Consider the following 60,948-nt stretch of genomic DNA (forward strand, 5'->3'; position numbering starts at 1 on the left):
CTCTGGATCTGCCACTGCAGTCTGTTTTTAGCTTTGCATATTACCTGATCAGTAGAAGAAGTAAATCAGACTACGTGTAATTTTTCCTGTTCTTAGTCAGTCTGCACCAAAAACTTTTTCAACTACTAGTCCGAAGACCAATATTCTGACATTTTTCTTATTTGGCCAAACAAAGTTTTGCAAAAACTTACTAGTCCAAATGAAATTTTACTAGTCTGGGGCATCGGACTAGTGGCTAACCGTGCAGACTGCTTAGTTGCATTTTTTTTTTTATAAAATTAGAAGGTAAGTCTAAATAAGTCATTATTTAAGAGTGGGATTGGAGTTGTCCTGATCACGAAATCCTGACATAAAAAACATGAAATCCTGAAGTCCCAAATTAAAAAAATATCAAATCCCTACATCCAGATTGAGAAAATAAAAAAAAAAAAGACACACACCGAAAGGGTCAATAGAACATGAGTTTGAACGCATGAAATCTCTAGTCTAAAAATGCCAGTGATAGAAAGATAAACAGATAAGCAACTGTCGAGGGCCAAATAAGGGAGGGGAAAAAAACAGTATTAGTACTATTTCGCAGGACTATAGACAGATGCATAGACAGACCAAGGGGGTGGGGGAAATTAAGTTGATTATATACACCTAGGAAATCATTGAACCATGACGGGAGAGGGCAACCCTCTGGTCAGTCAGAACCCCCCATCCCTTTATGAAAAGTTCTGGATCCGCCACTGTGATTTGCAGGTTTTCTTGGTAAAGATACCTTTAAATATCACCAACTCTGATTGCATGAGCACACAGTTTGATTCACTTTAGCTCATTAGCTGGGCTCACTTGCTAAAAATGATCTTTGCGGTTCACTGGCAAATATTTTATGATAATCATGTGCAGTAAGCTGATAATTTATACATGTGTGCGAGATAGAATGATAAACAGATAATCAGGTTTTCTTCGTATAGATCCCTTAATATATCCCCCACTGAGGACACAATTTGATTCACATTAGCTCATTAGCTACACTCGCTCGCCATTAAGTTCATTGCGGCTCACTGGCTTATATGAAGAAAAGCTGATAATATGTACATACATGAGGGTGGTAATGCCCTTAAATTTACTGTCAGGTGTCGAACAGTCATTCTCCGCTACCGTTAGCTTCAAATTAGTTTAAATTTAACTCGCTGTGATTAGTGAAAATATTCTGAAGGTGATTTGACAGATTCTCAAATAATTATCATTACTGTTATTTTTGGAAAACATATAGCGTGATTTGTCAAAATTCAGCTGATTTTTAGCTCACCTGACCTGAAAGGTCAAGTGAGCTTTTCTCATCACTTGGCGTCCGTCGTCCGTAAACTTTTACAAAAATCTTCTCCTCTGAAACTACTGGACCAAATTCTACCAAACTTGGCCACAATCATCCTTGGGGTATCTAGTTTAAAAAATGTGTGGCGTGACCTGGCCAACCAACCAAGATGGCCGCCATGGCTATAAATAGAACACAGGGGTAAAATGTATATTTTGGCTTATATCTTTGTAACCAAAGCATTTAGAGCAAATCTGACATGGGGTAAAATTGTTGAACAGGTCAAGATCTATCTGCCCTGAAATTTTCAGACGAATCGGACAACCTGTTGTTGGGTTGCTGCCCCTGAAATGGTTATTTTACGAAAATTTTGCAGTTTTTGGTAATTATCTTGAATACTGTTATAGATAGATATAAACTGTAAACAGCAATAATGTTCAGCAAAGTATGACCTACAAATAAGTCAACATGACCAAAATTGTCAGTCAACCCCTTAAAGAGTTATTGCCCTTTATAGTCAATTTTTAACAACTTTTCGTCATTTTTTGCAACTTTTCTAAAAATCTTCTTCTCTAAAACTAATTTGCCAAATTTAACCAAACTTGGCCACAATTATCATTGTGGTTTATAGTTTAAAAAATGTGTCCGACGACCCAGCCTACCAAACAAAATGGCCGACATGGCTTAAATTAGAACATAGTGGTAAAAAGCAGTTTTTGCTTTATATCTTTGAAACTAAGACATTAAGGGCAAATCTTTCAAGATTTAAATGTCCATCAGAATAAGATATATCCCCTCACAAATTTTCAGATGAATCTGACAACCTGTTGTTGGGTTGCTGCCCTAAAATGGGTAATTTTAAGGAAATTTTGCAGTTTTTGGTTATTATCTTGAATACTATTATAGATAGAGATAAACTATAAACAGCAATAATGTTCAGCAAAGTAAGATCTACAAATAAGTCAGCATGATCAAAATTGTAAGAGGACCCCTTAAGGAGTTATTGCCCTTTATAGTCAATATTGAACAACTTTTTGTCATTTTTGTAACTTATATAAAAATCTTTTCTAAAACTACTTGGCCAAATTTAACCAAACTTGGCCACAATCATAATACTAGGATATCTATTTAAAAAAAGTGTCTAATGACCCAGCCTACCAACGAAGATGGACAGCATCAGTAAACACAGTAACAGGTGAGCGACACAGGCTCTTGAGAGCCTCTAGTTTTATCTTCTGAAAAAAGTGTACATTTTATCGTCATGTCTAAAAATTACCGTTGTTTTCATTTGGCAAGAATACTTCAATATGGTACCCCATTACTACCCTCATACATGTACATGTACATTTGTATATGGTCAGATCATATGTTTTCGTATGTCATTTTTATTTGTACTTCGCCTTTTCAAATGAAATTGTGACGCCAGAATGCATTCTTAATAGCACAATAACTGATGAGAAGAGGACACATATGTCAACCAACATTTTTGCAGCCACGTCAAAATGTGTGAGGACACCTTTTCAAGCTTGCGTTCATGTTGTGTGAAAACTGTAATAGGAAGCTGAAAAATACCAACCATAGAACAATAAATAGATAATCGGTATTGAAAAATAATCAATGCGTTGAAAAGCCAATGATCTACATACACATGATACATGTACAAATGTATATACATAAATATGTCAGCCATAAAATACAACTGATTTAATTTACAACACACCTGTTGGAAAAAACCTGTATGTTTTTTACTGTCTATAACTTATCTCATTCTGCAATGTAGTCCATTCAACTGACAGAATAGGTGTAAATTTCTTTAATATCAAGTATAATCATGGACTATTCTCTATATGTTGTTTTTTTCTATGGTCGGGTTGTTGTCTCTTTGATACATTCCCCATTTCCATTCTCAATTTTATCTATAGCAATTGTATCTGTTAGCCATTTAGGGGTCTTTTTGTAAAGCAATATTATATTTAAAAGTAAAAATTGGTTTAAACTAGATTTTGATGTTGATGACATCATGAATTTTTGAAGATTTATTGCACTAGTACATAACATTAGATAACATTTTTATATAAATGCAGCAGTATATAAATGTATGCAACAAGTATTTAAGGTAGATACATGGTATACCGCCATCTTGGATTGTACAATCACAGTACAAAATCGGTCTAGTTCTTTGCCTAAATCTTCAAATTTGGAGACAGATTTGCAATTAAATGGTTAGACTGTTTTTTTCTATATAAAGAAAACTTGTTAATTAATTGTATTATACAAAATGTGTTAACAAATATCTTTTTTTTTGGTTTTAGAAACATTTTTTTTCAAATGAGTCATTTAAGGGGAGATAACTCTTTTAGTACAAAATTTAAACTGGACTAATAGGGACATTTTTTATTTTTACTTGTAGCAAGAAAACAAGTAGGTGACACCATGTTTTTTTTTTATTTTCTTAAAACATATTAAGAAATCTATCTTCCCACAATTTATTTCAAAATTCTATCTCATAGAATTTTCTTTATGCACACTAATGTGTTTTTTCATGAACAAACTAACCAAATTTTGGCAATTTTCAACGACTCATAGCTTGAAAAATAGCACGGTGACCCATACTTTTTATTAAATTTTTGAAAAAAGCATAGTAAAATCTTCCTTTTAGCAAATTATAAGAAAATTCTGTCTCAAAAAATATATACTTATGATCTACCTTAAAATATTGTGGAAACCATCGTACAACATGTATACCAGTACAGAAAAATTATTCGTTCTATTTATGCGCACAGCTCATAGTTAAAATTAGTAGTTTAATATAAAGTAAATTATGAGGCGGCAAAAGAAGTTTTCAACTTAATGATCGCCGCAATAATCCAGGTAGAATCCAGGTAGTGCAATATTGGAATTCATTGCACGCTAACTTTTGGTTACTTTCTGTGGGAAATATTATATTGCTATACAATAATATATTGGGCCATGATAAATAATAGGTTTGTTTGTCCAAACGCTACCTACCCAGAAAAAAGCTGCCTACTCAAATTCTTTTATTGTCCTGATTTGAAGAAAGTTTTTTTAATCAAATAGGCATGAAGACTAATAAACATCTGATACTTCAATTTCTTTTTTTGAAAAAAGAAAAAGAAAATGCCTACCTACCTACCCACTGTCTCAACCTTTGGGTAGGGTTTGGGCAAACCAAAATATTTTTAAGTGTGGCCTTGTATTATATGTCTCTACTATAACTGGTGAAAACAACATTTTTTCTTCCATTCTTCAATCTTGTAATACTTTAAGCAAATATTATGCTCATCTACACAATATTATGTGATTCAATAATATCAGTTTAAAAAATAAAACACAAACATACATGTAATGTACCCTTGCTAAATATATTAATATATTTGAAAATATCTATTTGATTATTTTTGGAAATGTTTCATTTGTGTGACACATAATTAAACATAAACATGTACTGTACATTTGCTATGCAAAGATCTTTTTTAAAAACACATATGAAACTGTGTCAATTAACTGAACTATCAAAGCAGTCTTTAGTTGTTTAGCGAGCAAATTGATTTTAAAACTCACAAACTAACACAAACTGTGATAAATCTAAAAACAAATACAAGAATAACCTAAAAATTGCCAGAATCTGTTTAGGGATCATATACATGTATAGCTATCAAAGAGGTAACCTGATCTTGTATCTAAAAGATCTGCAAATGGTTAGAACGTTGTGAGCCAAGGCTGTGTTGAAGGCCTTACTTTGACCTATAATGGGTTATTTTTATACGACTGCAAACATTTTTGCATTCGTATATTGGTATCACATCGGCATTGTCAGCGTCGTTGTTGTCAGCGTCGTTGTCATCAGCGTTGTCCAAAGACAGATGGTTTCTGGATAATAACTTTAGTATAAGTAAATAGAAATCAATAAAATTTTAACACAATGTTTATAACCACATAACTTAAACAAAAAACGATCCATATAGTAACAGACCTAAGACCATTCCAAATTAGTCAATGTGACATTGAAACAATCATGAATACATATAAAAAAAGGCTTTCTTGAAATTAGTAAAAAAACAAAATGAAATACTTAAGGCTGTTGATGAATCCATATGTACTGAAAAAGATGACACCATGACCATCAGTAACGACTCGGGTTTTTCTGATACAAGTATTGATATAAGTGACAGCGCTTTTATTCAAGATGAATCTCTTACAGATTCACTCACTGATTTGTTGAATGAAAGTAATGCTGAAACACAGCCGCCAGAAAACTGTACATCACAAGACTTATTCAGCAATTGAAAATAATTGATATCAGTGGCGGATCCAGAGGGGGGGTTCCGGGGGTGCGCACCCCCCCTTTATTTTGGCCGATCAATGCATTTGAATCGGGACATATGTTTTGCACCCCTGCACCCCCCCTTTGCCCTGGGCTAGCACCCCCCCTTTCGAAAATTCCTGCATCCGCCACTGGATATTTTGTACAATTTAAGGTGTTACACAACACTTTCACTGAAATGCATTTGGCTCCTTTAATTTTCATTAAATTTTGACAAAACATTTACTTTGACCTGCTCAGAAAAGTATAAAAAGTTATAAATTTTGAACCACATAATTTACGGGCATGATTTCACTGGATAATATAGCAGTATGACATCATTGAGAAGCTTAATTTCTCTTTACTATTAGTACGAGATTAAAATGTTCAGTTGATTTTTCAAGAGTTGTCTCCCTGTAGTGTTACGTACCTTCTTAATAATTTTTAATATTTTATAAACCAAATGTGTACATAAAAAATGTAAAATGGTAGAAATAAAATTACAACATATGTAAATTATTCATCTCATATATATTTTGTAATACAAAGTAAAACTATTCTGTATCAAACTAGCATGTTTTATATGTACTGTAGAGATAAAAATTTGAAAAATTATGACTGCACAGGAAAATTTTGTGTTTTATAGAAGGAAATAAATTTCTTGTGTTATAAAGTCATAGATATTTGTGTTTATCTTATTTTATATTGAATTTTAACTAAGGCAATGATCATTCAATGTTTTGTGGGTTTGTCATTCTTTTGATAATCTTTAAATGGTTTAACTTAGATTTTCTCAAACATTAATTAATAAGGAAAACAATAAACATAGTTGGTTAATTGACATAGATTTTGGGGGAAAATTTAAAAAAAAAAGTCTTGTATACTTTATTTTATCACAAAAAGCATCTAATTTAAAAGAGAAAAATGTCTGTTCTTAGAAAATAAATCCCAAAAGAAAAATGGATGGTTTGTGCCTTAATAGTTAAGGGGAATAAAAAACATATGAATATCTTGTATAGACATATTTACACTTGTATGCAAATTAATCCACCATTAATGAAAAACACACAAGTTCCCATAAATAATTGCATCACAATTCAAAAGGTTATTTGTAGACAAATCTGAGGTCATTTGGAGACAAAATTCAGCTGAATACCCAAAGTGTAAATACATATTGTTCTCTATTTATCACTTGAAATGGATATTTTTTTTGGTACCAGTAGGTTTTAGTAGCTTCAAGTAAATTTTTGGTATGTCATGTCTTTTTATTAGTCAGGTTCTGTAAATGATGCTGTTGACCAGAATGCAAATTTCATGGTTTAAGTCTGTTTACATGCAAGTTTTGCCATTTGTTGCTATGTTTACGACTTTCCAAGTTTTCCAAAGTTCCAGAGTCATAAATTATATTCCACTGGTATTTCAATTTTTTTTTCAATAGTATAGTGTTTGAATATAGAAATAAGAAGATGTGATATGATAACCAATGAGACAACTCTCCAACAGAAAACAAAATTGAACAGTTTATTACTCATATTTTCATGGTCTATGTTACCTGATAGAAATGAAACTCCCACGATGCAAGAAAGACAGTGATGCTCTGCTTAAGTACTCATCTGCCAAACAAAAAACGATCCATATAGTAACAGACCTAAGACCATTCCAAATTAGTCAATGTGATATTGCCATTCCAGAATAGTCAATGTACTGTCACCATTTCAGAATGGTCCATTCCATGTTGCCATTCCAGAATGGTTGATCCAGTATTGCCATTCTAGAATGGTTGGACCCAGTATTGCCATTCCAGAATGGTCAATGTACTGTTACCATTCCAGAATGGTTGATCCAGTTTTCCCATTCCAGAATGGTTGATCCCGTATTGCCATTCCAGAATGGTCAATGTACTTTTACCATTCCAGAATGGTCAATGTACTTTTACCATTCCAGAATGGTTGATCCCGTATTGCCATTCCAGAATGGTCAATGTACTTTTACCATTCCAGAATGGTTGATCCAGTATTGCTATTCCAGAATGGTCAATGTACTTTTACCATTCCAGAATGGTTGATCCCGTATTGCCATTCCAGAATGGTCAATGTACTTTTACCATTCCAGAATGGTTGATCCAGTATTGTTATTCCAAAATGGTCAATGTTATAGTGTTATGATGTACTCATATAATGATTACCATTGGCCAACAAATGATTAAAAAAAATAATATCTGCTCAAATTACCATGGCATTGGACACAACAGATAGTGGTATTTATGTTTTGCATGACACAATCTCAGTTGAAATTGAAAATGCATATCGATCTTCTTTCTAGAATTCTTAATAAACTGTAAATTAATAAAATAATCTGTTATAAGGAAGGTTGGGATTGATTTTGGGGGTTGTGGTCCCATCGGTTTTGGAAAAAGAGGCCTAAAACATACATTTTTCTAGTTTCAGGACAACTAAAGTTGTGTACAGTATTAGAATTACTCTGAAATTATACCACAATGTTCATACCATTAAGTAGAAGGTTGGGATTTATTTTAAAGGTTATGGGGCAAACAGTCTAGGAATTAAAGGCCAAAAAAGGGGCCAAAAACAAGCATTTTAAAAGTTTTTGGGACAATAACTTATGTTTAAGGGCATACAAATTAATACAGTTTTGATCCTGTATTTACATATTGATAAAATTTTCCATATAGACTATTTTTATCTGATTAAATATGTTATCAAAAATATACCTCCATGTGCTACTTTTTGAGTAAAATGAGGTTGAAATTTTGTATATTTGCTCAAAATTTGGATTTGTGATCATATTTTCCTTTTTGAAAGAAAAACATAACTTTTTTGTTTTAAAAGATAAACACAAATTGATTTTTGTGAAATAATATGTTATTTCTGTATTTTATAAGTATCCTAAAATTTTATACATTTTTTGTTCAGAAATAACTCATATTTATCAAATGTTCATGAATGTAGAAAAAAAAACTATAATTTTTTGCTGTATATTTATCAAATTAAAAAAAATTGCACTATTTCAAGAAAATTGGCACACATAATCTTCTCACTTAATCAAACCAAATGACATTTTAAAAAAGAGGGGTCCATGAACTCGTTTTCAAGTTAAATAAGTTTGAATGATAAAAATCAGTCGAAAACTGCATCTTTTCCTGATAAGTCATAGTTTGACATCGCGAAAATAACAATTTACGTTAGCAACGTCATTACCTCCCCAGGAGTGTAACTGTATCTATGCCTTGAACTGTATGGATCTCTGTAACATTGTACCACAAGGTTCCATATAAATAGGGGAAGTCCTTGGGATCACCCTTCTCCTTCCTTGAAAAACGTCGAGATCCCCCACCCCTAAACCATATATATTCATGTATTGGACAATATAACAAATTATTTACATTTACTATGGACAGGTCAGTCAGACCTCCCTGTTGATCCCTGTCTTAGTGAACATTTGTCTGATTTGTGTCTCATAACTTTTGTACTATAGAACACAAAGACAGTTTTCTTTCCATGGAAACCAGTCCAGTCATACTATAACATGTTTGTGCTTAGTCAACTTGTACTACTAGCAGTCAACTAAAACCAACGTTAACAACCAAAAAGAACAACTGCAATCATTGCAAATTTGTACCGCTGCAGACTCATAATAAAAAATATACATAGTTTATCGACAGGTTGTATGTATCCCCATGGGCACTGATTGTGCCCCTTTCATAGCAGACTTGTTTTTGTACTGTTGTGAATCACAGTTCAAGCTAAACTCAGTAAAGTCCTGTCGAAATTGCATTTAATTGATAAATTCATTAACACTTACCGTTATCTTGATGATATTTTTTCGTTAAATAATCAAGAATTTTCTCAATATACTGCTGAAATTTACCCCAAGGAACTTACTTTAAATAAATCAAATTTATTCGGTAATGACTGCCCTTTCCTGGATTTAGATATTTTGGTTTTAAACGGAAAACTCTACACTAAAATTTACGACAAAAGAGACGATTTTTCGTTCCCTATTGTTAATTTTCCATTTTTAGATGGTGTGGTCCTTTGGCACCATCTTACGGTGTTTATATTTCACAACTTGTTCGCTATGCCCGTGTCTGTTGTGACGTTTTTGATTTTAACGAACGCAACCTCTGTATTACCCGTAAATTATTAAACTAGGGATATAGTTACCATAAATTACTTAAAACCTTTACTAAATTTTTCCATAGATTTAAAGATTTGGTTTTGAAGTTTGGTTGTACCTGTAGAAAACTTATTTCAAACCGGATAGCACATCCTCATTTTTACGGAAATGTTGTTAACCTTCCCTGGAAATTTAGAAATGATCCATGTAAACTTGTCGCTCCTTTAAATAAACTTATTCTAAAGGGTTACCTATATATTCAACACTGTAATAAGATCATTGAATATTGTTTTTATTGGTATAAATATTGATTTTGTTATCAGTAAATTAAAAGCTAACTAAATATTACTAGTATGTTATATGCATATACATATTCATGGATCTACAATCTGTCGATACCTGTAAATTAACCTTGCACACGGTCATGTTTTTTTCACGGCTGTTTATGACGTCTTTACACTAAATCCATTGGATGTTGGATGTGTACGGATTGATATTTTAGTCTTAGATGCATGATTTTTTTATTAGTTGTTAGTGGCTTTGAACTAGCTGTCAGATAACTGCGAGTACTCTCAGATCTGTTCATTGAGTCTTTTTGTGTCGGGATGTATAAGTACCGGGCCACGTCCACTTGTATTTTTGTTCATCTGATGAGTTAAGCCTTTTTCAACTGATTTTTATAGTTCGTTCTTAGGTAGCACTCCACAGTTAGGTGTGTAGTTTCGCATTTTGGCCCCTGTGGATTTTTCAAATATGAGAGCTAGTGTGCAATAAAATTCAATTTTGGATAGCTGAGTATTAAAATAGCCTTTGTATTGGGTTTATATGAACATCAAGATTATGTAATGTATGTAATATAGGCTGTTTTCTGTATGACAGTCCGTATTTGCATGTCCCTACCATACATTCGTCCGGCAATTATTGTAATGTTTTTTTCCAACTTTTTATCGCACAAACTTTGATTTTACGAAAAAATGAGGCGAAAGACCCCCATTTTTTATTTGATCATTAGGAAGATTTATGAAAACAGTTTCTAAAAAGGTATCACTCATAGGCATTGAAATTCTAGTTTGATCCAAATTTTGGGGGGATATGTGACATGTCCACCCCCTTTTTGCAATATTTTATGGTAAATAAATGCAGAATGTTGCCATGGATACACATAAAAAGAATTAATTTTCACTCTTTTAACTTTTGAAAATCAAATCTATGGAATATACTGATTACATACATATGCACATGTACAACACAAACAGTTAGGTTAATGTATTAGAAATCCAGGAATAGGAGATGATAAAACATTTTGTGGCTCATTTTTAATTTTATTTTCTAACTGTGGAGTGCTACCTTATGTTGTACTGTTATACCACTGTCCCAGGTTAGGGGAAGGTTTGGGATCCCACTAACATGTTTAACCCTGCCACATTATTTATGTATGTGCCTATCCCAAGTCAGGAGCCTGTTATTCAGTGGTTGTCGTTTGTTTATGTGTTACATAATTGTTTTTCGTTTATTTTTATGCCCCACCTACGATAGTAGAGGGGCATTATGTTTTCTGGTCTGTGCCTCCGTTCATCTGTCCGTCTGTGCGTCCGTCTGTGCGTCCGTCTGTTCGCTTCAGGTTAAAGTTTTTGGTCAAGGTAGTTTTTGAAGAAGTTGAAGTCCAATCAACTTGAAACTTAGTACACATGTTCCCCATGATATGATCTTTCTAATTTTAATGCCAAATTATAGTTTTGACCCCAATTTCATGGTCCACTGAACATAGAAAATGATAGTGCGAAGTTCAGGTTAAAGTTTTTGGTCAAGGTAGTTTTTGATGAAGTTAAAGTTACATCAACTTGAAACTTAGTACCCATGATCCCTATGATATGATCTTTCTCATTATAATTCCAAATTATAATTTTGACCCCAATTTCACGGTCCACTGAACATAGAAAATGATAGTGCGAGTGGGGCATCCGTGTACTATGGACACATTCTTGTTATTGATTTTTTGGGGATTTTAGCCAATAAAAAAATGTAATTATCCGATCTTATTATTCAGATGTTATATTATTGACAGGAAATAATTTACTTTCTAGACTTACAGTTATATTAATACATAAATTTCCTGGCAAAATAATAAAAATATTTTACTTTATCACTTTTTTCAGGTATTACCTAATGTGTCAGCCTGGAAGTTTAATAAAGCAAAGCTCCATACAAATGATGTTGGATGTGGTGTCAGCCTGGAAGTTCAATAAAGCCAAGCTCCATACAAATGATGTTGGATGTGGTGTCAGCCTGGAAGTTCAATAAGGCCAAGCTCCATACAAATGATGTTGGATGTGGTGTCAGCCTGGAAGTTCAATAAGGCCAAGCACCATACAAATGATGTTGGATAAGATAAGATAAGATAATTTTATTAACAAATCAGGGTGCCCAAAATTTGAGCTATACAATCAAATGAATTACAAAATAAAGCACAGAAAATGATTAGAATGATTGAAGTACATTTAGACTAAAAAAAAAACTATAAAAAAATATGAATACACATTCACACTAATTAACCTGATATAAACCAAGTTATTGACAAAACATAGTTATTATGGGTGCCACTGTGACCTGGAGAAATTACATAATCTTTATAGTTCTAGGTCTATGGGAGACAACTCCTGATCGATTTTATTACCTATATATCTATATATCTTTTTCTGCTTTTATTTTTTTTTCAAACAACAATGATATTTTCTATGATTTTCTTTTGTTCTTCATAAAGGGAATGCAAAAAATTAGATAAGTTTGAAGTAACAAACAAATCTTCAGATGAAAGAATCCAAATAAATTTCATTTCATCAGATAATCTTGAAAATTTGAAAATTTAGAATTTAAATTAGACAGATGTTGATATCTAGTGTTGGATGTGGTAAGGCAGTTGTACAGGAAAAAAACCCAACTAGGAACAGGGTAGATAATGAAAAACTGGAACATTTTATTGATTACATACTGTCATCTAATATTATAAAGGATTTGCCTTATGGTACAAAGACCATGAAACTTTCTCTAGGAGAGATTGTTAATTCCCTTACCAAAAAGTGCTAACATGTTGCACATAAGTTGCACATATGATGCTCACGTTAGAAACTAACATGATTGCACACGAGTTTTTTAACATGCAAATTAGGTGAGCATTTTGTGAGCAAAAAAATTGCACATATGAAACTAACCTAATTTGCATGTTAAAAACCTTACGTGCAACTGCTCATATAAGCTTTTGTTTCACATGCACATTTTATTAGATTGCTCATATTAGCAGTTGCACACATGAATATTATAGTTGACCAAAACAAAATGGCTGCTTCAAAATAGGAATAGTTTTCAAATTTAAATGAAAATCTTAAATATATAATTCAGTTGAAAATAAAATAACTGATACATCATGTTAAAAGAGTTATTATTTAATTATTGTCAGTTAATTATGATTTTCATATCATTTGGTCTTCATACATGTAGTACTAATTTTGAAGCAACCTGCATATATAATATTCCCATAAAGGACTTAAAATTGTAATATATTTCAAAATCTGACACAAAAATGAACATAATGAAATAGAAATGATATAACTTACAAATAATTAACCACAGCCACACTGGTTTTATCAGATTTCAACAATGTTATTTTCTTCAAATAGCACAATGTAGGACTTAATATTTTTCATATCCATCTCCCTCCAATTATTGCATGCTTTTCATGAATTTGAATTTACAGGAAGTACATGACTGGGCATGTCATTTTGAAAAAGCTCATATGAGCAATGATGTAGGTTAGTTTTAAATGGTTAGAAGAATGGAAAAACTTTTCAAGGTACAAAACTAACATAAAACTAACATGGATGATAAAAGCTCACCTGAGGTTTGAATTGCACACGTGAGCATTATGTTAGATTTTTGTGGGCACATATGAACTACCAAACTGCACATATGAGCAACCTGATTTGTATATAATTCTTACTTGCATCTCATGTGCTTCACATGTGAAACTTATGTGCTTTTGTTAGCAATTTCTGTACGGAAAGTCCCAAACCTCATAAGAAGCTTGGCACCATCTTCACTGATAAGGCCAACTAAAATTAATTAGTAGATTTTCATCCAGATTTTTAAAAAAAATGGGGCAGGTGGGAGGATTTTATCTTTTTTATTTTATTTCATATGAAACAAGTGTGGACACAGATCAGTGTGGATAGTATGACTGAATGTTTGACAGTTTTTTCTGACAAAGAGAGTTTTTTTCCACAGGTTTCTACATTAAATGTGTTGCACAATGACAGATATCCTGAGCCAAACACTAAACATTAGAAGTGTTACTTAATTTAATATTCAGTTTTAATGTTCAAGACTGTCATTGAGGAGAACCTAATTGTATTGATTTCCATAATATCATGATAAAATAAGTTCCACATCTTTGCTTTTGGATACATTTGTAGCGAGAAGATGAATCCAATATGTTTCATTCCGCATTTTGATGTGATTTTTTTGTATGGAAGATGGTATCTGAGAACATGCATGCATGGACTACTTATGTGTCTTTGTGGTTGATCTTCGAATTCCCAGTACCATTAGTAAAATGTTTCATTTAAATGTCAAAATTGTTTCTCAAATTATAAAATATTTAATGGTTTTGAGTAATGACAATTCCTTGCATGATGCTTGGATGTAGATGAGCTAGAAAGTAAACTGAATCAATAATATATATACATATCTATAAGACTCACTTTGACATCCAACATCCAGGATTTACTAATAATTCTTTTTAATCATTTACTCTATTTTGACTATTATTTGAGACTGTATACTGACCTCCAGATGTCTTTCAATTACATTAAGTTTTGCATTGGACTGATTGCTGTTCATGTAATATCTGACAATGTGGCTTTGCTCATAGTTGAAGGCTGTACAGTGACCTTTGGTTGTACATTCAGTTTTGCGTTGGACTGATTGCTGTACATGTAATATCTGACAACGTGGAATGTGAATAACAGCTATTGGCCAAAGTTCAAATAAAACCCCATAGCGGCATACTGCATAATCCTCTGTAAACGAACATTTATAGCTGACTATGTGTAAGATATTGGCTTTACTCATAGTTGAAGGCTGTACAGTGACCTTTAGTTGTAAGTCTCTCTGTCATATGGTCTCTTGTAGAGAGTTGTCTCGTTGGCAATCATACCACATCTCCTTTTTTATATGTACATTTATGTAACCTGTTCATAATGCGATACAACTTATATTGATAAGATCTATTTAAAAAAAAAAGACATGGTGATTATTTTCATAAGATTGATAGTCATGATAGTGGTAAAATGTATAAGGACTGAAATAAGATCATATATATATATTTCTGCCCAACAGTTTTATGATAAATCAGTTGCAGTAGGTTGTTTAAGGTAGCAGAATTATTAACGTTGCATATCTTTTTGGGGTCTGCAATCAATATAATGCTGTAATTTGAATTTGATTCACAATAACTAATTTGAATCAGATAAATTTCGAAATATTTGACGTCCAAATGTAAAGTCTTACACAAATTGCATTGCACGTCAAGTATGCGTCACTCTTGGATCCATCAGCGTGACCTTTCAACATTATCAATTTCTACAATAACCCACATTTCCTTATTGGTTTTTATGATGTCAATGGAAGAATTAAGTTCCTGCGGAAATGTCATGTGTTAAACAGGATAGACCAAATAGAATTTTAGGTTGATGTTGTGTTTAAACAGTTAAATAAATTATTAATGTTATCTAAATTTAGATTGGTTTTGAATTTGTTCCTTTTTCAGACCACTCTAAGTGATATACATGTAGGTACACTTTAGAATTTGCATTTTAGAATGTAAATATTCAAGTTTTGATAAGAAAATTTTAGTCAAAATAATAAAATGGATCAACTAGTATTATCACAACAATAAGATGATAAAAAAAAAACAAATATTTTCTTTTGCATGTAATGAGATAAAAAATGCTTATTTTGAATATACATTGTAAATGCATGTAAGTGATGGGTGTTTCAGAAAAACATATTAGTGTCATGATGAAAGGTAGAAATATCTGTATGTATATTTTTTGAGGTGATTTATTATGTTAAAGTTAGTTTTACAGAATACTTGTAAGATTCAGTTAATTTTTAGTTATAGTACAGAACACTTGTAATAATCATTTTAACAATGAAAAGAGTTATTTCCCTTAGACTGTTGTATTTTAGCAGTCATGGATAATAGTAAAAAAAATTAATGTATTTTGGAACTATGATTATTGTTTAATCTATCATGTTTATAGAAACATTAACCAAACTGTGTAATTATAATAGAAGGTTTTCAGGCTAACAAAAAGGTTTATTATACAATTGACAATAGCAAATATTAAAAAATGAACAGAATTCATAAAAAATTGTCAATTTCCTCATGGAATGTACATGGCCTTGGGGATAAAATGAAAGACCCAATGTTTCTGGATTTTTTAAATAAAGATATAAATATACTGTTAGAAACCTGGAAGGGGGGTCAGAAGATTTTAAAATTGAAGGCTATAACATTATCTCTAAAGTACGCAAGAAAACAAAAAAAGCCAAAAGACATAGTAGAGGCATTATAGTCATGATTAAAAAACAATTTTACAAGGGGATTTCTTATCTTAAAGATGCTACGTCATCCCAGAATAGATTATGGTTAAAGCTTGACAAGTATTTCTTTGGACTTAAACAAGATTTATATCTTTGTGCTGTTTATATTCCCCCTTTTTCATCAGCACATTATGATAGTGACTTGGAAAATCTTGAAAATGAAATTAGTTCATTTTCTATTGAAGGACAAATTATTTTAATAGGGGATTTTAATTCTAGGACTGCAATGAAAGCAGATTACATAGAAAATGACTCAGATGAAATAAATAATTTTGATGGTGTTGACCTTCTTCCAGAGAGCTATATAACTGATATTGATATCAGAAGAGTAAACCAAGATAGCACTTTGAATACATTGGGGAATAAATTACTTGAATTATGTTCGTCCTCAAGGCTTCGTATACTTAATGGTCGTTTTTTGGGAGATTCCCTGGGATATTTTACTTATATGTGTAATACTGGGTTCAGTACAGTTGATTATGCTATTGCAAGTGAGAGTCTCCTGCCTGAGGTAAAATACTTTAAAACAAATGACTTTACATATTTATCAGATCATGTTCAAATAAACTTATATATGAATTGTTCTATTATATCAGATACATGTATGAAGAAATGTTTAGATGAGAAGAGATGGCATTTGATAAAATCATACAAATGGACAGAATTGTCATCTTCAAAATTAATTGATGTTCTATCAACAGAAAATGTTAAAAAGGAAATTTTAGATTTAGAGATGGAACATTTTGATAGCAATAAACTAGGGGTTGATGGTGCAACTGAAAAACTAAACAAAATTTTACAAACTATTGCAGAAAATACATGTAAAGTCATATCTAAACCAACAAAAAAGAAAAAGAAAAAAATTAGGCTTAAATTAAAATATTGTTTGTTTGCAGTTTACCGACCGACCCTTGAAAATCCTCCCGACTGTGAAAATTTTATTGCTTTAAATTTGAAGAAATTTTTTTTAATACTTCTATTGACGCGATCCGGAACTTTGGATCCTTTCCGGAAATGATTTAAAGTCTGGGTCAATTACGCATTTCAAGTTCGGTTTTTCTTAGCTTCCCGTCAAGCGTTCATGTGACCATTTAATGATAAAGCACATGGAAATTGTTTACAGGTATCCATGAAGTCACGGGGGAGTACTTTACGCTGTCGTCTCGTGTCAATTTTAAGGGCATATCCAACAGTTTCAGGGGAGGTAATATCAAACGTAACCGTCGTCTATTGTTTCCCGTAATTTAACGTTGTTTCAACGACGTCATAACGGAATCACCATTGGCTATGGCCGTTTGGCAAGGGCGGTTTCTTTCCTCAAAGGAAAGGGCACGGCGGGAATCGGCAGAAAACTCATACAGAATATTAACAGAAATAGAAGTCAAATCTTAAAAGATGTTGTCCTCTTGGTCCATTATAAAAGAACTGCAATTATCTTTATAATTATAGACCATACTCACTTAAGTTTCCGTTTTATTAGAATTATCTTCAATATACAGTACAGTAGAGAACAACAAGAACAAATGCGTAATAATTTATTTTTTTCATTAGAATGCAACACAAATTGTAATTAATTCTTTATCAAAATTATCCGAGATTTTGTCATTTAGGATAGAAAACTCAAAGTTTGATTTGACTTGAGAAAGATTAAAAAAATTGGTCTCTTGAGAAAAGTAAAATACGACATAAACTAACATGTATTATTGCATCTATCATCTAGCTTTGCGTTGCGAAAAACGACACTGTAATAAAAAAAATGAAATAAGAAAACATTGTAATATATAACTGACATACAAGTAAAAAATATCTGTTTACTTATGTATGAGGAAATAAATATAATTTAACAAACAAATAAAAAACGGTGTAAGTCTTGATGTAAGTCTTGACTTATAACCAACCCCCTCTTAAAACCAGCGGTTCCATAATAGGATAGGGAAAAAAAACAGCCATCGAAATATCATAATCCAAAATTGGAGGGGGGGAGGGGGGCTAATAGCTTAACTCAAGATTTTGATCATTATTCAACTTTATTCTAGTACGGCATACGTTTTACCGCTAGCAAACCTTTTATCTTAATGTATCAATCATTTATTCAGATCCACTTTAGCCTCGTCGTAAATATGCGTGATATATTTGCCACTGGAGCACGGGAGCAATCAATTTATTAATTGCATATAGTGATGCATAATCATTAGTTCTCAACTGATAATTGTCTTAACAGTTTTCCAGTTTTGGTAAAAAAAAAGAATATCTATATTTTATTTTTAAACGAAAATTTTAGAATTTCTTTCCGCATCTTTCTTTTTGTATTTATTTGTTTGAATAATCAATAATAATATAGTTATATAGTAGTCTACATCAGTGGTTACATTGTATGCAGCAAAACTAGGTGGAGTTTATTCTCAAGTTATTGTTTTTCTGATCTGTTTTGTAAATTAAAGTTTTTTTCATGACATCTACAACAGTCTGCAAATGGCGCAACAGGTCAGATGTGTTAAAATCAGCCATTTGGAGACTTATTTGAAGATTCATGTGACATTTGTTGTTGTTAAGAGATCTTATTCAAGGTTTGGATATCCCTTGAACCATTTATTTAGATGGTTTTTTAAACGTAAAGATGCACGAAACTCTCACTACACTATGCATAAGATATACGACATTTTTATTTCGACTAAACGAGGCTGTAAATATAATTGTATACATCCGAGCAGCTAAACGGCCGCACCCAATTATAGCAAAGATATACTGTCGGAAGTGAGAAGTCCAGAGATGTGAATATTTCTATATCCTGTCCAATCAATCCTTTTGTTTTGAAATTGTTTTTAAATGTATATACATTAATACGACAGCAACCGAACGACACATATAATTCAAAACACTAAGAGTCAACATACATATTTTTGTAAAAGCTAGAAGCCTATAAAGAATAAAAAGCCCAAAACTGCAACATAAATAAATAAAACAGAGTCAGTGAGTTTTTAGACAAGTGTTTGGTTGCAAAATTTCACTAGCTCTTTATTAATTTCGATATCTGAAATTATAGACGGTGTAATATAAATCAGTGTAAGAAAACACTTCATTGTAAAACTAACTGAATTGTCATCTCGTCCATATACTAGTTCATTATAAATAAGAAGATGCGATATGAGATATGAGTGCTATCGAGACAACTATCCAACAAAGTCACAGTGTATTATTTGTCTGCCGTCGCACTGCCTTTGAAAAATTAGCGGGGAAATATAACGTTATTTCCCGAAACGTCTTAATTTTTGGCGCAATTTGTGAGGCTTACGGAAGGGATTTAGTAAACAATATCATATTTCTCGATTTTTCTCAAAAACGAGTACGGTGACAAATATTTTTCAAAACGTTATAACGTTCCATTTTTTTCAAAGAATAACATATCTTACTTTGGCCAAATCGACACCGTTAGAAATATTTTAATAAATTAAAAATGTGCATTTCAAATGTTCATTTCTTGCCGTTGTTTGGGTCCATCATAACGTTTTGGCTTTATTTGAGTAAGAATTAATGCTTTAAATGGTAAAGTTAGATTTTTCTAACCATCTTGAATTATTTTGCTTTAATTTGAGCCCCATTATAAAAGTATATGTTGATTAAAAAATCATATTTAATTTTTCTAAATAAAAACCGTATTTTACTCCAAAATTGCAAAAATGTTCAATTTTCAGCAGTATTTTCTGAAAAAACGAAATCGACGACTAATATTTTTTTTGGCAAAATTTGATTCTCTGTCAATTGAAGAATGAAATATCTTCAAGGGAAAAAATTCTCACCGTCAAAAATAAACTGTTGGATATGCCCTTCTGTTTATACAGATTCAGGCACATGTAATGATGTGTGATGATATTATTGACGATGATGCAGCGGATATTCATAACTGACACGATAACCATAATTCTGTCTCAAACAAATCGGGTACAGAATCTGTGGAGCCTGACTTTATGGAACCAATTTCAGTGGTTAAATAATTCGACAGCAGCTTGAAGTATGGCATATTTTCTACAAATCGTTGTGAAGACGACAAAGATGAAACCACTCCTCCGTGACTTAAAAATCGTCATGGATATCTGTAAACACGCCTGTACGGAGGAAGGGCTCATTTGAAATGTTAATGGATATAGATCATGCCGAATCAATAAGAAGCAACCCTAACTACACAAAGATGTAGAGAAAATGAATGGTTAGCTTGAAAAATAAATATACTCTCTCTATATTAAATCTATCTTCGATTGCAATGAGTATGCTCCTTTTATGCCACTCATTGCAATTATTCTCTTTCTTACAATATTAAATATACCCAAACTGTGTCGCCTGTGTTAATTCAATTAAAACATGTCCTTAGGAGCTATGCTGCCAATTTTTTTTATGCATTAAAAACATTTCAGTCCAGACCATTTACTTTTAATTGGGTGCTATGGATTTCACCCCAAACTTTAGATTTCTTTGGTTTTCATTAAAGCCTGGCAAAAATATAACCTTATCACATATAATTAAATATTGTTAGAAATATGAAAACAGTCGAATGTCTTAATACTTTTTTTTCAAGTTGCCTTTCTTTCAATTGAGGAAGATTCAATGGTTATTTTTTTATTATTAAAAATACACTCTTTAATACATTGTCTTATAAATCTTTAATATCTATATTTTTCTGATGAAAATACTCTACTCATGAAAACATTCTAGTCAAGAAGCATACATGTCTGAATATATTTCTTTAAAACAGTTCTAGTCATAATGACATTCCTTGTTTATAAGTGTTCCAGTATTTAATAATTATACCATATTTTATGTCATAAATTGTATAATGACACTATGTTAAAGTTTCAGTTTTATTTAAAAAGTTTTTTATCTGAAAATGCCTGTTCATTTGATGTTGGTTTTCAGCATGTCCAGTGTTTGTTGTTTTAAAATGTTTTTTTTTCTTCACAAGAAACTTGGTTTAGTGTAACTGCTTGTTTAAACTGTATTTTGGCTGATAAAATAAAATATTTTTCCTACCTACCGACCCTTCAGTCTGAAGGTACAGTCGGAAAACTGCAAACAAACATATTTTTAAGGTTGGCCTTAAACAAGTATGGTCAGATAATGTAGTATATGAAACAAAAAGACAAATAAACTATTTAGGAAATAAAATCAAGAATAACTTAAATGACAAAAGTTTAAAATCTAAATATTTTGAATTATGTAAAAAACTAAAAAAAAATGATTAAACAGAAAAAATTTGAATATCACCAAAAACTTTATAAATCACTTTCAGATAATTTAAAAAATAATCCAAAAGAATACTGGAATGTTCTAAAGGCAATAAAAAAGAAACCAAATATTGAAGAAGATATTCCTGAAATTTTAATGAATGAAAATAAAATCATAAAACATTTTCAGGATCAGGGTACACCAGCCTCATATGATAAATCCTTTGTAAATAAACTGGAACGTGAACTAAACATTATAGAAGATAATATTGAATTGAATATGGAAACTGATGCACCAATTACATTTGCTGAAGTAAAACTGGTCATTTCAAACCTTAAAGTAAACAAATCAGCAGGTCCAGATAGAATTGTGAATGAAATACTCAAACACTCACAACCTGTGATAATTAATTCTATTGTAAAAGTTTTTAATTTGATTTTAAAGACAGGTAATTATCCAGATTCTTGGAAATTATCTTTCATGATCCCTTTACATAAAAAAGGTGACAAGTTAGACCCTAATAATTATAGAGGCATTTCTCTTATAAGCAGAGACATATAATACAATATACAATGTATTATATGTCTCTGTTATAAGTAATCTACCAAAAATTTTTAATGCCATATTAAATAATAGGCTAATCAAGATTGTTGACAAACAATTAAGTGATTGTCAGTTTGGTTTCAGAGAAAATCACAGAACAGCTGATAGCATCTTTTTATTAAAGTCCTTGATTAATAAATATTTACATAAAGAGAAAAAAAAGATTTATGCCTGCTTCATAGATCTGAAAAAGGCTTTTGATTCAGTATGGAGAACTGCTTTACTTTATAAATTATGTAAAATGGGAGTTGGCAAGTCTTTTTATAGAGTTATAAAACAACAATACTTAAATACTAAATCATCTTTAAAATATAAAGATTATGTATCAGAATATTTTAATATTGCTAGAGGGGTTAAACAGGGAGACACACTAAGTCCCACTTTATTTAATGTCTTTATAAATGATATTGTAAAAAATTTTGAGGGAAATGATTCAAGTCCCCTTAAACTTATAAATAGTAAGGTAGGATGCCTTCTTTTTGCGGATGATCTTTTAATCCTGTCAGAATCAAAAGAGGGTCTACAAAACAGTTTAAATAACGTTAAATTATATTGTAACAAATGGCAACTCTCTTTGAATACAAACAAAACTAAATCCATGATTTTTAGTCAGTCAAAACATAAAAGTGAAACATCACATATTTACTATGAGAATAAAGCCATAGAGAGTGTAACAGAATATTCATTTTTGGGAATGTTGATAAAATGTAATGGAAATTTATCACAAAGTACTTTAGAGCTGACAAAAAAAGCAAAAAAAGTATTTTTTGCAATAAAATCATATACTAAATCATTGAATAATCTACCTATAAAAGTAGCAAATAATCTTTTTGATTCTTTAGTAAAACCAATTATGACCTATAATTCAGAAGTAACATATTTGGATACATATATTTCTTTTCATCGAGCCAAAAGCAGAGCCTTAACTTCAGGAAAAGAAATTAATCAACTTGATTTTATAGACAAAACCCCCATAGAAAATATGCATCTTAAATTTTGTAAATCTACTCTAGGGATAAGAAAAAATGCATCCAATTTAGGAGCAAGAGTTGAATTAGGAAGATTGCCTATAGAATGTTTTATTAAAACACAAACCCTTTTATATTTAGCTAGACTATATAATAATAATATTAATCCATTGTTAAAGGAAGCTTTTTCTCTAGCACAGTCTCTAGATTTGACAGGAACTTACTCATGGTATACATATGCTAAAAATATTGTTAAAGAGACTAACGTTGACCTTAATATTCTTTCTACTTGTAAGGACATAAAAGATGTAAATAAAATAAAAAACGATATAAAGTTAAAAATGAAAAATAGATATGAAGATTTAATTCAAAATAAATTTCAAAACATTGATGATAAAAGTAAATTTTTTCTCTATAAAAAACTTAAAAAAGATTACAAACTAGAATATTATCTAAATACATCTAATTTTCAGATAAGGAGATTAATCACTAAATTTAGAATAAGTGATCACTCCCTCTTGATTGAAAAGGGGAGATATTTTAAAATCCCAAGAGAGGAACGTCTTTGCCATAAATGTAAAATACTAGAGGATGAGAAACATTTTTTACTATATTGTGAGTATAATAAAACTCTAAGAAATGAATTTTTTCATCACATATGTACAGAAAATAATAACTTTAATAATTTAAATGAAGAAGAAAAAATTCATTATTTACTAAATCCATCATCGCCTTTACAAACAAATAAGTTAGGATCCTTCTTGAAAAAGTCATTAGAACTGAGGGCAGGGGACTCTTAACAACTTGTTTGTTGTTATAAATTTTAATGCTGTTGATATTTTGTATGTTTAATATGTATGTATATATGTTTATTGTGTTTATTGTATTAATATATGTTGGTCACAAACTGTAAAGTTTATATGACAAATAAAATATTTTATGACGATATACATTAACTCGACACTGAATCCAAAACAAACCTATGGCATCAGATAATTTGTATTGTTTTGTCAAAATATTATGGGAACCTGTGTGATGTCCAGTATTGCAGTAATTATGGCAGACAAATATCAATATGGTGCAAAGGAAAACATAATATATCACCTCATTTATTTAAGATGCAAATATATGAAAGCTGAAATCATATCCTTAATCATATGATACATAAACTGAAGTGGAGAGTAACGCTATTTGATAAAAATTCCCTGTTGGAGATTTAATGATGGAGTATAAATATTTCATCGAGCTTAGTTGATTCTTAAAATGAGGGGTGGTAACTGCAATGGAAAAATTTGAGTCGTCTGCAACGTTAAAATGTTTTACCTGGATGGAAAAGTTTGGAATTCTGACCTATTTGGTCAAATGAAAATATCTTTTTATTGTCTCCTCGGAGACGATATTAAGAATTGAACGATGGACAGTCAGTGCGTGAATGCTTCTTACTACCTGATTGGAAGATATTTCAAGATGTGAATAATCAAAGTTTATTGATTGGTTAGGACAATCCAAACCTAGTAAATGTCCTTCAGTCCTGTAGAGTATTGGATTTGTCCTCTCTATTTTAGCAATTAGATTTTGCATGGTCATTAGTAATCATGCATATTCATGATATTGGTACACATGTAACTTTTATCTATAAATAGTCAATTCTTCTGGAGTTTCGTGAACAACAACGTTAAACGATATATACTACTTTATAACGTGTGTGGTAAAATTTGTTGATTGATGCACGTGGCTATTCTAAATGAACTAATCTACAAAGCGAGAAAACTTTCCATTTTCATCAGCTAAGAGACGGCTAGCCCTTTTTTGAAAGGCTTATACTTGTGTTACTATTGTTGTTAACCATATTGTGACAAGTTCTGCATACCACGGGGGCATATGCAAGTGTAAAATTAACTTGCATGTCATGTTTTGCGCCTGTCCCAAGTCAGGAGCCTCTGGCCTTTGTTAGTCTTGTATTATTTTAACTTTTAGTTTCTTGTGTACAATTTGTAGTTTAGTATGATCTAGTATGGCGTTCATTATCACTGAACTAGTATATATATTTGTTTAGGGGCCAGCTGAAGGACGCCTCCGGGTGTGGGAATTTCTCGCTGCATTGAAGTCCTGTTGGTGACCTTCTGCTCTATGGTCGGGTTGCTGTTTCTTTGACACATTCCCCATTTCCATTCTCAATTTTATTCTACATGTATAAGGAATCGTACAGGATTTTCAAACTTTTAAATAAATATCTCTGATTTGCAACCACAGTTTACTGTTATACACATTAGAAAACTATATATAGTAAACATAAAAAAAAGTGGAGAAATGCTGTCTTCAGTTCTACATCTACATGGCCGGATGGGTAATCTGTAAAGAGTCGGTTGACACATCACAGGAATGTGTTAAAATTAAAGTTATGTCATTAAAAATGTGCTCTGTGAAAATCACATGTACAGGTGCCAGTGCAGATAAAAACAGTTGGACCAGGGCTCACACTACTTCAGAATTATAGGGAGAAGTGAAATGCACGAAGTGATAAAAAGTGGTATTTTTATCAAATAACCTGCTACACACTGCGAAGACAATCAGAGGCGGATTTAGAGGGGGGGCCCAGGGGGCCCGGGCCCCCCCTTTTTGGGAAAAAAATTGGTTGCTTATATTGGGAATCACTGAAGCATGACTGGAGCGGGCCCCCTCTTAGGTCAGTCAGTGGGCCCACACTTATGAAAATTTCTGGATCCGCCACTGACAATGCTTCAACCTCTTTTCTAAAGATAATGAATCGTTTATGTCTGAATTTCTTTAATTATCAGTAAAAAATTGATGTTTCATCAACTTGGTAAAAATTGAAAATGTCTGATGACGGAAGCGACTGAAAGCGACTATCGTCAAGAACAGGGCGACTTGTTTTCGCTTTTGGGGGTCGGGGAAAGCGAAGTGACGGTCGGGAAGGCGACTTCTTCGCCCAAGTCGCCTGGTAGCGTGAGCCCTGACAGGACTATACCTACTTATAATTTATTTTTCTTTCTAAGAGATGGTTTGTACCGTAGTCGCCATAAACTTTTATTAATTGGTACAAATGTATGCAACACAAGTGTTATATAGTACAGAATAAAATTGAAACACAAACCCTATTACTTTCAGCACTGTTTGTGTTTTAACTTCAAGCAAGATGCAAATATGATTATGATGTTGAACATAAACTTAACCAAAAAGAAGTTATATTGAGAGTATTGAGACAGAGGGTGATTGCTGTCAACAAAAAAACAACAGCCATGTGTAAATCTAAGGGCTTGCTATGATAATAATGTTTGTCGACTTTTTTTTAGCTCAATCTGAGACTGTTATAGTAAGGGGGAGCATAGTAGTCTCAGGCTCAATATACAGTCATAAATCTAACAAGTTCGTGCTTGTGTCAATTTCTTTAATCCAGTCATGTTTTTTGTACCAATTTGTTCCACGATACTTGCGCTTTGGATATCAGACATAGTCCAAATTTTCTGACATAAAGTCATTGTATAAATAAAAAGAATAATCTAATCTAATATCTAATCATTTGTCACATACTGCAAATTGCGTTCTTGGATACAGCCTTTTACTTGTAAACCAAATATTTCATGCCCTTCTCGTGATCAATCTCTTCTCTCGGTAGATGATGTTGTCATCTTTAACCAGCAGAATATGTCGACTAAATCATTTTCGTAAGATTACTCGAAGAAATACAAAACCAAAATTGGACACAGGAAGGTTTGAATGAAACGAAAGTTTGATCAATGGTTACTGGTAACGGACATGAAAAAAATATAGAAATCATAAATTTTTAAATATAAAAAAAATTGGGGTGGGCAGGGAAGAAAATCTATCAATTAATTTTAATTAGCCTAACCCAGTACATACAATATTGTGAAACAGAAGATATCAAACCATTAGGTATAATAGAATATTAACTGTTACAATTGGTCTTAGCTCACCGGGTAAAAATTATTATTTGAACTTCTACATGTAAAAAAATTATTTTGTGGCTAAAATGGAATACTACGTGTATAATTCTTTAATGAATACAAGACAATATGAAGAGAGAATCATGCATGGTGATTACCCCTGAAAATTGGATAATTTAGACCATATTTTTCGAAATTTGCAAATGTTTTAATTTTACTAATCAGAGATATAACGACACTAGATGAAAATTAAGTTGTACCTCTATATGATAACCTCATGAAAATATTTAGTTGACCTTTATATGATAACCACATGAACATTAATTTTATCTTCCTCCAACTTAAAATTGGATTTTTTAGATAAATTTACACCTCATTTTACAGGTACCTCAACATTATACAAGATTTTAAATGATTGTTCTGCATCTGTATGAAAATGTATAGAGGGATTAGACTACTATGTGGCTGAAAGGGGAAGATCTTTCCTAGACCTGGAAAACAGAAAAATTAGAGACCACTGATGAGAGAAAGAAAGAGATGATTTCATGTCTTCTAAAGTAGTGGTAAAAGCTATCTAAAGTCAGACTTTAAGGTAATATATATAGAGTATGCACATATAAACCAGAATATTTAGAACAATGATATTGGAAATTTGTGGAAAAAAACTTGAATGGCTAATAAATCAGAACATGGGCAATATGTTTCTCATAACTTCATATTAAACTAAGATTTATTTATGGCAAGCCATTGTTCTTTCTATTTCAACTTTATGATATCTCATATGATATAAAAGATATACCATATAATATGTAAGATATACCATATAATATGTAAGATATCTCATATAATATGTAAGATATCTCGTATAATATGTAGGATATCTCGTATATGATTTATAAAAGTCATATATCTCAATTAATATAGTTTTAATGCCCCACCTACGATAGTAGAGGGGCATTATGTTTTCTGGTCTGTGCGTCCGTCCGTCTGTTCGTTCGTCCGTTCGTTCGTCCGTCTGTCCCGCTTCAGGTTAAAGTTTTTGGTCAAAGTAGTTTTTGATGAAGTTGAATTCCAATCAACTTGAAACTTAGTAAACATGTGCCTCATGATATGATCTTTCTAATTTAAATGCCAAATTATAGTTTTGACCCCAATTTTACGGTTCACTGAACATAGAAAATGATAGTGCAAATTTCAGGTTAAAGTTTTTGGTCAAGGTAGTTTTTGATAAAGTAGAAGTCCAATCAACTTGAAACTTAGTATACATGTTCCCTTTGATAAGATCATTCTAATTTTAATGCCAAATTAGAGAATTTATTCCAATTTCACGGTCCACTTAACATAGAAAATGATAGTGCAAGTGGGGCATCCGTGTACTGTAGACACATTCTTGTTATGAGATACATTGTATTAATTTTATAAAATATATTATTTATTACTTTATAAGATAAATACTTCTTAATACTTCAAATACTTCAAATTGCACAATATTGCACAATAGATTTGTAAGATCTTGACATTTATTTTGTGTCAAAAATTTTATAACAATCCAATTTCAGAGCTGTATCAAGCTTGAATGTTGTGTACATACTTTTCCCGACTGTTCAGGGTTCGACCTCTGCCGTCGTATAAAGCTGTGCCCTGCGGAACACCTGGTTTAGAATTAGGAGAACAAAGATGCAGTACTTTTTCAGGTACTATACATGTTTTTCCTACTGTAAAATAATTAATTAGAACATGATTGCATAATTATGTTGTTATGATTTAGAATGCCATTTCATTGAGAGAGGTTTTCCTTTTTTTTTTTAGGTCAAGTGAGCTTTTCTCATCACTTGGCATCCATCGTCCGTCGACATCCAGCGTCTGTAAACTTTTACAAAAATCTTCTCTGAAACTACTGGGCCAAATTTAACCAAACTTGGCCACAATTATCATTGGGGTATCTAGTTTAAAAAATGTTTCTGGTGACCTGGCCAACTAACCAAGATGGCCGCCATGGCTAAAAATAGAACATAGGGGTAAAATGTAGATTTTGGCTTATAACTCTGAAACCAAAGCATTTAGAGCAAATCTGACATGGGGTGAAATTGTTTATCAGGTCAAAATCTATCCGCCCTGAAATTTTCAGATAAAAAGGGTTGTTGGGTTGCTGCCCCTGAATTGGTAATTTTGAGGAAAATTTTGCCATATTTGGTTATTATCTTGAATATTATTATAGATAGAGATAAACTGTAAACAGTGATAATGTCAATGAAAGTAAGAGCTACAAATAAGTCAATATGACCAAAGTGGTCAATTGACCCCTTATGGAGTTATTGCTCTTTATAGTAAATTTTTAATAATTTAAATTTTCCACTGTCACTTCTGGGCCAAGTTCATTATAGGTAAAGATAATTGTAAGCAGCAAGATTGTTCAGTAAAGTAAGATCTACAAATGCATCACCGACATCAAAACACAATTTTGTCATGAATCCTTCTGTGTCCTTTGTTCAATATGCACATAGTGAAATGTGCTTAAAGTGTTACAACTTTTTATTTATTAATCTTCCATTAGGTTGAGTCAGCTGTTGATAGCATTACTGTGAGACTGGAAAGCCCATTTAATGAGATCACGAAACCAAGAAGATGCAAGGTTAGATCTTGTACGTGATTTGAAAGATAGACAAGTATTAGTGACCTGTGATTGGGCAATGAAGGTCTTGTATGAGATTTGAAAGATAGACAAGTATTAGTGACCTGTGATTGGGCAATGAAGATGATGCCAAGAAAATATAGGGAGGGTCAAACCGACTGGTTTGCAAAGAGAGGCATGAACTGGCGCATTTCCTTGTCAGTTTTTAAAGAACAGGGATGCATAAAAAAATTCACACATGTGCAAATATTTTCAGCACATGTATGAATTCTTTATTTCTACTTGCTAAAATACCATTTAATTCACTAACCAATTGTTTATGTTTAACTTTTAGAATATTGTGATAAGATCATGTTGTCACTGTATATATCAAACTATGTAGTAAATGTGCATATTTAAACAACATGTAAAATCACATACAGTGAAACAAGAAAAAACAAAAAATGCATTGCAACAACCCTTTTATTATTTTTTTTCTGGATCAGAAAGTACCTGCATGGAAGCCTTCAACAAAAAGAAAGCACCAATAGCAAACAGTAGCTCTAAACCTATGCCTTTTTTACTCACAGATGAAGGGCTTTTAACAAATTACAGAATAACTAATACGATATGTTAACAAACTCTTTAATCAAATACAATTGCGCTACAACAATTACAAGATAAACTTGTAGGAAATAATTGTCAGGAAGTAGAAAGAATTTACATGTATGTGCCCAAGTGTGGCAAAGAAAAACAGAAACAAAGTTTGAAATATTTGTTGTTTCAAGTTTAAGTTAAGAAATATGTGTCTTGTTATATTATCATTTGTCTTATTAAGTCAACTTTTTGTTATTCAGATATCTCAAGATTCCCCTATAACATCATCTCTGATCAAAGATACTGTTGCTGATCTTCATACCTTGATACCAGATATTTAAGAAATCCACATATATTCAGACAATGCAGGATGCTATAAAAACACATTAATGATGGCTTCACTCAGAAGAGATGTTGCCAATAAACTGAAATTGAACAACTTTTCATAAGCTCAGGATGGCAAAGGTATGATCTGCAGCATTTATTATATACACTTGACAAAAAAAGAAATTCACCATTGAGTCATTTCAAAATTTATTTTGTTTCAAAACTTAACATTATGAGGACCGCTCACAAAAGATTGGCAAAATGTAAAATGAATTTCTTTACAAATTAAAGTTGAAAAGATGACACTGTCTACAAATTTTTGTGCAGATACTAAATTAATTTGCTTAAAAGTTTTTTGTTTCTTTATTTTAGGGCAATGTGATCGTAGAGCCTCCCATTTTAAGTCAGTTATCAAGCAATACATAAATGAAGGTCATGGTGTTACTTCAGCTGAAGAAATCAAAGTAGTATGTATATATAGTAAATTTGTAAATATTTCCAGTAATCTTGATATCTCATAATTTTTTATATGACCGCAAAACAACTTAATAGTTTTCTACTTTCTAGACAATAACTTGTGTTTAAGTGTATGGTGCTCTCTAAAATTGTACTACAAGGTTCTATTTTACAAAGTTTATATTTTTTTCAAATTTCATATATTTTAAAAGTTTCAAGAAAAAATCTTCAACAGTTATTGCACAATAGATTTGTTAAATCTTTGTCCACATTTATTTTGTGTCAGAAACTTATAATATATCAACAATTTGATCACAATCCAAATTCACAGTATCAAGCTTGAATTGTGTGTCCAAATTTGCCCCAAATAATTAGGATTCGATCTCTGCAGCTGTTTTAGGCTGTGCTCAGGGAAGCTTTTTATTAGCATTTAAAATGAAATTGTTTTGTATGATAATTGTTTAAAGTAAACAGACTTCATAAGTCCTTTAAACCATGAATTGATGGACAAACTTCAGTGACAAAACAGTGTTAAATAGTTTTGTGATTTCTCTTTTCCTGTATTTGTGTCTGTTTAGACATACTTTAAATGGTACTGTACAGACACAAGTGGATGCTGACTTTGTTATGAAATTATGAAGTTATATCATAAAATAAAAACCCAACTAATGTATTTTGTGTCGTATATAAAATGTGTTTTAAATACATGTATCAACAAGGTATATTTTTTAGGCCATAGATGCAAGACAAAATGGTCAATTTAAAGTTATAGTTGTGGACAAAGTAACTGTTATCGATGGTGAAAAGAACAATATGAAATCAATTCCAGGAATTACCCAACTTCATAATTTCCAGTTTGTGTCTGATGGATTGAGAGTATGGAAAGCTTACACAATAGGAAAAGGTCAAGGGTTCTGTGAATTACATAAAGATACTTTCTCATATACCAGTATAAATAAGAAGATATGGTATGAGTGTCAATGAGACAACTATCCATCTAAGTCCCAATGTATGAAAAGTTAACAATTATAGACCTGTCAAAGTATATCATACTTTATCAGTAGAAGTTTTAAGAAGTATTTATAATTCAACCCAATAATTTGATCACTTTAACCTTGTAACTAATCAAGCTTTTGCAGCAATACTCTGTCCGTCCATCTGTCCCTCACTAAGCCATTACAAGTCATAAAAGTGAAAACTGTAAGTATATATAGTGTGACCAATATTTTTTTTGCATGAATGACTTGATGACTTTGATAAGTGTTTCATTCATATCTAAGGGTACGTTATCATTTAGCTCCTATTTGTAGAAAAAATAATTATTTATTTTAGGACAATTAACTTATTCCTTGGAAATCACTTGGGTCTCAACCAAAGCCAGCTGAACTTCTCGTGAAATTGAACTGGACAAATGAGGAAACTGTCAGCAGATCTTTGAATACTGAAGGTAAGGAACCCTAAATAATAATGTTGCATTCAGCTGTTATAATTAAGAAAATGTTAAATCATATAAGGAAAATATTTCAAACTGGATGAAATAAGCATAAAGTTATTATACTGAATGTCAATAGCTATATTTTAGATAAATGTCATGATTGAAAATGAAACCTCAGTGCATTTACGTACTTTTAAATTTGTAAAATGACCCTAGAATTAAGGCATAGTATGATTGTCCTAAAGATCGCTGCATCAAATCATTTAGCTCTAATGAGACATTGGATAACCACCTTCTGCTGGGAGATTGTAACTACGTACAAGTCATTTCTGTGCATGACATTTAGGCTTAAATTATGTGTGACACAGAAGTAAATTTCATTGATACCCAATCAGTGTCAATACCATCAGACTCAATTGTAGGAGAAAGTGGGCTGCGTCAGGGTTTGGCACTTAAAACCAAGAAATGATACCCAGTCAGTGTCAATACCATCAATTGTAGGAGAAAGTGGGCTACGTCAGGGTTGAGCACTTAAAACCAAGAAAAAAAGAGTAATTTTCAGTGAGGCTCAGTGGAAATACATGCACGATAGGTTCTATGCAGGAAAAAGAACTGGCAGCTGCATAGGAAATGAGAAATATGAATGAAGAAGATCAGCACCTATTCAATGTTGATGAAATTATTATTTAATTTTAGGCTGACTTTTTAGAAAAACACAGAAGAGTTTTAGAATCTAGGTTACAACCAGTGATCCGAGAAATCACAGACATTAGGGCAAGAACAAGAGAAGAGTTAGAAAGCTTGTATCGTAAAATTGTCTCAGTTGTTTTATTAAGATCTGGCCTTGGTAGCCCTACATATATAGCTGTAGTAAGGGAGGCAACTGCAGATCTTCAGAGTGTCTACCCACAAACAGAATTGGGAACTTTCATGTCTCTGACAAAGCGTGACAAAGAAAGACAACTCCTGGAATTGACAATGATTGTGACTGGTATTAGACTGTTCAATAAGGAATGTGGTAAAGGAGGAGAAGAAATTAATGATTGTAAGTTTTATGTTCAAATTCGTTTAGCAAATTTCACAAGATTTTAGACAATAAATGTAAAAGTTAAAAAAAATGTACTTTGAAATTCTGAATTCAAGAAAATGGAGGCAGAGCATGATAACTTAGAGATAAATTTTGTCTGATCATGGTTATTTTAAACAGCAACATTTAGCACCATTTTTAAAAGAAATATTGAATCAGGTTACTGAACTTTTGAAGAATCAGTTTTCTTGAAATTATAAACAGTAAGTCTTATTATAAAATGATAGTAGCATCTGTTCAACATTGAAATGATTCATCACATTTGCATTAGTTTTTAACTGACATGGCATCTTTTGTCTTTCTATTGTACCAGCCATTTTAGATAAAGCAGTACCTGCCACAACACAGAATGTAGATTCAGAAATCCACCCACATTGTGTGCTGCCAATAAATATACAGGTAACTGTGTTTTGCTGAATTCTTGTTTCAGCACTGTACTACATAGAGAATTGATGATGGACAAATGAACATGGGAGACAACTCATGATTATCTTGTGTGACATTGTTTTCATTTGAAAGTTTAGGTTAAAAGGTAACCTTGTCCTTTTAGATATGGCTGCTTTGAAGATGGGACACCTTATGAATGAAAGCAGACATCAGTTTCTACTACCATTTTCTTTTATCTAAGCCATCTAATCAGACTTAATTATCTAGAAAATTTGAAAGTTTTATGTTTATTGTTTAAAAATGTATATATAAAATTATTATAATTCCACTTGATACATATATACAGTTACAGCATCAACTATTGTTACTGCATTTTTGTAGATTTGATGGAAAAGATGCATTTTGGTGAATCAAGTGAAGGTCCATCCACCCAGTTGTTAAAGGAATCACTGATAAATACAAGACAGCATGAGGCTTTCCTTAGAGTTATATTAGTAAGTAGATTTGATGGAAAAGATGCATTCTGGTGAATCAAGTGAAGGTCCATCCACCCAGTTGTTAAAGAAATCACTGATAAATACAAGACAACATGAGGCTTTCCTTAGAGTTATATTAGTAAGTAGATTTGAATTGATATTCATCATCTATATCATATCAAGACATCTGATTCTGTTATGTTGGCAGGGAAAAAACAAAGGGTGGCTGTTTAAATATAGTTCAATACACTGCAGGATAAATATTTTTTTTGAGAAAAGCAACACTTTTATTGTGCTTTGAGAAAGACAATTAGTCAAATTGTTTATGATCTAAAATATGTTAATATAAAAAAAATATTACTGGAAATAACAAAGATAAAATTGATATCATAGTATGCTGTGCCTTATAGACAAGAAAATCCATTAATCATACTATACATCAGTCTATATCAGTAGATAAGCTTGAGTTGATGCATGATTAATGTTGGTTATAATTAATCGGTTTTCTTGGTCCTCAAATGCTTTATGATCTGTATTTGTAAGATAATATTGAATACAAGTAAATTTTAAAACAATGACAGCGACAGAGACAGTATTGTAGTAACTGATTAGCAATCATTAGCATATCATTTCACACCGACATAACATAGACTTTTTAGGTTACAAGCATTCAAATTGAATTTTAGAATGATGTTTTTAGCTGTGCTTATCAAGTAGAATCCTTAGAAAAGCAATTAGCAACTAGAATGGAGCAGCTACAAGCCACAGACTGACAGTGCAATCAAAAATGGCTGTGCCTACAGCTTAAGTTTATGTAAGTATTCATCCACAATAAAATGTATTTTTGTTGAACAAAAAACAAACAAAACATTGTTAAGTTAGAAGAATTGGAATTAAGATCTAAATCCGGTTCGAAATGTGGGAAATAAAGGTCAGCATATTAATTAACAAATATGTCCTGATAACATCAAGTCAAGTGATGTCGTGAAAATACAGCAAACTTTTACATACCTTAACTAGAATGGTAAAATATTCATATTTTTAAAAAAAGTTTCTTGATTGTCTTTGAATTTGACTTGCATTTATCCTGTATGAATTACATGATAATAAACATCATTTAAAACTGGATTGCACAGTGGAAATTATGTCTAGCTCCTTCAAAGGCCTGGTAAGGGCCGATTTTGGCCTCAAATTTCAGGTTCATCTGACAAAAGATTTTGGACACTTTTAAACACTTAAGTGTCTATTTCAGTTGATTCAATTAGTTTATGTGAAAGATTTTTAACTGATTTAGTCATTAAAAATGCTCCGATTCAAGCTTAAATATGAAAAATCTATATCAAATATGCCCAAAAAAAGATGATTTTTGTCAAAAATGAAAGTGGCCGCATCCATGTTCATCCTCAATCTTCATATATGTTATGTATTTTATCATCAAATACAACTTACATTTCAATATTAAGAATGAACACAAATGCGGCCACTTTCATTTAAGACGGAAACCGTCTAAAATTTAACTAAAATGCTAAAATTGTGAAGATTTCAGTAATTTAGCATGACTTAATGATGCCAATACCCAATATATGTGCATTATATTGTCAAAAACAGCCCATATTTATGTAGCAGAAGCATTCTACTTTCCAATAAATAACTAAAAGTTAACATTTTATCAATTTTGTAAAACTGCTATATTTTGGGGCCAAAAAGGGGTCTTACTGGACCTACTCCTTGATATACATGAATTATTCAGTTGTTTAAATTTGTTTTTTTGCCTGACCATACATGCTGTAAAGATTGTTGCCAATCTTTAATTTAAAACAATATCTTTGGTTTCTGGATATTAAATAATGACTAAACAACTTTTAAAAGTATCAATAATAATAAATACAGGTAAATGAAATACAATATGTTAAAACGTTTGAATGTGTTTTTTCGTGTATGCGTTATTACCTCTTGGATTCTTTCAAGCTTGGTTCAAAATTCGTTTCGTTACAAGAAAAGTCCGGTTTTTATACGACCGCAAAATTTGAAAAATTTTTCGTCGTATATTGCTATCACGTTGGCGTCGTCGTCCGAATACTTTTAGTTTTCGCACTCTAACTTTAGTAAAAGTGAATGGAAATCTATGAAATTTTAACACAAGGTTTATGACCACAAAAGGAAGGTTGGTATTGATTTTGGGAGTTTTGGTCCCAACATTTTAGGAATTAGGGGCCAAAAAGGGCCCAAATAAGCATTTTCTTGGTTTTCGCACTATAACTTTAGTTTAAGTTAATAGAAATCTATGAAATTTTGGCACAAGGTTTATGACCACAAAAGAACGGTTGGGATAGATTTTGGGAGTTTTGGTTTCAACAGTTTAGGAATTAGGGGCCAAAAAAGGGCCCAAATAAGCATTATTTTTGGTTTTCGCACAATAACTTTAGTTTAAGTAAATAGAAATCAATGAAATTTAAACACAATGTTAATGACTACAAAAGGAAGGTTGGTATTGATTTTGGGAGTTTAGGTCCCAACAGTTTAGGAATTAGGGGCCAAAAAGGGACCCAAACAAGCATTTTTCTTGGTTTTCGCACCATAACGTTAGTATAAGTAAATAGAAATCTATGAAATTTAAACACAAGGTTTATGACCATAAAAGGAAGGTTGGTATTGATTTTGGGAGTTTTGGTCCCAACATAATAAGGGGCCCAAAGGGTCCAAAATTAAACTTTGTTTGATTTCATCAAAATTGAATAATTGGGGTTCTTTGATATGCCGAATCTAACTGTCATGACTGTGTATGTAGATTCTTAACTTTTGGTCCCGTTTTCAAATTGGTCTACATTAAGGTCCAAAGGGTCCAAAATTAAACTTAGTTTGATTTTGACAAAAAATGAATCAGTTAGGTTCTTTGATATGCTGAATCTAAAAATGTACTTAGATTCTTGATTATTGGCCCAGTTTTCAATTTGGTCCAAATCGGGGTTCAAAATTAAACTTTGTTTGATTTCATCAAAAATTGAATAAATGGGGTTCTTTGATATACCAAATCTAACTGTGTATGTAGATTCTTCATTTTTGGTCCTGTTTTCAAATTGGTCTACACTAAAGTCCAAAGGGTCCAAAATTAAACTTAGTCTGATTTTAACAAAAATTGAAATCTTGGGGTTCTTTGATATGCTGAATCCAAAAATGTACTTAGATTTTTTATTATGGGCCCAGTTTTCAAGTTGGTCCAAATCAGGATCTAAAATTATTATATTAAGTATTGTGCAATAGCAAGTCTTTTCAATTGCACAGTATTGCGCAATGGCAAGAAATATCTAATTGCACAATATTGTGAAATAGCAAATTTTTTTTTAATTAGAGTTATCTTTCTTTGTCCAGAATAGTAAGCAAGACATTTGCAAGAAATATCTAATTGCAAAATATTGTGCAATAGCAAGATTTTTTTTTAATTGGAGTTATCTTTCTTTGTCCAGAATCAACTTAAATCTTTGTTATATACAATATACAATGTATATTCACTTTTTACTACCAACTGATAAATTAAAATAATCTTTACCATTCAGTGATAACAAGCAGTTTTTTTACATCTTAATATTTTATGATGTATTTAAATGAGTAGTTATTGTTGCAAACTCCATTAGAAATTTTAATTGAGATTAGTTTTGGAATAAGGGAAAGGGGGATGTGATTAAAAAAATTGGGTTCAATTTTTCTCATTTGAAATTTCATAAATAAAAAAGAAAATTTCTTCAAACATTTTTTTGAGAGGATTAATATTCAACAGCATAGTGAATTGCTCTAAGAGAAAACAAAAATTTTAAGTTCATTAGAACACATTCATTCTGTGTCAGAAACCTATGCTGTGTCAACTATTTAATCACAATCCAAATTTAGAGCTGAATCCAGCTTGAATGTTGTGTCCATACTTGCCCCAACCGTTCAGGGTTCAACCTCTGCGGTTGTATAAAGCTACGCCCTGCGGAGCATCTGGTTATAGTTCTTAGCAGGCCTTATCCTTGCGTGTAAGAATATAGTCTGTTGCCGGTCAAGGTTAAATGTTATTATTAAAGTTATCGAGAATGTAAACATAGAATTATATTTAAGGAATGGACAATTTCATCCGACTTTACACCGATTTAGGAATATAAAGCAGGTAAAATGCAGTTACTAATGAAATGTAGGATTAAAAACAACTGAAAAACAAATGATGTTTCCCGAATGCCATATGTTGGCGGAATTTCATAACGCAAAATAGGAAACTGTCAATTTTGCTGGGAACAATATTTTCGGCTAAACAAAACTATGGAAATATAATTAAACGTTCACAACACATGCTATACATGTACCTTTTTCGAAATATTTAACATTTGTAAGCAGCATCAAATATATATATTCCCATTTAGCTGACCATTGAAGACATTTAATTTATCTTGCTTTATGTTACAGCCTCAGTTCATTCATCTGTCACAGTTGTGGAGTGGTTTTCAAGATGAGATGGTATTACTCAGTGTTCTTATCAATATATTGGCTAGTCTGGAACCATTTACAAGGGTAGGTATCCATCAAGTTAGGTGTTCTTAGCAACATATTGGCTAGTCTGGAACCATTTACAAGGGTAGGTATCCATCGAGTTAGGTGTTCTTAGCAATATATTGGCTAGTCTGGAACCATTTACAAGGGTAGATATCCATCGAGTTAGGTGTTCTTAGCAATATATTGGCTAGTCTGGAACCATTTACAAGGGTAGGTATCCATCAAGTTAGGTGTTCTTATCAATATATTGGCTAGTCTGGAACCATTTACAAGGGTAGGTATCCATCAAGTTAGGTGTTCTTAGCAACATATTGGCTAGTCTGGAACCATTTACATGGGTAGGTATCCATCAAGTTAGGTGTTCTTAGCAACATATTGGCTAGTCTGGAACCATTTACAAGGGTAGGTATCCATTGAGTTAGGTGTTCTTAGCAACATATTGGCTAGTCTGGAACCATTTACAAGGGTAGGTATCCATCAAGTTAGGTGTTCTTAGCAACATATTGGCTAGTCTGGAACCATTTACAAGGGTAGGTATCCATCAAGTTAGGTGTTCTTAGCAACATATTGGCTAATCTGGAACCATTTACAAGGGTAGGTTGAATTAGTCACTCAGAAATATATTCCCTAGAAAGTCAGTATATGTTCTTAGTAAGATATTTGTTTGTTTGTAAGATGTCAAGAAGTTCAATTATTTAGTTCTCTGCAATAAGTAAGTATGTATTTAAAAAATGTAAGGTAATTGAAGATTCAATGATTTTAAGGTAAATTTAAGAAATAATTTATTCAGTTACAATTGAAAATAAAATAATAGATAATAGATAAATACATTTTTTAAACTTTCAGTTTTAGTTCTATGAACCTTTAGTTGTATGCCAAGTTTTTTGTTACTTTGTAAAATTGATAATAGATAATATACATTAGAAAAATATAATAATATAAATGTACCTTTATTCTTATTCAATAGGGTCACAGAGAACTATTTACAGATGAGATACTGACTCCCTTCTTAGATGGAGACATCATTAAATCAGATCAACAAAGAATAGATTATATTTTATGAAATTTATTTCCTCCTTCAAAATAGTTATTCACACTTATTATAATGTAGGTCATTACACGGCAACATAAACACATTTAATTTTTCAAATTTTACATTTCAAAGCTCAGTTGAAAGAATAAAGATTTTTTTACTAATTTTATTTTGCAAGTAAATGGAGGAAAAAAAATACATCCTATATCCCAAATATCAGTCATTATATCTGGGCAAATAATTTTTCAATGTGAAAAGTCAATATGTATATTAGAAGAATACAAAATAATGTTTTGCAGCAGGATTTACATCAACATTTTCAACAGCATAAATATATTGTGACAGGGGAGATAAATCTTTCTTTTTCAGTCAAAGGGAGAGAAAATTATCCTAGTGATTTTAAAGATTTGGATTGGTTGTTTCCAGATACAACAAAGCATTTTAACAAATTACCACTGCAATATAGGGTAAGTTATTTCACATTATTATAATTGATTTATTAAAAATATATAAACAAGAATGGTATCTTCTTAGATCTTTAAATGTCATAAGTTCATAGTTTTCTTGTTCATAGTTTTCTTGTTGTTAACTTATTTGTACTGCCAGATATTCTAAATTTTCAACATCAAAACCCCAAGTTTAGGTAGGCTAAGATTCAGATACAATATTATTTATCTCTATTCTACACCAAAATTAACAAATCAGTCCATTTCTATTTATTTTTCCTTGTAAAATTTTCATAAAATGAAAATTCCTCGAAATGATGTTATTGTCTTGGCATGGCAACGAAACAAAGTGAAGTGACAAGTATAGGTTTCGTAAACAAAAAATCAAATGTAAATACCGGAGGGTTTAAAGCTCCTTGTATACCTCAGAACAAATAAAATTCCATTGAAAGAAATTATATAAGTGAAAAATGCTATAAAAAAAAATCATTGAATTATATAATATTACTCATATTACAATATATTATCAAAATTGGGTAAAATGGAACAGCCAAAATAGTATAGTATGTATAGGGCTATCATGGCTAACAAAATTACCGAATTTGTCCTAATTGAATTGAAAAAAATCGTGGCAGCCGTAGATCTGTTTTCAATTAACCATGGGTTGGGCATTTATATTCGTTTATTTTACCCTGAGAGTTAGTGAGGGGTGAAATACGAATATAAATGCCCAACCCATGGTTAAATGAAAACAAATCTACGGCTGCCATGAATTATTTCTTAATTTTACACACATATACATCTGAAGGGTATTGCTATTAGAATATCACAAAAAGTAAATAGGTACAAAATTAAAAAGGAACAGAATTTTGACTTAAGCCATGGTATACTAAAAGGATTACTTTGTTATAAATGGTGATTGAGGCAGTAGCAGCTACTTGATTTATGCAAATTAGAAGTTTAGAGGTCAGTTTGCAGCATTCCAACATGTAACAAGTGCATGCAACTTATCACAAACTTTAAAAATGTTGTCTTTTCTAATCATGTTTAGAACAAACTGGACAGTGATAATGAAAAAATAACAAGAGACAATGACTATCATTATTGAGATTCAAGCTGGGATAATGAGGTTCGAGGCTTAACTGAAAAATTTTCCTAGGAACCTTGACACTAATTTTCTTGTTTACAAAGGTCATTACTATGTTTATTCATTAACCATGTTAACAGGGTTACTGTGCTTGGGCTTTAGCAAAGTTTGACAGATTACTGTTACCTAGCAACCCAGATATTGGTGTACTTAGAAATAAAGATCATTATTATGGATTCAGCAATAAACAGGCAGCAACAGAATTTTCTCAAAACCCAGATGGGTAAGTTTTGTTATGTTACATTTAAGGTTATAGTCAGTTATTCTTAGCAACATTCAATCATCAATTATAGGTTTTATTACAAACAAGAATCATAGATAGTAAAACAATACAAAATGGATTATCTTTTATTAAGACACAAAGCTAATATATCATTATTACATTATTAAGGATTGATTGTTACTTTTTTAACATCATAGTGGCCATTATTTGAAGAAAAAAAGAATTGTGGATATATATTTCTTATCAAAACCAGAATTCAAATATGGTAGCTGAATTTAGCAGTTCCTGATTTACAGATTATATATCAAAATGCTATATATATATATAGTTGAAATGTCTTCAGAAGTCAAATGTAAAATGGTCATGTTCAGGTTATTGCTTGAGTCTATGATTGAATCTTAATGACTTGTTTGATATCTGTTTTAGATTTATTCGTCTGGTAGCTGAAGGTGTAAAAAGAAGTCCAGAATTAAAACAGCTATTAAAACTTCATACACAATTTGCCAGTATAACACCTTACTCACAGGTATAAATTATAATAATAATACTTATATGATAATCAAATTACCACATCAACACTTGTTAAGATAAGTATTTCTATTGAGATAAAAAAAAAAAAAAACACACAAGATTTTGTCATATTGAATGACATAAATAGTTAACTAATAATTCATATTTCAAAGGAAAGTTTCATATTCCTATGAATGCTTGATAGAATGGGTCACACTTATTCTGTAACATGCATGTTAGGAAACATATGCAATGTGGTATAAAATTTGTTCTATTGATGTGTTTGGAAATCCGAGACAGGGTTTTGGAGGTCAAGCTGTGTTGTACAAGAACCTAAAAAATATTTTGGGATGCTATGAAGAACAAAGACGCTAAATTCATTCAAGTGTGTAAATCACAATATTGCAACTAATTACTGTGGATTCATTTATTTTCGTGGGTATCAATTTTCGTGGATAGAGAAAAAAAGGCATTTCGTGGTATACGTAAATTCGTGGATCGCTGATTACAACAACAAAACATTAGATACGTAATTCGTGGATTTCTTTTTGATTTATGAGATCATATTACCTCCTTGGTTTGATCAATTATAAAACAAAACAAAAAAGGAGGAATTCATTGAAAAAGTTTTGAATTGTCAAAATCCTCGCTTGGTCATTCTAGTTTAAAGTGTTCATTGATAACTTCGATTACAATAATGGACAGAGACAACTAATTATTTGTTTGTTTTACAATTAATAAATTCTTGTCTGAATTCTATAAGGCATTCAAAACTTTATGATTGAAAGCTCATTTCCCTAATCACGATATAATAAACAGTGATATAAGTATAAGGTGTGAAAATAAATGTTCCTGCCATAAACAATATTACCTACGGGCAATATCCCCGTACTTAATCCTATTGATTTTTAATCACTGATAAACCAAACTATGACACGGTAATTAACAACTTATTATTTTCCATGAACAGTTTTAATCAATTTCAAAAAGTAAATTATCACTGATATTCGATATATTTATTATAGATTTAATCAAAATACTTGTATCTTCTTTCAATAGAAAACATGTGTTATGTTACAATGTTTATCGCTAATCAACACTATACTAGAACTGCATAACATAACCAGAAATAAACATCCGACTCCATACACATTTCTCGGGATTATTCTTCGTTGAATTCTTAAATTCGTGGTTCGCTGTGACCCACGAAACCCACGAAAATTGGTATACCACGAATAAAAATGAATCCACAGTACATAACAATTGATTATGTAATAATTATGTCATAATGAAACTATCACAATTTGAAAGATTAGTCTTTCTTCTTTCTTTTGGTACCCACATTTATAAAATATAAAGAAGGATGAAATGAATTACATCAGTTTAAAGTTGTCTGATTGGTAGTGAAAAAATCTTTGTATTGTGCTACCTTAAAATAGCATTTTAGTCTAAAATTACAAAATCGCAATAATAAATGTATGCAATAATATCTGAATTAACAATAGCATTCCTCCTTAAACCTTTAAAAAAATATTAAGGAATACAATCACCAAAATTTATAATAAATATTAAAGTTGAAATATATATATTTGTATGCCCCACCTACGATAGTAGAGGGGCATTATGTTTTCTGGTCTGTTCATCTGTCTGTTAGTTCGTCCATCCGTCCATTCGTTCCGCTTGAGGTTAAAGTTTTTGGTCAAGGAAGTTTTTGATATAGCTGAAATCCAATCAACTTGAAACTTAGTACACATGCTCCTTATGATAGGATCTTTCTAATTTTAAAGCCAAATTAGACTTTTGACCCCAATTTCACGGTCCACTGAACATAGAAAATGAAAGTGCAAGTTTCAGGTTAAAGTTTTTGGTCAAGGTAGTTTTTGATATAGCTGAAGTCCAATCAACCTGAAACTTAGTACACATGTTCCCTATGGTATGATCTTTCTAATTTTAATGCCAAATAAAGTTTTTATACCCAATTTCACGGTCTATTGAATATGGAAAATGATAGTGGGAGTGGGGCATCCGTGTACTATGAACACATTCTTGTTCATAGTAGTTTTGATCATTAAAAACCTACAGTATTAGTTAAATGTCAATGTTAACAGACTGTTGAAAACTTGAAGGTATGACTTCCTGAAAAAGTATCTGGTATCCATTAGGTCAACCAAATCTGATTTAAAAATTGATCTTGATTCCAAATTTTACATTTTCTAAACAAAGATCTGGGTACAGATGCGCATTAGTTTTTCCATAGGCCGTAATGGTAACGTTTTCTTCTGTTGCTCAGTCCATATCGTTAACTTGGATATGTGTGATGGCTCGTTTCGAAGCTGAGACATTTTGACATATGTGGTTAAATTTTCGGGGTACGAAGTGAGATTACTTTTTCCGTAAATTAGCAAACCCCGAGTATCCTTTTGTGATGCGGCTCCTCATGGTAAATAATCCCATTTTTAACACAAAAAGTTCTTTGAAAATTTAATACTTTGAACACATTAATAGCTCCATAGATTTTACACATTTATTCTGTGTTCCCCTACTTTCTAAATTAACTCAAATGGTTAAGCTCAGTCACTTGTTTATCATAGAAAAGTGTCAAATATCACTACACAGAGAATTTTTGTTTACACGTGACTTTTGAGTTCCTCATTTCAAGGCGCATTAGGGATCTTGTCCCATCTATACCTTATGTCATATAAATCAAAGAAAGAAAGTATAACTGTTAAAACTATGTAATATTCCAGATTCTATTATATCTGGTATCCATTAGGTCAACCAAATCTGATTTAAAAATTGATCTTGATTCCAAATTTTACCTTTTCTAAACAAAGATCTATACCTTATGTCATATAAATCAAAGAAAGAAAGTATAACTGTTAAAACTATGTAATATTCCCGATTCTATTATATCTGGTATCCATTAGGTCAACCAAATCTGATTTAAAAATTGATCTTGATTCCAAATTTTACCTTTTCTAAACAAAGATCTATACATTATGTCATATAAATCAAAGAAAGAAAGTATAACTGTTAAAACTATGTACCGGTAATATTCCCGATTCTATTATAGGGCAAAGATGCTGGTCGGATGGTAGAGAAACCAATCACAAAGTGTGACAGTCTTGCACACAGACAGACACACATTTCATGGAGACAAATATTGTCAAATCTTATGAATGGAATGAAGGGAACAACGGCGGAAAGCAATTAAACTGGTGAGGAACAAATCATGAGCTAAGAACAGAACGAGTTCCAAATATTACAATTTTTTTTTATTTGTAGTATGATCCTGAAATAATTTACTTAAAAAAGAATATGTGTGGTAAAAGTCAGTGGGACAGTAGACCAACAAGCACATCCACCAAACACTAGAGCTTCCATACAGTCTTTCCCAAAGGCACAAATGATTTCTAGAAGCTTTTGGTACATTTTTTGTTGGTTTAAGCTGTAATACAACATGGTAAAAATTTACATATGAAAGATTGGGTACACCCTTTATGGAAAAGACTTCATAAGGTTGAATTACTTGTGTCTAATCCATTTTGCTATAATTCATCAAATAAAATATGTTTAAACTAAATTGGGTATACATGTATAAAAGGAGATGCAGATATGCCAATAAGATGACAATCAAATAGCCCAATAAAACCACAAACTGGACATTGCAATGAACACCAAAAATGTCATTATGCATTTATTGTTTGTTTTATTTCAGGCTAACCTGTGAACAAGAATAACCCACTTTGTACAAACTAATCTGAGTAATATGAGAAGAGACACAGCCATTCAAAGTATGTATATGCAAACATAAGAATACTAATGCTTCTTTATTAGTTTTTAACCAATATTTTATCATTTAAAAATTTGATAGTGGTAAGTAAAATTCACAGTATTGAAGTCTAATAGACAAGTAAAAATATTATTTAAATGTTTTTGATAAAGCTTTGCAAATGCAACTTTTGAAATGTACTATTATTAACCTGTAGATTTTAAAAAAGCTTGTCTGTTTCTTTATTTTGTAACATACAGTACCTGGCCAAAAGTATTTGTCACCTGCATTTTTTTGCTATATATTCATACAAAAACACATTTTTTTCAAAAAAATATTTTGAGGGCATTTATGAGGGTTTGGTTGGGGTTAAATGATTAAAGAATAATGCCCTTAAAAAATGAAGATTAGAGAATAACGGGCAAAAAAAATGAAGATAAGAGAAAAAAGGGGTTAATTTTGTGAAGATTAGAGAAAAAAGGGGTTAATTTTGTGAAGATTAGAGAAAAAAAGGGGTTAATTATTTGAAGATTAGAGAAAAAAGGGGTGAAAATTAAATGTTTACAGAATAACAGACCCCCCAGATCCAGACCCTCATTTATGGTTGGATTTTGATCAACAAGGCCTTAAAAGACGTATAATTGTCTAAATTATGTTTGTTTATTTAGTAATAGTTTTGTCTTCAGTTTGTTTTTGTTTTCTCTTGATGTGAACACATACAATAAATTTTTGTAATTTAATTTGGTTGAATATATAGCGAATTTCTGAACAGAAAATAATATTTGTGTTTATCTTGTGAAAAAATGAAAATGATAAAAAAAAAAAAAAATATATATAACCAAACAAACAATTTAACCTGTGACAATTCTGCTTCTATTGGTACCAAATTGCTTAAAATCAAACCAAAAATGACCCCAAATTATTTTTTGAAAGATGTAGTTTATATACAATATATAGTGAAAAATCCCAAGTGACGAATACTTATGGCCACACTCTGTATATTGCTAAATTGCAGCTAAAAAGGTTTTCTATTGAAGTGAGGGAGAAAAAAAAGAGAAAAATAATACCTTACTGTAATGATATAAGAGTTTAAATTTTCTTTTCGAGTTATATATTTGAGAACCCTTTACCAACAGAAAAGAGAGTAGCAGAGTTCTTTCAAATATTGAGTTCAAGTATTTCATTCATTCGGTACATCTGATTTTGTTTCAATACATGGATTAAAGTAGCATTGGCAACATTCCTCTTTTTCTTCTTCCAGAGATCATACAACACAGACCAAGACAGATTCCTACACAAATGTACTACAGTCAACTTCCAAGCAAGGACCGAAGCTCATGAACCTGTCAATCAATCCTTGCCGTCACCTGTTTTCACCAGTTCTCATTCACTGCTGGATTGTAACAGTTACTGGTATAAGGAAGATAACTCTTACTCCATTTATTCAAGATTCCCTGGGAAATATAGGCGAGTGACTTTAACCATAAAATAAATTTTTAATGCACCTACCTAACACACGGCTAAATTATATATCATTTGAAAGCTACCCATCTGTACTATTTGTTTTGCCCGGTCATAAAAAAATCGTACGGTGCAATTTTCGTCAAATCAAGATCAAAGGCCAAGGACGAATAAGTGCATATTTTCTAAGATTTCAGCCTGATTGCATAATATGACTTTTATATACTAAATTCACATATGCAAACAATCTAAACTTTTAGCAGAGAGATTAACAGTCATTATTCAAATGCATTTTTTAATATTTAAAGCGTGTTTTTGACAGAGAGCACATGTTTCCTGAAATTGGAGTAAAAGTTAACAAAATGTGTGAAAACCCAAATTTTTCTTTCAGGTGCAAATGCTAATCAATTAAAACGAAGTAAAACCCTGTAATGACTATCAAAGAAGTTTTTGACATCCTAAAATTCCCTAAAATTATGCTTACGTCTAATCAAACAGCAAATCATAACAACGCATACAGTTGCCCAAAATACCGCCATCTGCGAAAAAACAGCTTTTAAGCATTTCTTCCTATTTAAACATTGTATATGGTCAATATAAGATTTAATAAACAAATTCTTAAGAAACTGAAAAATTTAGAGTAAAAAAATATGTGCGCGAATCATCTTATTGCTTGAAATAAAGGGAGTGAAACTAAGAGATTGCAATCTGCATTGTAACTACCAGACTGAAATGAACATATTTCGAATTTTCTAATTGTTTGATTTGAAGCTTCATTATAAATATTGATGTAGTGAAAAGACCTTTTATTTATTTAATGTGAATTGAAACTTTAGACCAAAATAAATAGAAAATAAATTGATGAAAATTGAAATTTCAAGAATTTCAAAAACTAGTAAACACATTATAAAACTTGACTACTTGATTGCTAAAATTGCGTTGTTCATTGTTTACATGCATTACTGATTACTTCTAAACACATTTAATATGACTTACTATAACACGATTTTAAACTAAACAAGAAGCAGCCGCATTTTATTTAGTTCGTTTACATCCCGCTTTAGACAACCAAGTGTTTCTAAACAAGGTTACTTATTTCATTGTTGCCTACGATTTAGTCACAAAGTAATGTTTGCATTTAAACATGATTACAAAAAGTAAAAAAAAGTTTGACTTCGTAAAAAACATATTTTAACCTCAATTATCTCACATATATTCTTTTCTTACTTTAAATACTCCTTCTTTTATTATGGAAAATCATTTTTCTCCCTGATATTCACAATTAGCGATGTGCTATTTTAACATAGATTAACAAAATGATCGCTATTTGCAGATGGCAGATTTTTTGGGCAACTGCAAACACTTCAATAGAAGGCTGTTCCATGAACATTTATTAATAATTGCATCTTAAAATTACAAAACAAATATTCCTTGACCTAAAACATATTCATTTATCTATTTTTTTAGCATACAAATATCAATTCTCCAAGATATATTTTGCTTTTTGGATAATTTTTCATTTTTTTAGGATTTGTGATAAATTTCAATTTTCGGGAAATTTTGCGCATTGAATCTCTTATTTTTTGTTTGAATTGGAAATTATGAATCATGTTCCATAAAGTTCATATGATCTTTTGGAAAATTTTATGGTACAAGAATTAGAAAATGGTGTTTTATTTAGTTATCGCAAAATTTAGAATATTTTTTCATGACCTTTGACCTTGATTTAACAAAAATTGCACCGTACGATTTTTTTACGACCGGGCAAAACAGAAAGTACAGATTAACAGCTTTCGAATGATATATAATACAGCCGTGTGTTAGGTGGGTGCATTAAAGTCGTTAACTAAGCGTCTTTTTGAAATAAGTCACTCGCCTAATAAGCCTGAACTATTTTTTTTAAGGAAGTGACATAATAAGATCATTAGATGGAACGCTGGATCAGCTGATTGAGAATTATGATGAAGAAATTGAACTTTAAAAAGAAATGCAGAAGAACCCCATACACAACAGTGGCGGATCCAGAACTTTTCCTAAGGGAGGGCCTGCTCCAGTCATGCTTCAGTGATTTCCTATATCATCAACCAAATTTTTCCCACGAAAGGGGTGGCCGGGCCCCCTGGATCCGCCTATGCACAAAGATTCTTAATTATACGATCTAAATGTAAATTCCACAACAAAACTTTCAACAACAATTTGATCTGGTGCCTTATTTAGTATTGAAGCCCCTTGTTTCTGGTGTTTTTCACAAATTTTGTTTAGACGTACAAGTCTAAATAAATGATAAAATTCTATGATGGCAACTAATTTACCAATAACTTTTTAATCTTCTCTGAAGCCTTCAAAAACTATTTATACAAATGGAAGGGAAAATACAAACAAAATGAAATAATATCAATATAATATACAGGTCTGAAAGTTATATAAAACAGTGCCACTTATACCATATATACACCATGTAAATAGTGCAGCTGTTAATTGCTTAAATACATGTACTTTTCAATGTAGATATGTAGTACTGATAGCAATAATAGTAGTAATAAATGGACACCAGAAGAGAAGAATAATCTTCTCACTACTGTTACAGAGTGCACATGTAATGAAAGTACTGAGTGGAAGTCAGTATCTGAATCACTGAATGTGATGTTTGGAAGTAATAGAACTGGTAAGTAAATTATTTTCATAGTTTTTCCTGAATATTTGATTGCATAACATCTTGTGTGTAGAGGTATAAGCATTAACATCCATTTGACATAAGTTATTCAAAGATTTTATGATCAAGTTCAGTAAGTCATTTCTATTGACTTTGAAACTTTTGTACAGTTACATATTACAGCTTGTAATAACTTCATTTTAAGGGAACCAACTGCATATATGTTAAGTCTGTCATATTTGGTGCGGAGGTTTATGTATGACTATGTTTTAGACCAAAATGTGCAGTTTTTTTTTTATCATTACATAAGAACAGTTCCTGGTACTGATTTATGTTTTTGCAAATAAAGTATTCATTCTATATACCTCATTTAGCAGATGTCACAGCAGTTGTGAGAATTTCTTGTCTTATCTACTTCTGCTTCAAAGTGGTTAAGTAATACAGTTAGTGGCAAATTGATGTGTTTTTCACATTCATTTTCATTATAAGTATTGTCTGTGATTGTTAGTTATAGTCTATATGTATTGTCTGTGGTTCTAAGGTATATTCTATATTTATTGTCTATGGTTCTTATTAGATACATAGATATTGGAAGATGTGGTATGAGTGCCAATGAGACAACTCTCCATCCAAATAATAATTTATAAAAGTAAACTGTTATAGCCTATATGCATTGTCTATGGTTGTAAAGTGTCATCTATAAGGTATGCATTATATGGTCGGGTTGTTATCATTTGACACATTCCCCATTTCCTTTCTCAATTTTATTGTCTGATTCTTATGTGTAGTCTAAAGGCATTGTCCATGGTTCTTAAGCATAGTTCTATAGATCTTGACACAATCTATATGTATTGGTTCTGAGGTATAGTCTTATGTGTATTGTCTGTGGTTCATAGGAATAGTCTTAATGTATTATTTTTGTCAGCTAAACTTTTCTTCCTATCCAAATAAAGACATGAAAATGGAAACCAAGGATGCGAGTTCATTTGCAGAATATCTAACTCAAGATTTGTGAAAAAGGTCATTTATTCAGAATATCATAAAGCATTATATAACTGACAGTGATGGACAATTATGTCATCAAACAAAACTGAATAAATGACAACAATTGCAAAGGTGGGGAATAAATACCGCCTGGGGAATAAATACCGCCACTCATCAATAAACAAATTACAAAACATAAACAAACAATTATATACAATCAACATATATATGATAGAATAATAATACTAAAACTTTAAAAAAAAAGAGGGTGTAGGTGGGTGGGAAATTGAAAGTCTTTACTTTTCTGGCAAAACAAAAATAGCGTCTAGTAGCATTCAGTGCAATTGCGATAATGCGGGCGCAACTTGACGCTTGTTGAAAGTTAGCATGCACTTTAACCTCATTGGTCAATTAAAATATTTGTGGCCAATGATAATTAGTATTGACCCTGATCATGCCATGACCATGCTGACCTTGACTGCCTGTAATCGAAAACTTGCATAATTCCTAGACAAAGACCATGGAAATTTTCGGTTTCTTATTACACCATTGATAAGAAATAAAACCTACACAAGTTGAAACAGTAGCCCATAAAGCTAAAATTTAGTGTATAAAAATTTACTGCCAAAAATGTTTTTATTATAATAAAACTTATTTTTTGTCAGCTAAACTTTTCTTCCTATCCAAATAAAGACATGAAAATGGAAACCAAGGATGCGAGTTCATTTGCAGAATATCTAACTCAAGATTTGTGAAAAAGGTCATTTATTCAGAATATCATAAAGCATTATATAACTGACAGTGATGGACAATTATGTCATCAAACAAAACTGAATAAATGACAACAATTGCAAAGGTGGGGAATAAATACCGCCATGATCCCCAAGTCCCTGAGTTGGGGAGACCGCCACCCGAGACATCCTTGGAGACTACTTTTTATGACAAAAGGAAAAATTCAGAAAAATAACATATCTTTCAACTCAAAACATTAGTGTAAATAAAAAAAATTAGGCAGAGCAAGCCCTGTTGACCTCTACCGTAACTGTTTGGCCAGTAGAAATGCCAATGTAAAGCAAACCCTTTTGACCTTTACATTCCCATGTCATACTGCTTGAAGTTCATCCTATTACCAACATTAAAGTAACTAAATGTGTAAGATACGCAGAGTGAAACAATATAATCAAAGACAAAATACATAGTTATAAATAAAAATTAGCAAAAATGAAAAAATACAATACAAATATATTTACATATCATTTTGCAAACAATATTGAACAATGGATTGAGCAAGCCCTGTTGACCTCTATCCAATTTGACATAAAAGTCTACTCTAAATAAACGCAATTAAAAGAAAATAGTAAAAGATAGAGCAAGCCCTGTTGACCTCTATCAGCTTAATTAATACATAATGGAAAAATATAATTTATTTGGCAGAGCAAGCCCTGTTGACCCCCGTCAAATCATACTCAAAAATTATCTATTCGAATGTAATTTTGCAATGCATTTGATTTCCATCTACCCATTTGTTGTATAACAGATAAAGATGTGCCTTTAGCTGCTTCACTTGTTGCAGCGCCTATTCTAAAACTATGACCCTTGTAAAGCTCTGGGCTTAAACCTATACAAATTAATAGGGACTTCAAAGAGGAATTGAAATAAGTGTATGATACTGGTGTACCACAAAGAAATTGAAAAAGGGGACCTGACTTGTGTTTTGCTACCTTTATATAATCCATCATTGTTTTTACAGGGCAAAACATATTACCAAAGTTTCGAGTAATTAAAATAGTCTTGGGACGCAAGTCACTATGTTTATAAAATGTTATTGTGACGGTCATATTTATTGGGACCTGATTTTTATAACCCACAGAAATGTCTGACAACTGTAAAACTTTGTTATTTTCATTTTTGTTTTTAACAGCAATTTCTCCTATCCTGAGGAAACAATGAAATGCCAAAGACATCATAGCCTTTAAAAGGAACTGATTGAACTGATCCCGTATAACATTGGAAACCGCTAACAATAATTTTGATAAGATCTCTTTTGTAATGGGTAATCTGGTGTCACAGGAACTCCTCAAATTTTGTGCACCCTTGATAATTTTTTTTATCAAAAAAGAATTTGTAGGATCAGTCAAACATTTTAACTTGTGAACATAACTTATAGCAGAAACATAAGATGCTATTGTAGATGGTTTATAATTTTGCAAAAACAGAAAGCTAATAAAATGAGACACCATCATGTGCGTAGATGGATAAGCCTGTGATAAAGGAAAATGTTCCTTACAGAACTGTTCGTATGCTTTTAACATTCTATTATAAGAAGCTCTTGTTGCTGTTGATAGTGAAGCTTGCAATAATTTTCTCGTCATAGATTCAAAAGATGCTGTGGCACTAAAACTGGAGTTGGACTTAACCAAGGAGCTATGTGATGGGCTTTCTGAAAAGAAAAACGAGACAACAAGTCACAGACTACATTTGTCTTACCCGCAATATGCTTTGCTTTAAAATGTATATTAAACTTCAGCGATGCCAAAACTAACCTGCGGACCAATTTCATTAAAATTTTATCTCGTGATGAAGTTTTATTAATAATATCAGCAACCGCCTGATTATCAGTCAAAAACAGTACCTTATGATTTGACAATGAATGCCCCATATTTCCACAGCAAGAACAATAGGAAACAACTCCTTTATTGTAATGTGTAATTGAAGCATATTTTGAGGCCATTCCCCTGCAAACCAAGTACTGCCAAAAACAGCAGCATATCCCCCATGAACCCCAGCTGCATCTGAATACAACTTTAATGATTCGGAAGACACCCATTTTTGAAACAAAAAACAGGACTTTCCATTGTAATTAGATACAAAATCAAACCATGCCCTCAAATCAGCTCTCGCTTCTGAATTAAGTGTAATTCTATAATGAGGACATGAATGGCCAATTGTTAGATCGAATAACCTTCTAAGAAATGCTCGTCCCGGAACTACAACACTACAGGCAAAATTCAATAAACCTAAAAGAGACTGTAATTCTCGAAGAATAAATTTCTTTTTTACCTTAAATATGTTAAGGAGACCCAAAATTTTTGCTATTTTATCTTTTGGTAATCGAGCTACCATAGCCCTAGAATCAATCTCAATGCCATAGATAATTATGCATGTTGTAGGTAATTGAGTTTTTTCATCTTTTATAGGCACACCTAAGGTTTTTGATAAAGTTAAAAATGTGTTAAGTGCTACAGAACACTTGTTAGTATTTGCTTCCCCTACAAAAAAGAAATCATCTAACAAATGTGAAACACCTCTTATTTGAAATTTGCTATTCAAAATCCACTGAAGAGCAGAGGAAAAATTTTCAAAAAGTTGGCAAGAAGAAGAGGCCCCCATGGGGAGGGCTGCATCATGATAAAACTTTTCCTCCCATTTAAAGCCCAATAAATGGTATTCTGAAAAATGTACAGGAATTAAACGGAACGCATCTTCAACATTGGCCTTACTCATTTCACAGTTGAAACCGTGTTCTTGAACAAGTTCTATGACAGTTTCAATATTTTGATATGAAACTGAAGTGTATTCAGGTGGTGTCCAAAAATTGACAGAGTCCCCTTTTGGAAAAGATAGGTCATGAATTAAGCGGAAAGACCCACTTTCTTTTTTAGGTATTAGACCCAAGGGAGAACAGATAAATTTTTCAAAGGGTGGTTCATCAAAAGGTCCTTTTATTCTGCCTTTCAAAATTTCCTTATTTAATTTGAGGTTGACCGCGTCAGGATTTTCTCTTGCGCTTTTATGGTTGGAAGGAAATTTGTCCACTTTTTTATCAAGCAAAGAATTTATTTTAAAGCCAAATGTAAAACCCTGTATTAAATTTAATTTCATTGCTTTGTCATAGCCTTTGAGAAAAATGTTTAATTTATTTACTTTTATTGGTGTTGGTAGACTTGTGGGTTGTAAGCCACTCTTTACATGAGACTGTGGCATGTTTTTTATCACATTGCACACATTGGTGCTTATGTTTGCAGTTGTCACTGGAGCAGCCACCTGTTCTACAGTAGGTCCAGCAGAAACCAGGTGGGAATTGACTGCTTTGTTGCTGAACCCGCCGTTGAAAGGGAGGACCTCCACTTTGTTTAACATGTTTATTATTTGATGCATTGTTACCGGTATTAGTATTTGAACGATTGAAATGATCATAAAAGGCAGTGCGCCAAAGATCATCATTTACAACTGCCCAATCAAATTTCATCACTCTGCGTACCTTTCTAAACGTTTCATCATAAGATTTTGCCATATTAAACCCAAATTGCTTTGACATGGCTCTAACATTATATGCATATTTAATAAGACTTAAAATATGTTCTGGATGGTTCACATAATAAATAGACATATAAATATCAAAAGCTTCAGTCCACTGATGAATTGAAAACAACTGTTTTGGTTTTGCGTATGTAGAAATTTTTACAGCTTTCGATTTGAAAAGAACATCATCATCTTCATCTTCATTAAAATTTGGAGAAAGAGTAACAAAATCCACGTAACTATCGGACATTATGTCTTTCCTAATTTTTTCACTGACATTAAAACCTAAGGGTAAAGTATTTCTAATTAAATAACTTGCTGTCTGCCCTATAGACGAATTGTCAATACCTAATGTTTGGTCTTCTTGTGTTGTTGGGCTACTGGCTGTGAAGTATCCAGCCACCGATAGGTCTGACGTCACAGGTGGTACCAATGAATAATGAACGGTGTTTGATGATGACGACGGCAATGTATGCTGACTCTCTGTTTGGTTATCAGTGCCGGAAACTGCTTCCTGTGTTGCACCAGAGCGCATACCACACACACTTGACAATCTGTCATCTGATAGTCTGACTCCACTGCTGTCTGTTAGGTGTAAACCAGCTCCTTTCAACTGTGTGATCATTGCTGCAGCTATTTCATCTGCTGTTGGCTGTGCTGTTGTACTAGCAATGTTCATCACATGAGCTGTTGATGGAGTTGGACCAATGTTTCGAACACGTTTCCGCCCTCTTGGTGTATTACTTGTAGTTGTTTCCACAGTTGGCAGAACTACGGGATCTATGACAAGGTCCCGGTCTGTAAGGTCGGAAGGAGCAGCTCTTCTTTTGGATCTAGCTCTTTGTTTAGGCATCTTTAAAGTAAACAAAAATAATTCTTGAATACCTGATAATGTGTTTTGACCATAATATAACATCAGACAAATATGCATACATGTATATCACTTATATAATGCTATTCATTGTTAATTGTTCATACAAAAAGTTCATGCAACGAACAATGTGGCACACAAAAATGCAATATTATATGTCAACTACATTGTAACCATACATGATAATAACCATGTAAAGTATGGTACATGTAAAAAAAAAATATGTAAATAAACCAGTGTAATCTGATACATAAATACAAAAATGCACTATGAATATCAGAACCATAACCATAATGATGGTTAACCATATGTATGTATAATGATACAAAATATAACCATATAACCAGTGCAAATTGATACCATTTTACAAAATTGCACTGACATATATGATAACCATAGCCATAATGATGGCAATAAAACCATGCGTATAATGATACATTTGTGTGCCACACTAATTGAATAAATTTAACAAGAGCAGTGGATTGTCTGCAAAAATTTGTATATATATATAATAATTAAAGTATCATTAATGACTGATGCATAAGTTTTCATGAATAACAAAACAATGATGTACATGTACAGATAATAGCATACTATAAATAAGCTTTTCATTTATTATAAGTAAACTATGTAAACGTCCCGTTAGATCTCTCTTTTTCAGTTTGATTTTATTAATTAAAATTATTTCATACGATTTGCACTACCGACAGCTGCACAAATACTTTTAGCATAGATGTGCATACCTTCACCATTTAAATGAACTTTATCTGACAACAAAGCTTTCATGTTTTTCCACAGGCCCCGATGTTTCCAAAAAGTAATATTTGTACGTGATTTCAAAGATGAAAACAGTACCTGATTCACTTTGTTTACTTTGTTGTTATAATCGGGACCCGACCTTTCGGAATACCTCGGCAGTAATTGCCCAACGATCACGTGACCAACACCATACACTGTGATTATGTAATCACAGAATGACGCGATGTCTCGAGCCAATTTCTCAGGATTCTTCTCGCTTGTCAAGTCATTACCGCCAATTTGAATAAATACAGAATCTGGTTTAAAAGTGTCAAACACTTGCATAAATTCTGGTTTCTGAATGCATTTACGACCCGGACGCAATGTACTACCACCGAAACCGGCAAATTGAACCTGAATTTCGGTACCATCGAATCCTAAATTGTATAGCCCTTCTGCACGATTCTCGTACAAAAATGATTCTAATCTATGTACAAATGAATGACCAAATATTAAAACTCGATGAATCATAATAAACAAATCTAGAATTTACAATATAAAAATAATACGAATATTTTGAATAAAAGAATATTTTAGATGGCTTTTACCTTCTGAACAAGTTCTGTGTAATCCTAATGACGTCTTTTCTGAACCTAATCGTCAGTTATCTTCTGTCCAAAATTGAATAAAGCCTCTTTCAGGAACAAACTTGAAAATTGAAAGTCTTTACTTTTCTGGCAAAACAAAAATAGCGTCTAGTAGCATTCAGTGCAATTGCGATAATGCGGGCGCAACTTGACGCTTGTTGAAAGTTAGCATGCACTTTAACCTCATTGGTCAATTAAAATATTTGTGGCCAATGATAATTAGTATTGACCCTGATCATGCCATGACCATGCTGACCTTGACTGCCTGTAATCGAAAACTTGCATAATTCCTAGACAAAGACCATGGAAATTTTCGGTTTCTTATTACACCATTGATAAGAAATAAAACCTACACAAGTTGAAACAGTAGCCCATAAAGCTAAAATTTAGTGTATAAAAATTTACTGCCAAAAATGTTTTTATTATAATAAAACTTATTTTATGGTTCTTAAGTATAGTCCATACATTGTGTCTGTAGTTCCAAGGTGAAGTCTTCATGTATTGTCTTTCGTTCTTAGGAACTGGTACTTATCTTTTACCTTCTATACAAATGACAGGTGATATCTAATTATTATTAAAATTTTGTTATTCATATGCAAGAAGGTAGAACATCCTAGTTACAGGAAATCAACGTTGATTGGTCGAAATATTTCCAAGATGTCAAACTTGTCGAGGGTGAAAATAGAATGTATTGAATGTTGAAAAAAGTGGATTATCTGGAATCAGAAAGGTCATTGATCCTAGAACGGCACACACAAATGTAGAAAAAACGTTTTATCTATAAGTGTATACAGGTATGGATGTCTGACTAGTACAAAATAAGTGCAAATAATTGTCCGTGATCTCCTGTTTTGAATGGGCACTGCTTTCTGTCTCTATATTGCACAAATTTTTATTTTTTTTTAAATAGAAAATAGCAAAATCAATAAAAAGCAAATGTAAATTAGTAAACATATGCATTTTAGGGACAGAAGAATACGGTCTATCCCTTACCAAAAAGTGCTAACATGTTGCACATAAGTTGCACATATGATGCTCACGTTAGAAACTAACATGATTGCACACGAGTTTTTTAACATGCAAATTAGGTGAGCATTTTGTGAGCAAAAAAATTGCACATATGAAACTAACCTAATTTGCATGTTAAAAACCTTACGTGCAACTGCTCATATGAGCTTTTGTTTCACATGCGCATTTTATTAGATTGCTCATATGAGCAGTTGCACACATGAATATTATAGTTGACCAAAACAAAATGGCTGCTTCAAAATAGGAATAGTTTTCAAATTTAAATGAAAATTTTAAATATATAATTCAGTTGAAAATAAAATAACTGATACATCATGTTAAAAGAGTTATTATTTAATTATTGTCAGTTAATTATGATTTTCATATCATTTGGTCTTCATACATGTAGTACTAATTTTGAAGCAACCTGCATATATAATATTCTCATAAAGGACTTAAAATTGTAATATATTTCAAAATCTGACACAAAAATGAACATAATGAAATAGAAATGATATAACTTACAAATAATTAACCACAGCCACACTGGTTTTATCAGATTTCAACAATGTTATTTTCTTCAAATAGCACAATGTAGGACTTAATATTTTTCATATCCATCTCCCTCCAATTATTGCATGCTTTTCATGAATTTGAATTTACAGGAAGTACATGACTGAGCATGTCATTTTGAAAAAGCTCATATGAGCAATGATGTAGGTTAGTTTTAAATGGTTAGAAGAATGGAAAAACTTTTCAAGGTACAAAACTAACATAAAACTAACATGGATGATAAAAGCTCACCTGAGGTTTGAATTGCACATGTGAGCATTATGTTAGATTTTTGTGGGCACATATGAACTACCAAACTGCACATACGAGCAACCTGATTTGCATATAATTCTTACTTGCATCTCATGTGCTTCACATGTGAAACTTATGTGCTTTTGTTAGCAATTTCTGTACGGGATGGTACATGTATACTATAATCAAAATATCTAAATACCTAAGCAATATTTGCATTTGACCATATTATATTAAAAAATGAAATGCACATTTGTTTTGAACACTTATAATAGTATAAAAAAAAAAAATAGGGTTTTAATTACTATCATGAAAATTGTAAATATTAGCTATGAAAATCTTCACTTTCCAGTTCATTTAATTTAAAGATAAGGAAATGTAGTTTTATTGCCAATGAAACAACTCTCAACCAGAAATCAAAAGATGTGATATAGTAGCAACAATTGGTCACTGTATGGCCATTAACAATGAGCCAAACCAATACTTCATATTAAATTGCTGTAGCAATTAGAGCCGTGGTGTAGTGGTTACTGCATTGGACTACTAACACAAAGGTTCCTGGTTCGATTCCCGTTCGGTATGAAAATTTCAGGAACTCAATTTTCGGCTCTCCCTTGACACCATTTGAGAGTATGGTCTTGAGGAAATGATGATAGTCCGTCGGAAGGGGATGATAAATGGCTGACCAGTGTTAAGAGAGAGCCATATCTCTTGCACATTAAAGACACCCTTTTAGATTTTGAAAAAGAGTAGGCTAATGCAGCTACAAGGCAGCACTCGCACCCGCAAAGTGGAAAGGGAATAATATAAGTTGCAAAACTTGTTGCCCAATCCACTATAAATAATATGTTTAAACTAAATTGCTGTACTTTTAAATAGTCATGCAATGTTTTAATAAATTTTAACCTTTTTCTACAATTTATTAATATTCAGATTAATAACCTCCAACTTCTGGAGGGATTAGGCAATAATGCCCCTCAGAAAGCTTGGCAAGATGCCAGTCCAGTTGACTTTATGACAACTAGTGAAGAGCAGGTTGAAATTAAGTTATCATATATCCAAATGATATGTAAAGTAATTAGTAGATTTATACCAAGTCTAAGTTTTATGAGAGAGGTTGTTCTCCAGATTATGAAAGGAGATCATTCCAAATTATTGACAGGTGAACTATGCAGAATGTTCTTATGAATACATATAAGTTTTACATGCATTACATAAATAGTATATATATTTTTTTTGTGGGGCCAGCTGAAGTACAATACAGGATTTTCTTGCAATATTGAAGCAGATTATTAATAATTTTCATCAAAT

The 60,948-nt window shown here is 31.7% G+C and overlaps 1 protein-coding gene and 1 pseudogene across 3 annotated transcripts; one reads left to right on the top strand and one right to left on the bottom strand.

The window, feature by feature from the left end:
- The first annotated feature begins 29,320 nt into the window (after positions 1-29,320).
- On the top strand, positions 29,321-46,211 carry LOC143071054 (cilia- and flagella-associated protein 206-like; annotated as a pseudogene).
- A 5,804-nt stretch (positions 46,212-52,015) lies between these two features.
- LOC143072529 (uncharacterized) lies at positions 52,016-58,262 on the bottom strand. 3 transcript variants are annotated; one of them, XM_076247505.1, is made up of 3 exons: positions 57,787-58,262; positions 55,918-56,422; positions 52,016-53,707 (listed from the first exon to the last, which is right to left on the bottom strand). In XM_076247505.1, exons 2-3 carry the CDS (start codon positions 56,420-56,422, stop codon positions 52,734-52,736), a joined length of 1,479 nt encoding a protein of 492 aa, XP_076103620.1. In that variant the 5' UTR covers positions 57,787-58,262; the 3' UTR covers positions 52,016-52,733. The 3 variants fall into 3 exon arrangements, with proteins under 3 accessions (XP_076103620.1, XP_076103619.1, XP_076103618.1); XM_076247504.1 differs by lacking the exon at positions 57,787-58,262 and adding an exon at positions 57,184-57,780; XM_076247503.1 differs by lacking the exon at positions 57,787-58,262 and having other exon boundaries at positions 55,918-56,944.
- Positions 58,263-60,948: the final 2,686 nt, after the last annotated feature.

Source organism: Mytilus galloprovincialis, chromosome 4 (genome assembly GCF_965363235.1).
Source record: "Mytilus galloprovincialis chromosome 4, xbMytGall1.hap1.1, whole genome shotgun sequence".
NCBI lineage: Eukaryota > Metazoa > Mollusca > Bivalvia > Mytilida > Mytilidae > Mytilus > Mytilus galloprovincialis.

Bases quoted from the DNA above. Each gene is read 5' to 3' on its own strand.
- LOC143072529 (XM_076247503.1), bottom strand. From the start codon at position 56,500: ATGCATATTTGTCTGATGTTATATTATGGTCAAAACACATTATCAGGT. The intron at 53,708-55,917 runs GTATTGACAATT...TTTTCTTTTCAG, and splicing joins ACAAGAAGACCAAACATTAG to AAAGCCCATCACATAGCTCC.